Raw genomic sequence first — 69370 nt, 5'->3', positions numbered from 1 at the left:
TGCTGCATTCTGCAGGTTGTGGCCGCAGGTTAGATTTAAAGGGAAATCTGCTGCTTTGCTTAATGTCACAGAGCCGGAGGTCGCAGCTGTTTTCCACAGCAGGCCGAGCTTTGAAGAGAAAATCATTCCTAATGTGTTTATCCTGCTCTGTGAGGCCACAGGAGGAAGAGGAGGAAGAGGAGGGGGGTGATGGAGCATCTAAACTGTATCAGTGTTGATGGATTGGACTGTTTGGTCCTGCTGGTGTGAACCGAGTCGTCTCCGTCTTCTGTCACCTTTGATTCTCTTCAGCCTTCGTCTGTAACTCGACACGCCGAGCAGCGGCCGCGAGCACAGACCCAAAAATAAATCCACACACGCTCGTTCATTTGGTTTCGACGGACGCGTTTTTCCTCCCAGAAGCCAAAGATCAAAGAAAACATGGTCTGGTTTTGACTGGCTGCTTCAGGAATCAGCCGTTCACATTTATTTTTCTTCTAGATCAGTTTGTTGTTTAGCTGAAATGACCTGAATGAAAATTTAGAATTTGTAGCTGAAATTTGATCTGGTTTTTTTTTTCTAGTTTTGGAACATTTTCCTGATTTATTTGATGAAACAGTGAGCACAGTGAGCAGGAGCTCTGTGGTTTCTCTGCACAGTTTAACAGAACAATAAGTCTACAGCTGCCTGTTAACTGTCCATTCTTTATCGTATGGATTGGTGCTGCTGAAAGCCTTTTTATCTATAAGAAAACAAAAATAAAAAAAACATTTTGAAGTCAGGGTTTCTTCGTCCTTCCATCCTTCAGTCCCTCCGGAGCTCCTTCACCTTCCATTGTTCTCACTCCACCTGTATTTGAACGCCTCACACATACTCATGGGTGAGTGCAGCTCCTGTTTCTCCTCCTCCTCCTCTTCCTCTTTCTTCTTCCAGTCCCCCCAGTGCAGCACAGCCCTGCAGCTCCTTTCCATTTCCAGTGTTTCATGTATAATGCAGCAGGCTCCTTCATCATCCGTCAGAGGAGAGGGCAGGCCGGACTCAGAGGAGTCCACAGGGATCTGACGGAGGTCCGACCACAAAATACGTCTCTGAACTCCGACATCTGACACAGTTTCACAGGCTCATCACGGCCCTGCGTGTCTGATGTTTGTATCTGAAGCTGATAAAGATGGCAGCGCTGACCTACACACACCTTAGGTGCTAAAACAAGCTGTGTCGTGGCAGCTGTCAGAGGGAATGTCTGTTGTCACCTCAGTGTAACGCCGCTGCTGGTTTCCATGTATTAGCGGTGCAGAAATATCCTCAGTGTGGTGCCCCTAACATGACCTGGATGAAAGTCCAGCCCAGGAAACATGTGTGGATGCTGCATACACCAGTCCACAGGGGGCTATTTCGCAACAAAGGGTCAGGAACAGTCAGACGCCTCTGTGTGTTTTTGGGATTACTGATGGAGCAGGGCTTCTTATCCTGGTGAAAAAGAACATTTAGTGTTATGAAAGGAGGCTTTAGAGCACAAACTGAGACCTCTTAAACCTCACCGAGCAGCTACTGAAAGAGACAGTTTAAGGTTTAGAAAGGACACTCAGCAGTGTGCATGTAAACATGACAGGACGTGTCCACATTCTGTCTCTGGACTGTACAGTCTGCCGTCCCTGCTAACAGAGCAAAAACACCGGCGGCCATGATGATTCACATCACTCAAATCCTAATGTACAAACCTGGACTGACCTCAGATGCCGTCTCTGTCTGTCCCGTGCTCTGCCAGCAGCCTATTCCAGCAGCCAGCGCTGTTATGTCAGAATATAATCTCACCATACTGCTGGACCGCAGCCAACGTATCACACACACACACACACACACACACAGGATGAGTGGAGTGTAATTATAATGACTGTCCAGTGTCTGAGGAAGCTCAGACTCCACACAGTAACCTGTATGAACAGGGACTCATCTCCCTCGGCGCGGTGGCTCTGAAACAGACCGGACCATTTCCTGTTGACAATGAGATCAGAGCTCGTTTACAGGCTAATGAAACAAGACAGAGGCCATTTCTCATTGGCTGCAGCTTAAACACCATCCTTAAGACTGACTGTGCATTCAGTTGCATTCGTCAGTTCGTTTCTCAGGCCGGGGGTCATTGCAGCCTTTAAAGCTTCTACTTCCTGTCTTTCTGCCTTTCAGAATAAAATGAAAAGAAGATCTGAGGTTAATCTGCTGCCATGTGTATTTTTATCATTTTGTGGTTTTGGTTCATCACAATGGGAAACATTTTATTTTTGTCACTGAAAACTCCTCTACATGTTTTACACACATCACATGTACTTGTTTCATAGTGTTTATTATATTGTGATCAATTATCTGCCCTAGAATTAAATTGTGAGCTTTTACTTTGACTGTCCCGTGAATATCTTCCACTCTGCTGATGACACTCTGCTTTTCATTTCAGTCAAAATGCAGCTAAAGCCTAAGCTAGCCTAGCCTAGCCTAGCCTTAGCCTAACATTTCATAATGACACTGATGGTCTCTACAGATGTAAACATCGATCACCTGTTGCCGTTTTGTGTTTCCAACAGGACAGTTTTCCAGCCCGGTTTGGAGGCATCCACTTTGTGAACCAGCCGTGGTACATCCATGCTCTGTACACCGTCATCCGACCCTTCCTCAAAGACAAGACCAGGAAGAGGGTGAGCCTAAACTAATGCTACATTAAAGGACCAGTCTGTAAGAACATGTGACATCTAGTGGTGGGATTGCATATTGCAACCAATTGAATAACCCCCCCCTCCAGCCCGTTGTGACATCACGCCTAGGTTTTCTGAATTGCAACACATCAGCCTCTGTTAACATGGTGTTAAGATGTGTCCACTCTCTGCACGTCCTCCAGATCTTCATGCACGGTAACAACCTGAACAGCCTCCACCAGCTCATCCACCCGGAGATCTTGCCGTCAGAGCTCGGCGGGATGATGCCGCCGTACGATATGGGGACGTGGGCTCGAACGCTGCTGGACCATGCCTACGATGAGGAAACCGACTACTGTCCGGAGTCCTACACCCTGTCGGTGCAAGACCTGGAGAGAGACCTGGAGAAAAACCTGTCCCCGAAAACCATGAAGAGGTCAGTTCATGGCAAAGATGTACACAAAAATGACTTCCTGCAGTTTTAGTCTGTGTTCAGATGTGAGTGTAAAAAGGGGAAACATTTCCCGGTGTTCAGTGGAGCATCACCGTGTTCTGAAACTGATTATCTTTGTATAATTAGAGCAAACAAACGAGATAATATTAGAGCTAATGTGGAGATTGTATCTCTTCTTGTCATGACTGGCTCCACTGATGAGGATGAACATGCTCTAATGACTTCATCCTAATTAAATCTTGTATTTATTTCCTTATTTCAGAGGAATCTGGCTGTCAATGACCTGAACAGATGATTAATTTATAGATGAAGAGTAAAACAATTAAAGCGAGTCATCACACAGAGAAAACATCTGAGTATGTTTGACATTTGGTGCTGTATCATTCCCCCCCTATAGGCTGCTGTGCATCATAATTCACTGCGACATTATAAATCATCTCAGCACAGCGCCGACATCGGCAGACTCACCGACAGACATTTACACTGTGGAAGAAGCTGCGGGGCGCCGCGGGCCTGCCGGTCATCACTGAATCATTCCTCAACATTCTAGATGATCTGACCGCGTGTATGAAACCAAACTCAGCTGAGTGTTATTTCAAAGAGCCTGCAAGTACATAAACACATGTTGCATGACTGCAGCGTTCCAAGTGAACACACGCCCCTTTCTCTCGGAGCTCACCCCGAAGCCACGCCTCCCAATCACATGGAAGACGAGCTGCGACTTCGGCCATCATGCACGTACCTCTCTGGTGCACGCAGAGCAGGAAGAGAGTGACAACCAGCCAATACTCCGCGCAGGGTCCACCCGGAGGATTGGCTGATGTTTTTAGTGTTTTATAGCTTCCACAGATGATTCATATTCTTCGTTTTAATGCGAAATGGCTGAACTAATTGGTTTCTATCGGATTGTAAAGAGAAGTTACACTAATTTAACAAAAAGTGCATCAGAATGAAATCTCCTACCTGACCTTTAAGTACACATACCTTCCTGGATGCAACATTTTTATCCTGTCAGGTGAAGAAAATCCTCCCAGATTCAATGAATCCCCATAATATCCCCTTCTGCACAAAAGGACAGACAGTAATATACTAACCACAGGGTGGGGGGACGGACAGTCGATCAGACAGTCCTCTAGATTTAAACCCAAGAAGGCAGATGTCTCCCATCTGTGACAAGTTTTTCTGCCATTTTTTGTGCAGCAGGATGACGAGTCGATCTAGACCTGCCCAGAAGATTTGACTTTGTTTGCAGCCCCAAGCCACTTTGCATAAATTGCTTCCAGGCTGTAACATAGTGTCATGTATGGATTTTAATGTGGGGTAAAATCTCAAATTGAGTTCATGCAAGTGGTGACAAAGTGTCTGAAATGAGGCCACATGACCAAAATAAACTACAAACCAGTAGCGCGTTTAGTTTCGTTCACTGTCAGGAAGTTGGTCATCAGCTGACTGGTGATGCGCCTTTAACAGTTACACTGTGCTGTTCTGTGTGTTCCTGCAGGTCTCAGTCGGTGGTGGAACCGGGAGTCCTGAAGCGACCGGACAAAGTCAAGAGCGACGAAGACAACATGCAGCCGCTGCTGTCGCTGGACTAAACCGCACATCAACGGCTCAACAGCAAACCCACATCAATGTACCTGACTCACCCTGTGCACACACACCGGAAGCAACACACACATCCCGACAAAAAGAAACACCACCTCACTGCAGACGAAGCTGCTGCTGCTGCTGCTGCTGCTGGACTCATGGCTCACTTGAACTTAAGGTAAAAAGCAGGTGAGCCCAGACGACGGGGACGTTTCCTCAGACCGTCTGAAGAGCTTCTGACAGTCCTTTATACATTTATTTATTTGTCAAGTGCCAATTCCAGAAACTGTAATTTAAACGTCTTTAAACAATCCAGCGCGGAGCAGGGACGAGGACAGTGGGTGTTTCCTGCAGCTGTACAGGTGAGGAGGGATGTGAAAACATTTCTTCTTCTTCTTCTTCTTGTTTGTACGCTAATTTAACGAAGAATCGCAGCTCAGGATCAGCAGAAGAAGAGCTGGTTCCAAACTCCCAGGACCCACACAGGCTTAGCTGGGAGTTTACTCCGGGTCTGTCCTTTGAAAACAGAATCTGAACTAGATCTCATTCCAGTTATCTCTTGGAAAAGCAAACCCCCCTTTACGGTAAGAGTAAGGCTCGGTGAATCATCTGCTTCTTTCCTTTCGGCCATTTTCTGACCCACATGTCACAGAGTGCAGCGCTTTCTGCTGCCATTAGGAAACAGCTGCAGGCTTTTCTTTTCTTTTCTTCTTTTTTGACCAAAAGATATATTTTCAGAATCTAATGGTAGCCAGACAAACAAATCTAATTTTATAAAAGCAGAGAAAGGGCCTCTCCTGTGACATTTGTTGTATTTTGGGCAATAAGCATCAGTGATGTGAAGGATTAGGAAATGATTGTGCTCTTATGTTTTGCATGTTTAGAATTCACATGTACATGAAGCAGTATTAATGACTGTGAATAGGACTTCAAGCTGCATCGTCAGTGTTTTATTTTGAAAATCAAGGAGCTGCAGTTTAGTTTAACAGAACATTTGAACCTTTGTGTTCAGTGTTCAGGACTTACTGAGTCCCTCACTGAAACAAGAAGCGTCCTCACACATGAAGACACAGAAAGGGGTGATTTTAATTTTCATTGTTTTGTGTTTCCTCGCGGTTTTATTGGGGTGCTAAACTCCGTAAATCTCTGCTACAATAATAGGATTTTAATTAGGCAGTCTGACAACATTGACAGTGAAGAGGTCTCATGAAAATACAGAAAAAAATACACACTCAGCTCACACTGTGCTGCAGGTCTGCTTGGTTAGGCCAAGGAGTTGTAGTTCCTCTAATTGCCACTTGAGGCTGGCTCTAAAAATGAGTCTTCAGATGTCCAACATTATAGCAGAAATACACAATTACAGCCCGGTACAAACACTGTTTTGGAGAAGCAGCGACTCTTCCCTGAGCTCCAGGGGACGTACTCAGGGCGTACACTCCGCGGGCTGTCCCAGACGAAAGACCACCGTCGGAGGAGACTCGTAGAGAGGAGACTCGTAGAGAGGAGACTCGTAGAGAGGAGACTCGTAGAGAGGTATCTATGGTTGTTCAACGACAGCCATTGTGACCAAAGATAACCTGAGATAAAATTCTAGCAGAAATTGAATCCTGGGTTGACCAAGATCAGCTCCACCTTTACACCTTTATAGTCCCACGGCCACAGGGGGCGCTAGACATGTAGTCATTACAATAATGTGGAAAAATCACCCCCTTTTAACAGGCAACAGACAACTCAACAATTCTTTCGACTCTCCGACTGCACCTGAACACACCACCACTGCTACTAATATTACAATTAGCAGGAGCCACACAGTAACATCAACAGGACAATGTTAATCATCATTATTATTATTATTATTTTCTGTACAGATTTATTTCATAATATCAATATTTAAAGGATTTTATAGTCAGCTGACATCCACTGCCACCGTGTAGATATTCAGTTTTTGTCCTCCATGTATTCACATAATGCTGAAAGTGTTTGACATCCTGTAGTTTAGTTTTCTTTCGCACTGACTGCTCTTTGCAAGGTAACAACAGTTACAAACAGACAGCCGAGCAGATCAGAGGAAGGCCGGCGGGCAGGAAGCGTGAGGTGGCCGGCTGCAACCAGAGCGGACAGCTGGAATGTTAAACTATCACACCAGCATACACGACATGTCAACCCCGCTCACAACAGCTCGGAGGCTCCGGCCCAGTCAGACTTTCAGTGGCTCGCTCCCTTCGGCTCAGTGAGAGCTGAAATCAGAGATAATAGATGCCGATGTGACGGAGCTTTCACTGAATATGTGACCCAGCTGTGGCCACTCCTGTTTAAAGACCAGTGAAATGTCTCCACAGTAACTCTCCCTGTTTGTTTAGTTACCTGCAGCACACACACACACTGACTGACTGCTGATAACCATGCTGGCTGCACACTGGAGGATTTCTTTGGGATTGATTTTTCCCTCCGACCGATTATTTGTCCAAATAATCTTAAAGCATGTGGTGTTAATACAACAGAGTGTATGCACAGGATGTCTCATTTGTTGAGTGGCGACATGTTTAAAATCACACCCCGACAAACCGCTGTTGATGCTGGTTTTGCCGATGTGTCTGGTGGCGAAGTGACGTCTGTGCAGACGCTCTGTTGTTTTGCTGCACCTGATTGAGTCGGAGTCTCCGCAGCCCTGACTCAGGCGTTCACACTGGAGAAACAATCCAGCTAGAGTGGGATTGAATCCAGATCGCCTTTAAGCTGGATATGTTCAGACCTATTTTCAAATCTCGCTATCACACACGCTCTTACATACGGCTTTTGTACGTGACCCTGGACACTGTCCCAGTGAGAACCGAAAGTATCACGTCACTAGCCGCATTTGTGTTCAGACCTGATTTAAGCCAATCCGGCTAGATCCACCTCCGAGAGGTAGATTGAAATCAATCCGGATATATCCGGTTTCACGTTGTTCAGACTCAGAAAAAAACTATCCGGATATTTTCAGATACGGCCCGAATCCTGCTCTAGCCGGATTGATTTCCCCAGTGTGAACAGGGCCTAATTATATAGTGCTTGGCCTGCAGCTGCCGCAACAATGAGCAGCCCAGTCAGACTTATTCCTACTCCACACTTATTCTTATGAAGCCATGGTGAGAAAATGAGAGCTGACTGCACCATGATGTTTTGCAGCAGTCTTACAAAAGCATTAGAAATGTTATTTTGCATGATGTTTATTGTAGGGTGTCACAGAAGGAGTCACGGAGAGGGATACCAGCTGCCTGCTCACCTCTTTAATTCTTATGTTAAGACATAGAAACCTTTATTATAAATCAATGAGACCTTCTGACATTACACATAAGCTGGTTTCTGATCAGTCTTCATGCAGTTTTATGCAGATATTATTATTATTATTATTATAAGTCCTCACTGTAGCTTGTTGTTGCATGTTTGGATTTGTTCACACAGCTGTTTGTAGAACTGAATATTTGTCCAGCCTGCCTTTTCTTAAAGCTGCAGTGCCACCTTTAAAATAAAAAGCAAATCTGCTGTCTGCGGACACATCCTGGCACTCTGGAGGCGTGAGCAGCACCAAGGGGCAGGGCGGATTAAAAAGCTGGGAAGTGTCTGAGAAACGTTTCTGACACTCCAGAAAAAAAACGTTATGTTCAGAGGAAGAAAAAAATGCTGTTAGCTCGCTTGCTAGCTCCAGAACGGGGTGTTTAAGATAATAATCCAGAGTACATGTTAGCTTTATGCTAACCTGCTACTTGTTTTGACACATTTCTCTTGATCTCTAAAGCTAGGCTAGCTTAGCTGCAGTCAGTACCAGTGTTCCACCCTTTGACCAATCAGAGTTCCCCTGGATGCACCAACAGTGTTTGTGTAAATGCTTTCAACTGCCAGAAGGGGGCGACAAACAATCTGCACTGTAGCTTTAAGAAATCTGTTTATATTTGAGTGTTTTAGACGCTGGTTTTTTCTTCGTTGTTCGCGATATTTTTCACACATGCAGTAGAAGAGTCCACACAATCTGAACAATCAGACATTCAGGAGGAAACGTGACGATCAGTGCCGCAAACAGACACACACACGCGCACACACACAGCCACTGTAGATGCTTCCAGTTGTTAGGATACAAAGTTTACATGAGCTAAACGTCAGTGTACTGCTTGTTGATCCGAACCTCACTCCTGCAGCTTGTTTTTAGAGTATCAGAGTTTGTTCTGCTGTGAGGAAACCAGTGCAGATGTTTTCATTTTTATTGCAGATGTTCTTTATTTGGAGATGATCTATGCTTTTTACCACACATGCCAGTATTTTATTTAAGTATCCACCTTGTTTATCTCAGTGCTGTCGGATATGTTTCAGCATTTTGAATGTTTTTTCTGAGCTGTTCTGATGTATTTGCTGCTGATTCTGGGATCAAACACATGTAACAGCATAAAACCCACACAGGAAACACATGTCATGGAGGTCCTCAGAGGTCCTCAGAGGTCCATCTGAACCCTGACCACCAAGTTTCATTTCTGGTATATACACACTTTCTGCCGGCAGCATGACGACCTGACGCATATTCTGAAACGTTTGTTTGTTAAATCCATGCAACACTTCACTGGATGGTTTCAGCTTGTTGGAGGTTGGGTGGTTTGACAGCTCATCAGATGCAGACTGTGTCCAAACTGATGAGCAGCAGGTGGCGCCATAGAAGAAAATGGGTCAGGAAACAGTGTGATGCTTTGGTCTTCCATCATATTTGGTCACGTACAGTTGAACTTGTCTGTACTTTGTGGGTGTTTTAGGGACAAAAGTGAGAGCAGACTTCAGGAAATGATTTCCAGTGACTCTCTGTGGGACCTTCATGATGGTTCACAGCCTGCTCAGCTGTCACTGATTAAAGTTCCAAACTTCCAGCTTTAGTTAGGACAGGTTTTTTAAGCATATAGTATATAAATAGGGGCACTTAGGTGTTATTTGCCTTCATCTGGTTCAAACATAAAGTGTCAATCTGCAGACAGTGTTAATAATCAGGCACTTTTCGTCACTTTAACCTTGTTTTGGGATGAAACTCTGCGTCAGCAGCGTCCTTGTAATGATTTATGTTCTTGTATCGGACCAGCAGTGTTTATTTCTCCATCTCAGCCAAAGCCCCTTCTTCCATTCAGAATCTAATGTATGTTTTCTTAGCATCATGTATTGGGACACTGAATGATGTTTTTGAAAATCTTCTATAAAATGAATGCATATCTTTCTGTTTCTTTGATTCTCATATCACTGTTCTTTGATTGTATAGTTACAGTAGGAGCTGTAGGGAGACCACACTGAATCGTGAAGTCTTTATGGAAAGCCAGTATATTATATAGGAGCAAAAATAACTGTTCAGTTAGCAGGTGTTAAATGTGTAAATGTCCTCAAAGACAACTTGCTGAAATGCATTATGTAAAATGATCAAAATAAATATGGACACACAGATTTTCACTGTTTGAGTTTTTCTTTGTTTTTCACCTGAAACATCTGCAGCTGCAGACGGAGCACATGTTTCTAATGAGGGTCTGAGCGTGCTCACTGCAGGACCCGTCTACTTAAGGAGGAACCTTCCTGCTGCCAGTCGGCCGGGTAGAGGAGGAGAAGAAGAGGGAGACAGGACAGAGAGGATGAAGGAGAGAGAGAAAGAGGAGCAAACATGCAGCAAACATGATACAGTACAGAGCAAACATGACAGCAAGATGAAACAGTGATTATAATATAATGGATATCTATATATATCGTCAGTCCATAAGTAGTAATAGTAATTTGATAGTGATCAAAGCAAAGATCAGCAGCAGGGGCTGATGAAGTCAATGAGCACAGGAGAGATCAGGGGCCGGACTGCAGGTCAGCATGCAGGTCTTGAGACCTGCAAAGAGAGAGAGAGAGAGAGAGCGAGGCACAAAACTACGAGGAAGACAGTGAATACAGATTATGAGATGATATTACCAGTATGAGCCAGACTAAGGAGGGTAGAGGAGAGGTCAGAGGGTGAGGGGGAAACTCAGAGGATCATGTTTGTGCCCCCCGACAGCGTAGGCCTAGAGCAGCATAGCTGTGCTAAAAGTTAGGAATGATCGCCCCTCTCCCTGTCCATCGTGTCACTCCACATATAATCTGCACACATTTGTTCCATCCAGATGTGAAGGAGCCTTTCAGTTACTGGCAGCTGTCAGCAGCTTGTTTACGGTCACATGTGAGTCAACAGGATGAGCTCAAACATTCCTTAGAGATCAATAAGTGTAAAAATGAAAGCAGTCATCCTGGACAACAGGCAACTCAAACTTGACCTGGACAAGGCCCAAACCGATGACAAGAAACTTGCAAACAAGGCGGCTTTTTACAGCTAGAAACCCCAGGACCAACAGATATGTTACACATGTATATAAATATCAAAATATTACAGACGAGTCACTTTTTTCTTTAAGTTGTCGACCCTATTTAGCATTTGCATGTTTGCTACTTGAATCTTAAGATTATTATTTTTTTCTGTCATTTTCCATAAGACTATTTAAAGTCAGTTCAGTGTTTGTGTGTATATTTTGTGAACAGTGAATCTGCCGGCTCACAGTTTAATATGTACACACACACCGTAAGTTTTTATATTTGTCATCACAGACTCTGACCCTGGAAGATGTGGAGGATCTATTCATCTATTGGACATTGGTAGTAGGCATACTTCTGAATTGCATGGAAGCTGCCCTGCTGTTACGAAGAATTGGGAAAAGCCGCTGCTGGCAAATTGGCACTAAGCGTAGACCCAAAGCAAGACCCTGGGCTCGTGGGACCTTGAATCTCGGAATTACATTGTTGAAAAGTACTGTTGATTTTTAAGTGGTAGTTGTAATTTAAGTAAAAGTTTATTATCAAAAAATGCAGGAAATCTAAACTGTGCCAAGGTATTAAGATACCCTCTGATAACTTCCAGGGGTAATCTGACGTAGAAACCACAAATGAGGCCAAATTTAAAAGGAATTTAAAATATCCACAGGATCCACTCGATTTACAAATTGTCTCTTCTTGTCAGTGGAGAGCCGCGTCCTCTCCTCTCTGTCTGCCTCTGAGGAGTTATAACTGATAAACTCACTCCTTCAGGAGGGCACAAAAACAACAGCTCCATAGGCTCTCTGTCTGTTCTCAGACTGCAGCAGCTTTCATGTATTCTTGGCTCCTCCTTGTGCTTCTCATTTTGAGAATTTGACCTTGTGTTAGGATCTTACGCGTGGGCGAGTCTTCCATGCTGGCCTGTTCAGATCAGCTGAATCTGTTTCCACATGGAGCCGTGTCACATGCTCCGGCACGTCGTACAAAAACACGAGACACTTCTCTCTCATGTAGACTTTTTGTTTGTTTGTTTTTGTTTTTTGTACAGTTCAGTGCTCAGTGCTCATGCCCTCCATACAAAAACACAACAGCACAGTGTCACAGAGTGGCTCACTGTGCCTGCTCACAGCGGCGTTTGGGTTCAAGCACTCATGGCTGCACCTGCCTTAGGTGGGACTGCCTCACTCAGTGTTAAGTGAATGTGAGGCCTCTGTGGTCTGGATTGTGGTGTCTTAGTGTGATTGTTGCATCTGACCTCTGTGTTTCTGTGTCTCTGCGTCTCCTCTCCAGTTTTCAGCTTTGCCTGAAATAAAAAGCAGAAGAAACCACAAGTTTGGAATCACGTAGAGAAGATTGAAGCAAGGCGTCTGGACTTGTAGAGTTTTCTTGAAGACGTTTCGCTGCTCATCCAAGCAGCTTTCCCCACCAAATGGTTAGAACTGACGAAGCTGCTTGGATGAGCAGCAAAATGTCTTCAAGAAAACTCTACAAGTCCAGACGCCTTGCTTCATTCTTCTCTACGTATGATGACCTGAGAATCTTCATCAACATGTTTGGAATCAATTTGTGCATCTTCACCTCGCTCATCCACCAGTGGTGGAGTGTAACTAAGTATTTGTACTTTGTTACTGTTCTAGTAATTTTTTATGTATTTATTCCTTACTTAAGTAAAAATAATAGTAGGCCTATACAAAATTGATGTTATTAAAATAATGTTTTTGATTTTTTTCACTCTCATACATTAACATTCTTATCCATATTAACTGTATTTTTTATTTTATTATTTTATTTTATTTTATTTTATTTTATTTTATTTTATTTTATTTTATTTTATTTTATTTTATTTTATTTTATTTTATTTTATTTATGAAACGCCGGCCTCCAACCACACGGTGTCGCTGCCTCTTCCTGTGTTCGCCTCCTGTAGAACCTCCTCGCTTGCCGTCCATTGTTTGACTGAACTTTATTGATAGCGGTTTGTGTAACTCGCACAGCATGGGCGCACGGGTCGTGCGTATGTTCCGAAACTTTAACCTAGAAAGCCGGGTCCACCGAGAGCTCTCCAGGGAGAAGCCGTCAGCGGCGCCTCGCCACGACGCTAAGCTGCCGCCGGCGGCGGAAGGCGCCGAGGGTGAGTTTCGCTGACTCGTGTAACATTCATGGGAGGTCATGGCAGGTTGACTCCTGAAGCTCTACGCCTCAGAACTTTCTGGAGGTTTCCCCGGTTAACCGCTTTATCTGCTGTGTTTCAGTGACGGACTCGTTGAGCCAGAAGAACGACCCGCTGCTGACCCTGCTCAGGTCCGTGTACGTGGACTCCAAAGATCCAGCAGCAGCACCAGAGGTCAGTCCGGGACCCTGTCCCTCTCTGTCTGCGTGTGAAGATGATGATGATGATGATGATGATGATGCTCACTAAGCAACATTTATTTATTTAATTTATTCACAGTATTTAAGTTCATATGATCAAGAAGGTTTGAAAGTTTAAGGCGCCATGTTGTGACGTCATACACAAACTTATATCACTCATTAACTTCCTGTTTCTATTACATCCTCTAACATGTAGATAGTGATGAAGCAATGAAGCAGAATTGAACCACTTTATCAATTGTGTACCCAGTATGGGTTCATTCATTCAAAGCTTCGTTTCAGTGACCTCTAGTGGTGAAATAAATAAATTAAATTAAGAAACCTTTATTAGTCCCACAATGGGCAGCCCAGCAAAGAGCGCCATGCAACAGTGAGTACACTGGAGGCTATGTGGGTAAAGTGCCTTGCCCAAGGACACACAACAGTGACTAGGGATTGAACCACCAACCTTCCGGTTATTGGACAACCCTGCTCTATCACTGAGCCCCTGCTGCCCACCCAAGTAGGACACAGTGTCTTAATTATCATGTGATTCATTTGAAGGGACTGACTTTTTAACTTTGCTCCTCTTCTTGCTTCACTTCCTGTTTTATGACCTCTGTGGTGTCCATATGTTGTCTCACGGTGTCACTCTGCTGCTGTGTTTGTTTGTTTTTTCCTTCCAGACTCCGATGGAGGTGACGGCGGGAAAGGAAACGGAGCGGCGGCCCCTCAAATACAGTTTTTCAGGGTTTGGCCTGGCAGAGCTCACGGATGTCCCCAAAGGCAAACTGACCATCGCCGAGGCTCTGAAGGCCCTGGGCAGCCACCAGCACCAGCCTCAGACGTGGACGCCGGAGAAGATCGCACAGGAGTATTCTCTGGATTTAAAAGACGCAAAAGCTCTGGTAGAATTCTTCGTTCCCTTCAGGGTTGAGATTATACCTCCAAAGACCGGGACTGCCAAGCAGATAAAAGCCTCTTAAGGACCAGAGTCTGTGCTGAACGGAGGTCTAAGGTGGAATTTATTTATACTCTAGTGTATTTGCATTGGGAGAGTGACAGCAGTTTATTTCTGTAATCCTTTTAGGACGTCTGCACATGAATACAATACATATTCCGTTTAAGTTTAATGAGTTAAAAGGTGTAAAGAAATGGTTAACGGTTAGTCTCATGCATGTGTGTTAAGATACCAGTCCTACATCTTGACAGTCAAGAGAACTTCCTGCTCTTAACTTCCTGTTGGGGGTGCTGTCGAGATAATGAACGTGGGTTCTATCTGTCCATTACATCATCATCTCTTGTGACGCCCTCTGAGATGAAACGCAGCCAAAAACAGGAAGTGGACGGGCTCTGATTAGGTCATGTTGCCAGGTTGGATATAAGTGCATCAGTGATGGTCAAACACACACACAGCAGCTTCTCCAACCACTGATGCAGCATGTTGGTGGACTCATTCATAAATAGTCAGTTCAAGTACAAGTACTCAAGTATTTACACTTCATGCCACGATGAAGGACAGTGTCATTGTAAATGTGTTTAATCTGAGTAAACCTCCTTACATTGCACTCACATGAGATAAATACTGGGCTTCACTCTGGAGGAGCTCTTGGTATCTTCCTCTATGGTGGTCAAACTGTCGACTAATGTGTGTGTGTGTGTGTGTTTTTATTCCTATATGTGCTGCCTGCGTTGGCAAAATCAGAGGGGAGGACTATTCCATCCATCGTCGTCTAGCGTTTAGAGGCTGATACGTTTGTGCAGCTCCACTCAGGGTTCAGTGAAAAAAGGCCAAATCCAGCTCCGCTGCAGGTTTCATGTGCATAGTTTACAGTGAATGGGCCACATCTCCTGCAGATAAAAAAACGCAACGACGAATTTCAATAATAATGTCCCCACATCAACATGCAGACAGGAAATCCATGCATTAACATTATATTTAAATAACTTAGGTGGTTATGTGGATAAAGCCTTATGTTACGTTGTGCACACTTCACCTGGTGACACCTGTCACAGCAGCAGGCAGCATCATGGGTGATTGCATGCGTCACAGGAAGTCTATTTATTGATGTGAATCTTTTCGTGGCACCAGTTCGCTGCATATACGCACAAATAAAAAAAAAGTCATTTTATCTTGAGTTTTATTTGTTGTTGTTTTGCAGTGTTTGTTTATTCAAATTCAGCCACACAGTAAAAAAAACACAACAGCCTGTTCTTACTTACGCCTCCATTTGTCACCTTCAGCGCCACCCACTGCACTATCTGCACGTGCCCTAAAAAAAAAAAAAAAAGAAGCTACTTCCTGCTGCAGAAGCCACGCCCCTTCAAATAACCTGACCATCCTATTGGACGACACAGGGCTGCACGCCATGCTTCACTGGCTTCTGGGGGTGTCAGTTATCACTGAATGTAAAGCTGCGTCAGGTTAGTCCCAGACAGCGCGGCCGCTGCCGGAAGTGACGTTCCTGTGCCTTCAGAATAATGGTGCTGTTTTATGTAAGTATGTAAATAATAAGAAATGATTATGCACCAACGTCCTGGTGAAATTAATATATAATAATTATATATATATATATACTAAAATAGGTATATAACTACGTTTAAAATAACACATATGTATGTATATATGTGTATATATATATATGTGTGTGTGTGTGTGTGCGTTGAACACACATATAGAGTAAGATTAAGATTAAGAAACCTTTATTAGTCCCACAATGGGGAAATTGCATAATCGCGAAGGAAATTCTTGACATATATATATAATATATATATATATTATATATATATATAATATATATATATTTAATATATATAATATATTAAATATATATATATATATATATGTTTATATATATATATATATATATATATATATATATATATATATATATAATATATAAAGGTAGTGAGAAGTAGGCCAAGATTAACATTGGATTAACACACGCACAAATATATATATATATATATATATATATATATATATATATATATATATATATATATATATATATATATAAAATATATATTATTTTAAAAGTATTTATATAGCTATTTTAGAATATATATATAAAATATAATTATATATATTATTATTATATATATATTATATATTGTATTGTATATGTGTGTGTGTTAATCCAATGTTAATCTTGGTTTAACATATATATATATGTGTGTGTGTGTTTTTAGAAGTATATACCTATTTTAGGTATATAAATAAACCTATTTTACACTGTAATTGGCAGCTAGCTAATATGATAAACTCAAGCTAACATTTGCCATTCCTTGAGCTACAAGCGTTTGGGACCATTATTGTGAAAGTCCAGACAGGAAGTGGCGCTCGTTTGCGCCGCCTCGCTGCGGGCGGCGGACAGTGAGAGTAGTTTGTGTCGGTGTTGTGATAATCTGGGCTCCACACGCAGCGGACGCTGTTAAACCGTGAGGCTGAGAGATTTCACAGATGTGGAGGAAGAGGAGGAGGAGGATGGGCCGCGCGCTGCTCACACCTGGATGAAGGAAACCGACGAAGAAGAAGAAGAAGAGCAAACAGGAAACACGGTCCGAGCGCGCGGGACCACCGCAAACAAAGCCGCCGAACGCGGATCCCCCTTCTTCTCCCTGTGTGTAGGTGGTGGAGGAATCGGCGGGTGGCGCACTGTTGATCCAACACACAGCCACAGAAAAATCCGCGTCCTCCGGGCAAACAGCGGCTTCACGTCTGTGTCCACACCGACGAGCAGGAGTCTTTTACGGGGAGGGGGCGCAGCGCCGAGATGCTCCGTCCGGAGGACTGAGCTTCGAGCTCCAGCGTGGAGGAATGAAGCAGGTAAACCGTCAGACGCAGCCCGTGCTAACAGCTTCACGGCTGCCGGCGTTCACAGACCTGAGAGCTGTGACCTGTCCGTGGATGTTGGAGCTTTAGCAGCAGAGATTGTTCCACTCTGTGCCGGGCTCGGCCTCCACTGCTCCGTAGCTGGATGTGGATGAGGTGCAGGCCTGGTGTGGATGAAGAGCGATTCTGTTCCTGCATTGATTGATTGATTGATTGATTTTTAATATTTCCTATAGATTTTGATTCATTGATCCTCTTCGTCTTTTGTCTGATAGCTTAAAAAAGTGGATTGGTTGTAAACATCATTTAAAATATTTCTTTAATTGTTAATAGAAGCTAATTTGTGTCATTGTTAGCTTAAAAGGTTCAAAAACATTGATTTAAGTCATATTTACATCATAATCAATGAGTAACATTTGCACATACGCTGTTATCAGTAAATATTCTGCCACACTGAACAGAACATCGGCTTTATCTGTGGAAACTTGTTAGTTCACATGTAGCAGAGCTAGCTTCACAGCTATATACACCTGTGGAGGTGACGCAGTGAGTCACGTGATGTCCCCACTGTAGATTGTTCGTAGTCGATATTTAATAAATCTTTAACTCTTCGTTAACCCTGCAGGGCGGCTAACCAGCTATGGATTGACGGTATACTGTGTGTATATTGGAAATATTGGTTAATATATTATATAATATGAATAATATTTACCCAGTTTTGATCTAAAAAGTTGCGATTAAAAATAAAAAATGTATCGAAAAGATTGAAAAAAAAACGGTGTGGACTGATATTACAGTATGTATTGACGAGCTACCGCTATCACACAGCAACAAAAAACTAACGACCACATGTTTCCACAGTGATAACTGTGTTATTTGAGGACAACAGACTCACTTCTCACTGACTGAAGGTGTCGTCGTTGCCATGAACCTGGACTAATGTAATCTCCTCTGAGTGATTTCAGACGGATCATTTCGAGGATGTTTTTCCCCTCTTGATGTGCTCATGGTGTTTTCTCCTCACAGTCTTTCGCTGCATTATTGTGCTGCCACTTCAGTACTTGAACATGTCCTTGTCTTTCAGAACACCGAGTACCAGATCATCCATTTTAGCTTCAAATGTGCTTGATTGTTAGGAGGTTAGTGTGGCATGCTGGGTCACTCTGCCCCTGAAAGACAGAAGGAAAGAAGGACAGAAAACACACAGGAGAGGAGGCTCTACCCTCCTTCCTCCTGCTCGCTCGGCTCGGCATTGCGCTGTAGCCAAAGGGGGCGACGTTTTTACACCACGAATGTGAGTGAGAAGTAGGCCAGAAGATTCAAATTGGATTCTCATTTCATTCACCGCGTCTTCATTGTGATGAAGCAGCGGTTACTGTGTGTCAGACAATACTCGCCTCATCACCATATGAATAAAGCGACGCCTCACTGCTGCCGCCCTGTTTATCTTCTTACTGCAGCTTTTTGTCTCCGGAGTGTCTTGGTGACATGACAACACTATCTGTTGATACATATCCAGGTATCACAGCAGCAGCAGCACCTGTGCTCTATCCTGCACACACCACAGGCACGATGCTCACACTAATTGCTTCTAATTGTGTTGTTTACACCCACACAGGACTAAAAAAAAAAGCTCCATTTGTGTTAAAAGTTGTACAAATGGACTGTTTTTTTGCCTCACATTTAATGTTTGGCATTTACTGCTTAGCTTCTGTATTGTATAACAGACGGGCAGAATTAAAAGCCTCCCATGTTTATCCTGGCGATAAGGCTTTTTTATTGCACTGTTTGACTTGTCCCCAGTTGAACACTGGCTGCTGCTTGGTTAGGAGACATTTTAAACAAACACATATGAGAGTTTTTAGTTCATGTGGGAGAAATAATTTACACAGTTTTTTTTTTTTACAGGAACGCTCAAGACAGAGGATGTGGTTAGCCTAGCTTAGCATATCGATGACTGTTTTTCAGTAACTCTGGACAGTAAGCAGCATATTCATTGAGAGACAGGTTCTTAGGATACGTTCAGACCTATTTTTGTGCTATCACACACGCGTGTCTGCGCTCAATCCGGGTTAACCCGGCTTGTTTGTTGTCCTCCAAACCGCTAGGTGGCGCCTCGTAACATACGTTAATATGTTGTCCTGTGTCGTTCAGTTTCTTTCTTTGTAGCCCTGTCGAAAATAAACTCAGGGCAAAGCTGTCGTAGTTTGACGGTTGTTTACATTCGGCTTTTGTATGCGACCCGGACACTGTCCCCTTGAACCGAAAGTATCACATCACTAGCCGGATTCGCTAGCTGCATTTGCGTTCAGACCTGAGCCAGATGTAAGCCAATCCGGCTAGATCCACCTCAGAGAGAAGGATTGAAATCTCTCCAGATATATCCAGATACGGCCCGAATCCCGCTCTAGCCGGATCGATTTCTCCAGTGTGAACGGGGTCTTAGTCTCTGCTTCTGTCTCCATGGTAACAAACTCTGCAGCTAAGGTGACAGGACAAGTTCTACATCGACACTAAGCACAAAAATGCTCCATACACTGACAAGATGGCATTTTTATGTCCCACTGTGGACATGTCAGAATATCATGTTATGTGTCTAAAGCTTGTTAGCACCCTTTATTCCATCCATCCATCTATCTTCCACCGCTTATCCGGGGCCGGGTCGCGGGGGCAGCAGTCTAAGCAGGGACACCCAGACTTCCCTCTCACCAGACACTTCCTCCAGCTCCCTTTATTATTGTTGTTATTATTTTCTTTTTGCTAAAATGAGATATTTACGCAGCTAGCAGCCACTGAGCATCACAAAAATAAAAGTTAGCTTCAAAGTTTGCTAACCGTAGCAGCCATTTTGTGTGAGAGTGTCTCTGAGACAGACAAATGTTCAACAAAGCTGATTGTCTTGAGATTTGTTGGTCTGAAAAGTAGAATGCTGGCATCAAAAAGATCAATCAATGCACAAATACAGGAAGTGACGGCCGAGTGAGGCGCCATCTTTGAGTGTTTATCTGTTAAAGGGGGGACGGTACAATTTGCTTAAAGCTGCCGTTACTTCCTGGTTGCTTCAAACTACCAGTGCCAAATATGTTTCTTTGTATAGATCTGCGTGCATGCAGTCCATGTTGAGTCACAGCTATGACTGGCTGTAGATCCTTATGTACTTGCTGATAACATGTTAGAAACATTCATCTTTTTTGTCGCTTTAAGAATTCTCATTATGCTTCTCTTCACGCCGTAGGGCCTCACCTCCATGAAGACGATGCCTTGTTGCGCTGAGGCGACACAATCTGCATCCACGGCATCATGTTAAGCTCTCCAGCGACGATGCCTGTTCACCCTGGGGAAGAATGGTTCACTCCAACGCTGCTCCCCTCCCAGAGGCAGGGGACATTAACGGCAGTCTCTGCTGCCTCATTACGGGGCTGCTGAACCTCTCCGAGAGGCCGCGGATGGAGGACGTCTCCATGGCGAACGTTTCCCTGGGCTCCAGGTCTTCGCCCCAACCAGTCACACCGACGGCGGAGGCCCCGGAGATCGTGCGGGGCGTCGGCCTGCCCCTGCAGATCTTCTTCTGCTGCGTCATGGTGGTCATCCTGCTCGTGGCCCTGTCGGGAAACGTGGTGGTTTGCCTGATGGTGTACCAGAGGTCCGCCATGCGCTCGGCCATCAACATTCTCCTGGCGAGCCTGGCGTTTGCAGACATGATGCTGGCCATCCTGAACATGCCCTTCGCTCTGGTGACCGTCGTCACCACCACCTGGATTTTCGGGGACGCTTTCTGCCGAGTTTCAGCCATGCTGTTTTGGTTCTTTGTTATGGAAGGCGTGGCCATACTGCTTATAATAAGCATCGATCGTTTTCTTATTATCGTGCAGAAGCAGGATAAGCTGAGCCCGCAGAGAGCGAAGCTGCTCATCGTGGTCACCTGGGGACTCTCCTTCATTTTCTCCTTCCCTCTGGCTCTCGGCTCCCCTCCCTTACAGATCCCACCCAGGGCCCCTCAGTGCGTTTTTGGCTACAGCATCCAGCCCGGTTACCACGCCTACGTGTTGATACTAATGCTGGTCTTCTTCTTCATCCCTTTCATGGTCATGCTGTACACATTCATGGGGATCCTGAACACCATCCGCCACAACGCCATCCGCATCCACAGCCACCCGGACAGCATCTGTCTGAGCCAGGCCAGCAAACTGGGCCTGCTGAGCCTTCAGAGGCCCTTCCAAATGAACATCGACATGAGCTTCAAGACCCGTGCCTTCACCACCATCCTCATCCTCTTCTCGGTGTTTACAGTGTGCTGGGCGCCCTTCACTGCCTACAGTCTGGTGACTACCTTCAGCGACGGGTTCTACCACAAAGACAGCTTTTTTCAGATCAGCACATGGGTCCTGTGGTTGTGCTACCTCAAGTCGGCCCTCAACCCTCTCATCTACTACTGGAGAATCAAAAAGTTCCGTGACGCCTGCCTCGACCTGATGCCCAAGTACTTCAAGTTTCTTCCTCAGCTGCCGGGCAACACCAAGAGGCGCATACAGCCGAGCGCCGTGTATGTGTGCGGAGAGCATCGCTCCGTGGTTTAACACATATTTTACACGATGATGTTCCTGTCATCTGGAGGCGTGCAGGTTTAGACTGAAGGTAGCATTGCAGTAAACAGGTGCGGCTGTGGTGTACAGCTGGCAGAGCAGACGTTAATAATTCTGATTCGTGCCGCACATTCGATTGGCTCTCTGCAGCTTTATCACTCTTTATGGCACCAGGCTGCCACAGTGTTCGAATGGAGTGGTGATGTCAGGCTGACCATTTTGTGCTAAGCTTCAACAGCAGTCAGGGTTTGTGTGAATGTTGAAACTGGCAGACGTTTTTACATCCTCGCTTGAACTTGAATCTAAACCTCACAGGAAGTCCAGTTTTCCATTGAGACGATTCTCAGTCATCATATATGAAGACGCAGGCTATACAGGGTTGCTTTCTTTCTTTTAATACTTGTAGATAAGCGGTTGTATATTGTAGCTGCAGCAGCAGGGCTGGACGTTGTCTTGGTACAAACGCCAATCCTTTTACTTTTCAGCACCAAAGTTCTCTGTGTTGTTAAACCCAAGAAGCCTAGATTAGGTCTCAACTGCTCAACAATAATACATGCTATCAAAGATCTTTTAAATTCAATATCCAGCCCTGCTTTGAAGCACAGAGAGCCAGGACTACAGCCGTGACTGAACCTGCTCTGATCCTCTTTTATCGGGCTGCCACGGTGTCAGTTCAGTGTGATAAAAGACGCCTTTAAATAAACTGTGTGAAGGAAAACGGCGAAAGTAGATGAAAACACTTTATAACTGGTGAAATGCACTGAATGGGTACACGGAGTGTGAGGGTGTTTTATTTTTAGCTTCTTCTCATCCTGAGACGATGAGCCAGGCTTGACTTGACCTCACCTCTTTTTCTTGCCACTGGAGGGAAAGGACAGCGCGGTCGGCTGCATGTAAATTAAAAGCTTTTGTGGAAGCTGAGCGTGGTCAGGAGAGCGGCCACGACACATTTGAAATGTGTGCATTTGTATTTAAATGTTTTGGTTGTGCCTATTAGTCCATTTGCCGGGTCAGAATGCTGCTATATCTGGTCAAAATGTGCAATTTCAGTGTACTGTACTGTTGAATGTAATAAAAACAATAGACATTTCTTACCTTGGTAAACAGCCTTGGGTGGAGCTTTTTGTTTGTGTGTGGTTGTATGTTCAGAGGTTTTTTTGCCACTTCTTAAGCACTTCTTCTAAATGGTACAAATGATTCTCTGAGTAGGTCTTGGTGGCGACCTGTCCAGGGACAGGCTCCAGCCCCCTGTGACCCTGCACTGCAGGACAAAGCGGGTTCAGATGATGGATGGATGGATCTTGGTGGGTTAAGGTCATGTGACTGCATCTGTCTCAGTTAAATTAAATTTGGGAACAACAAACAAAATGTCAACTCCTGGTACTTTAGGCTGCAGGGGTTGTTTCCTGTGTGAGAAGAAGGAGCCGAGTGTCGGTTAATTCAGCGGTGAAGCTGCATGACTGTCATGATGATCGTATGGAGCAGTGGTGCATACATGCCCTTGTGAAAGCTCTCTGTAGGGATGTGACAGGAAGTAGAGTCCCAGGGTGACACATTGGGACGAGGTTAATTACTTCAGTGATGGCACCATGTAAACACGGAGCTCCCAAAGGTGACACACCATCTTCCATATGTCATCATCCTCCAGACGTGGCTGATTAATGATGTTAGATATACTAAGAGTGATATACCAGAAAATGTTTAAAAATATACATATATATCATGTCTGGGCATGAGGAAGCTCACAATATGAGGAGGCACCAAACAGCAACCTCCCTTAGAAATGAAGGCACTTCACCCTGCAGCCTCTAGAGGCTGCCTCCGAAAGTGAGTCAGTCCTCACTGACGGAGTCAACTACAGGAAGCAATATTTTTTATACCTCAAAAACAGAATTATTGGCCTGGCCACTTAGCATCTAGTGGCTTCTTGAGGAACCTTCTACATGCGTTGTCAGAGAGCCAGCCTCTAGTGGACTGTTGAGAAACTGCACTTTCTGGCACATAGCATGGGCTTCCCGTTTTGGCCCCAAAGATAACTCAGAGCAGTGCGACCCAACAAGCACAAAAGTGTAGACCGGTCAACAAAAATGACACATTTACTTAAAAAAGTGGAGGAAACTCCAGCGTTAGAGCCGGCCTCTAGTGGCTGCTTTGGGAAGTACATGTCTGGCACTTCTCTTTGACTTCCTTTCTCTGATTTAACCTAAAGAAGACTCGAGAAAAAACAAACAAAAAACAATATGTTTTAAGAGTCGAAAGGACTCATTATCGGAAACTGCCTCTACTGGCCAGTTGAGGTACTGCACTCTAAGTTATAAGTACTACCAAAGAGGGGATTTTATGTAGACAGGTGAACAGAAATGGTAAATAATTTTTAGGGACTCGTTATCCTCCTGGTGGCCAACTAAGGAACTTTTTGTCACATGGGGGTTGACTTCCTGTCTGCGCCCCATAGGTCCTAAAGAGGGCTCAAAACCACCAGAGGTTGAGTGTAGGTTGATCAACAACAAACAGGCGAGTAGAACTCCAGAGGTGTGATGTAACAGCAGCTGCCCCCCCTCCTCAGGCTGCTTGTGTAATGGCTGTGATTGTTGTTCAATGTATCATTTAATATGGAATTCCTTTCAAAGCCGCCCAGCTTTAATGTCAGCCCATAAGACACATCAAAGGCGAGTCAATCTGTGGACGACGAGACATGAAAGACGGCCAAATGAGGTTTCTGACTGCTAGTAGACAACGTCCATGAAAAGGTCGGCAAAGAAGCTCCCAGACCCTGACCCCCCCCCCCCAGCAGAGCCCCAGGTACAGCAAGAATTTGATCCGCATCACCCTTGTGATTATAAAAGGTGGCGCTCTCAGTCAGCTTCCTCCCTGGGATTTATTATGCAGCCAGCAGTGAGTAATGAGCGCATCCACAGCTTTGAAGCTCACTTTAATCATGGCACTGAAGACTATTACTAAGCAACAGGAACTTGCAGACGTCTCCAGAGGACGCGCGGTGGCGGTGGATGAAGTGATGTTCACCCTGTGAGCAGGAGAGATGAAGTCACAGAGGCGGCTGTGGTTATCCAGCCGTGGCGCTGTTGACACAAGGCGTAGCAGATTTCAAAAATAAAAGCTTGGTATTCCCACGGCGGAGGCTTTTGTTCTGAACTACACTGTGTGTCAACAATAACTGACACATGCTGGAATTCCCAAAGGAACTCTCACATTGGTACAAGGAGCCATTGTGTAACAGTGGAACATTGTTAGTGTTGTGTTAGACAAAGCAGGAGTTAGAGCTAAAATAAAACCCTGAGGTTAACGTGGATGTCATCTTCCCACAGTAACAACACCAGGTCCGCATCAGTCGGCCTCCCTCCTCATCTTTCTCCGTCTCCTCAGACATCACCCGTACCTTCTGCAGTTCAGCCATGGACTTTGCTTCCAGCTCTGTTTTTACCTCATCCTTTGATAAATGAGGAGGCGGATGTGACGTAGCTTTGTAGTCCTTTTTAGGCTCCTACCCGAACCCCAACGTTTCCTGGTGCCAGTGCAGACGAGGAGGTGTCGCTCCCTCTATTGTGAGCTGATGGACCATCAGAGTGGTTTTGGAGGCTGAAACCTTCCTTAGTGTTGCTTTGATGTGATATTTTTTTGCCTCTTTATCTGAATTTATCATATTTATTCCTTTTTAATTAAAGATACTGTAAATGTGTGACGTTCAAACACCAGGCCCAGCTGAGGCTGATCGTTGCCTTCACACCTCTCCTGTCACGGAGCGTGCGGTATTCTGAGAATCCTGGCAGCAGCAGAGGCTTCTGGACTTTCTGAGAATCATCTGTACAGTGTGGATACCTCTGAGTTCATCACAGGAACCATCGGGGCATTGTCCTCTCGCCGTCAGTGATGCTCCTGTCTGTTATTATTATGCAAGTGGAGAAGTGAAAGGTCAAGAAAACAAACGTCTGCTCCTCCTGAATCCACCAGAGCTCGCAGCAGGTTTCACAACAATGTAAAAAGTTACACGCAGAGGGAAGTGGGACTCGTGGGAGTCGGAGTCTGTTGCTGAACGAGCTCCTGTAGCTGGTCAGCACAGTGTGGAGCAGGTGAGAGGGACAGTCCAGTATGGTCTTTATTTTGGACCACGTCCTCCTCTGACACACCTCAGTCAGAGAGTCCAGGTCCTCTCCCACAACATGGCCGCCCTTCCTGATGATTCTGTTGAGTCTGTTGATGTCCCTCACCCTCAGACTGCTGCCCCAGCAGACAACAGCATACATGATGGCTCCACAGACTCAGAGGACATCCTCAGCATCGTCCTCCAGATGTTGAAGGACCTCAGCTGCCTCAGAGAGTAGAGGCCGCTCTGGCCCTTCCTTTAAACAGTGTCCACATTCCTACTCTAGTCCAGTTTGTGTACATTCCCAGGTATTTGTACTCCTCCACCACCTCCACACTGACCCCTTTGATGCTGGTAGGGGTCGCTGCAGCCTTTGTCTTCCTCAGATCCACCACCAGCTCCTTTGTCTTTGTCACATTGAGCAGTAGGTGGTTGCTCTCGCTCCAGCTCCAAACGATACACGTATCAGCCAGAGGAGAAGCAGCAGAACATCCAGGAAACAGTGAGAGGATTTTCAGCCTAATATTTTCTGAATGTTTGAGATGTGACTGCTGCTCACATGTGACTCATTTTCAGTTTTTTTGTTTTGTTTTGTTTTTACATAAATTTGTATGTAAAACGCTTTATTTTTGAAATCACATATGTGCAATATGATGAAATCCTGGAAGCTTAGACTGTACGCCACACATGATGCATTGAAAGAGTCTGTTTTAGGTGTTCTTTCCATCATGTGAGGTGATATTTGGTCATTTAGCACAAACATCCAAAGATAAACCCTCCACAGGCCAGCCGAGAGTCACACTGGAGACAGTCAGTCCAGCTGGAGTGGGATTGAATCCAGATTCTCTAAACTGGATACGTTCACACACACCTGTCCGCGCTCAATCCAGAGTCCATTCAGGCCCGTGGTACGACCGCGTGTCTCCACCCAGGGTCTCCTCCCGCCCGGAACACCTCCCAAAGGAAGGGATGATAACTATATGCGATTATTCTTATGTGACCTAGAACAGAGACTTAATAACAAACAAACAAACAAAACAGTATATGAACAAAAGTATGTGGACGCCCAGCCATCATATGTGTGTATTTGAATCTTCTTGATTCTTGTCTCCTTTGACTGATGTTTGGAACATTTTCAGAACACTAGTTTGTCCATAAAATGTCAGAATACACTGATTGATTAATCATAGATAATCAATCAATAAAGTAAACAACCATCAGCTGCAGGTTTAGAATGATGCAGGAATAAAATCCTTTTTGTTCTACAAACAGAGCAGCTGAAGGTGCTGTCCGTTTACTTTTGGTCACCTTGTGAACCTCTCGGAGCTGAAAGTGTGTGTTTCTGTTTCTCCACACACTGTTTATGATATTTAGCGAATGCACAAAGCAGCATATGCATGTAATGCATGGCTCTGGGTGGACGGTGGTGCATGATTCATCCTGTGAGAGTAGGTGGCTCTGTTTTTAAATCTCTCCTTTTAGAATGGAATTCCTCTTTTTTCACATTTCTTTCACTTCTTGCCAAAACCTGGAGGCCTTGGCAGAAAATGGAGAGAGAGAGAGAGAAAGAAAGAGAAAAGAATCAGAGATGCTTGTTTCCATGGCGATGTGGAGCATGTGCCTATGTGTATGATGACCTCACGCACTGCAATGTCCTGCTAGCCAGCCTGGCGGTGTGTGCGTCTGCCTCCACACCAGCACATGGTGCAGTCACATGTCGGGCTCGGCGCTGGGAGCAGGAAACGTGAGTTTTACCTCCGTGATCACACTCACCAGCAACCACGCAGGTTTCCTCCCGACTGTACACACCAGAGCTTCTACTGTTGCCCACATCGTTTGCATGGGTTTGTCAGCGTGGGCTGGATGTTGTGATTGGAACATAAAGTCCTGCACCTCTATGGAAACAGCATCATGGCTACAAGAAGAAAAATAAGCTGCAGCCCGGTCTCTGTGCACAGCTATAAACACATAACTCATAAAACAAATGTGGATTTCTTTGTGTGAATTGTTGATCAACTGAAAAAATCCTGCAGACCAGAAACTTGAGGATTTTTTTGTCAGGTCACTGTTGGTCACATGTGAGTTAACTCCGGCTCCCTAGTTGCGATGAGATGTGCAGAATTTTTTGTTTTTCACAACATTCTGTTAATAGGAACCATTTATTTTGGGCAAATTATTAATTGGGAGGTGTAAGTGTACAAAATCTGAGCAACAGCAGAAAAACAATGTGAATCACAAAGGAAAAATTAAAAAGAGAAATTACAAGCAACAAGAACTTTTAACCCTCGGGCGTCATTGTGGACTTTTTTGACATTTTTGCCTCTTTACCTGGCCACCATTTTATCTGTGTTCGTGCATATGGCACAATTTTTTGTAACAAAGACACATTTTGTAATTCAAATTTAAAATATATAAAACAAAAAAGTGAGGAAATTACAAGTATTTTATGCATAGGCGTATAATGGGTTAATGGCTGATTTTAGTGGTGAACAGTAGAAAATGTCAAATTTAACTATTTTTCTCAAAAATTAAACTCTTACATCAAGAAATGCATGATTATATTTTGTTATAGCTATGATATTAAAAAATGTAGTATTATAATGGGAGTTAATGGGAAAATACCATTTAAAACTGCTGCTACACAAAAACTAATAATGCATCAAGCTCAATATTTTGGCTAATCTTTGACATATCCATGATAGATTTAAAAACAATGCTTCAGCCACCTAACTTTAGTTTTATGGAAAATAACTCATTTTTGCACTTTTTGTGCAATTTTTTAAAAATTAATTATTCGCATCATGCAATCAAACTGGCATTTAAAGGGTCAAATTCCTCAAAATGATTTAATGTTTGGTAGTTTGGAGCAGGGCTGAAGTTGTTTAACAGGTTTATGCAGAAAAAAGCAGAAAAAATATGAATCTGTGGTAATTTAATGCAACGCCTGGGGGTTGACACCCTAAAGATTTTATTTGAACTGTTAGAAATGCAAAATCCAACTCTTGGCTTTTCTGTTAAAAAAAAATAAAAAAAATAAAAATAAAATATAAAAATATTAAATAAAAAATAAAAGCATAATACATATTTAAGAAAATGCTTTCAAAGAACGCCACACTTCATGCACAGTAAAACTATCACCTATTAAAACTACAGTTCTGAGCCTGTCGATCATCACCAGGATGAATAGGTGCAGCAGCGCCCCCTGCTGCTGAAACAAAAAGCTTACAGCACCTGGTATTCCCAGGCGGTCTCCCATCCAAGTACTGACCAGGCCCGACTCTGCTTAGCTTCCGAGATCAGACGAGATCGGGCGTGTTTTTTTTTTTTTTTTTTTTTTTTTTATTATAAAATTAGTCATAGAAGATATTTACAATAAAGCAGAACAAAATACATGCATGCAACCGTTTCCATCAATGTCTCACGCTTCAAAAAGTAAAATACACCCTTCCATTCTCCACGTGAAACACGTTGTGTCCCTGCATCACCCTCATCCCCCTACGTGCTCCCCATTCCACCCGTGCTCTGATGAACTGCTTCAGGGTCAGCGTAAAAAAGTCCCACGTGTTCAAAGTCCGACCCTCTTTCAGCTTGGTGTTCCTTGCAACGTATATGGCGTGCTTTGCAAACTGTCCAACCAGGTTCACTATGGTCGAATTGCTGTACGTCGCAGTGTCACCAAACAAGAGAAACAACCGCCACTCCCTCTCTTCTCCCCACAGCATGCCTGCTCCATCCCGCAGGAAGTCCCTCAGCCGGCGTAGAAAGGGCGTAAGCCTCGGGCAGTCCAGGAACATATGTTCCAACGTCTCTGCTTCTGCTCCGCACACAGAGCAGCCCCTGGCAAACACCTCCTTATTTATTTGGTGCAGCACCACCCCCGGATGCGTCTTTCTGTGCCTCAAACGGAAATCCGTGTTGTGCACCGCACCCGGGGCGATGCTCTTCTTAAGGGTGGCCCAGATGCGGTCCCCCCGCAGACCCGGGAAGACCCTCTCCCACGCCCGGTCAGCCGCCGGAGCCCTCCATCTGCCGTTCACGAACATCTGGTAAAGCGCCTTTGTTCTCAGGTCCAGCAGATTGGTTCCCCCCTGTGGTAGAGAGAACTCACACATACCATCAGCAGGCTGCGCCGACTCCCCCTGCCCCTTGGCCAACACTAGCCACCGCCGAGGGATGGAGTCAGCCAGCTTTGCACAGACCCCCATTATGGCCGGTTTCCCGTATTTTACCCCCCTCCCCTGCAGGGCGGCCAGGACCCGCCCAACATCAAGACCACCGGCCCGGTCAACCACGTCTCCCACCCTGAGCAGCCCAGCTCGCTCCATCGCTGCACATTCTAACTCCCTCCCTCCCCAGCGGATCTCTGGATTTCTGAAGATGGGCTGCGCTCGTGCCTGTAGGGTGTTAATCACCTTTGCTTCCAGTAGGGGCCTCAGACCAGCCCAGGCTACCACTATTTCTTCTGCCAGAGGCTCGACCACCCCCAGGCCCCCGGGGGAGCGCCTCTGACAGAGACCCCACAGGCCCAGAGGCGGTTCGAGTCGCAGGTCCTGGATCAAGAAAGACCTCCACTTCGGGCCAGAAGCCCCTGGTGTCAGAAGCTTTTTAATCAATTTAACCCGCAAAGCATGTTTCCTGCACCCTACACTGACCAACCTCAGACCGCCTCTGCTCTCCTCCTGGATCATGACGTCAGTAGCCACCTGATTCATCCCCGAGCCCCACAGAAAACCGCCGATGGTCCCACTGATGTCCCTCTCCCTCCGCTGGGAAAGGGGACAGACAGCCAGCACATGGTTCAACAAGGACATAAGCAAGGAGTTCACAATTACAACCTTGCCTTTTATCCCCACCCTCCGCTGTTTCCACATATTAATTATTGTCCGCATTTTCCCCTGCACCCCATCCCAGTTCTTATCTATTGCGCTTTGCTCCCCCTTCCCCATCCAGATCCCCAGTATTTTTATTGTGTCCCCCGCGTCCATGAAGCCCCACCGGTTCACAGTGCGTTCCTCCGTCCCGCATCCCATAAGGAGTGTCTTTGCCGCATTCATCCTCGCCCCCGACGCCGCACAGTACTCCTTCACCCGCCTCACCACCCTATCTACACTATCCTGATCCACCACCGTAATATTCGTGTCATCCGCATATTGGATTATTTTGTAATGCTGTGAGTCACCCACCCGTATGCCCTGGATGCCCTCGTCAGCATTGACCGCCGCCGCCAGAGGCTCGGTGACCAGGGTGAATAGCATGGCGGACAGCGGGCATCCCTGTCGGATCGACCTTTCCAGAGGAAACCCACCGCTGCACACACCATTCAGTTTCACACAGCTAGTGGCCCCCCTGTACAAAGCCTTAATCCAGTTAATGTACCGAGCTCCGAAACCTAGCTTATCTAGGACTCGCCACAGAAAAGCATGTTCCACCCGGTCAAACGCCTTCTCGAAATCAACACTGAGCAAGAAGCCGCCCGTCGTGCACATATGTCTGGTCAGGCACTTGACCGCCAGGGCAGAGTCGGAGATGTCCCTGCCCGGCACGCCATATGCCTGATCCGGACCCACCACCACTTCTATCACGTGTTTTAGCCTATTTGCCAGCACTTTCGCCAAGACCTTGTAGTCCGTGTTTAACAGGCTGATCGGCCTATAATTCTCCAATTTATGTGCTCCCCCCCTCCGCTTGTATACCAACGTTATGACCCCCTTGGAAAAATTCGTAGTCGTCCCTCCTTTTTGTTCTATATCCCTATAGACAGCCAACAGAATAGGGGCTAGTTGGAGTTTAAAGGTCTTATAGAATTCGCCCGTGAGGCCATCCCATCCAGGGCTTTTGCCTCGGTTCAGCCCCTCGATCGCTACCATAAGCTGTGGCAGGGTGAGGTCCGAATCACAGGCCTCCCTATCCGCTGCATCCAGCGCTCTCTGCAGGAGAGCCACACTACCGTTCAGCTGCTCCGCGTCGATGCCCTGGCTGGTGAACAACTCCCTGTAAAACTCCTGGGCTGCCAGCAGCACCTCCTCCACCTCGCTCACCATTTTGCCCTCCCTATCTTCAACCTCCCTTATATACGCCCGTTGCTGCCGCTGCTTTTCTAGGCCTAAGAAGAACGCCGTTGACTTCTCCCCGTCCACTAAGTATTCCGCCTTGGCTCGAATCGCTGCCGCCCTACACTTGGTCACCGTCAGATTATGCAATTTTGCCAGCGCCACCGACAATAACGTGACATCCCGAGCCGGGTTTTCTCCTATTTTCCGTTGCTCCTGCTTGGCTACCTCCAACAGTTCCCTCTCCTCCTGTTTCGCCTCCCATCTCTTCCTTCTACAGTACCTGATGCACAGCCACTTGATCCTTTCCTTCACTCCCTCCCACCATCCCTGCAGATCGGCAGTGCCCACCATCTCCTCTCGCACTTCCCCCAAAAAAGCCCCCATTTTCCTCAAAAACACCTCATCCCCCAAAACGCTATTATTTAAAATCCACATACCCCCGTTCCTGCACCTGCCCGCCCCCCATAATTGAACCACCAAAGAGGAATGATCACTCCACCTGTTCTGTACATATGTTACGGCACTTATGCTGGGGACCAGTCCTGCCGACACCAAAGCAAGATCAATTCGCGACTGCTTTAACTCCCCCCTAACGACTTGTCGCCGAGAGTAACCCCTCACCTCCGGGTTAAGCGCCCTCCAGATGTCTGTGAGATTACAACCCGACATCAGGCGGTTCAGCTCCTGCCTGCTGACGTCACCCTTAAGCGGGTTGGTATTCGACGTGTCTTTATCTGTTAAAATAATGTTAAAATCCCCCACCAATACACAATGCCCTGTGACCCACTTGCCGAGCTCCGTTCGAATAAAATCTTTCCTCTCCATTTCGATATTGCTCCCATAGACATTAAGCACCCTCAGCACCCCCCTATTTCCCTTCAGGTCCAATGCGATCAGCCGACCCCCCGCCCCAGCATACACACACGCCACATCGTAAGGGAGGCCCTCTTTGTAGAGGATTGCCGTGCCCGCCTGGCCCGTCTGGCCCGAAACATAAAATACACCCCCCCCCCAATGCTTCTTAACCCCGTCCAGTGTGTCCGCGGCCCAAGCAACTTCCTGAAGACAGAGAACATCTGCACGGACATTATTCAGGATATCTTTCAGCTTGTCTATGACTCTTATCCCCCTTATATTCAAGGATGTGATCGTAAGCACCATGAGGAACAAGTAAATTAAAGTCATCTAATACTCACCGCTATGACTTTTTAATCCTCCGTGGTATCCGCCCCAATTTACCGTCCTGTGCCCGTTTCCTACCTTGCAGCCTCATACCTATCTCTCTGTCTACATCTGAGTCCGAGGACATCTGCCTGCGCTCCCAGGGGGTGGGGCCAGCTCCGCTCTCCCGTTCTCTCGCCTTGTCGGCCAACAGGGATGCGCTAGAGCGGCTGGCGGGCCTCTGGAAACCGTCATCCGATACCATACTATCGGTTTGGGAGTGGATCTCTGGACCGACATCATCAAGACTGGACCCCAAAGCTACGTCCATCTCCTCGCCGAGCAACCTCCGGGCAAAAGCCATTGCTCCCTCCTCCGCTGGTTCCTGCACCCTGTCCCCCACGCTACCCTGCTCGGGCGCGCTCGTCAAGCCGTCTACGGCGGGGACCAGGGCAGGGCCCTCCACTCGAGCCCCCCCTGCCCGCTCGGGAGCAGAGCCCTTTTTTCGAGCTCCCTCCTCCGCAGGGAGGGTGTCAACACATCCGCTCACCGTCCGCTCTACTCGGGTCTCAGGCCCCAAGGCCCCCACCCCCCTGCGCCCCTCCGCCACTGGAGCATCGTCCCGTAATCCCCCCTCCCGAACCACTTCCTCCTCCATATCGGAGCCTCCCTCAACCTCACCATCAGCCTCACTATCGTCCCTACAAATACAACTTTCCATCCTATTGAGACACACCTCACATTTCTGCACCCTCTTATTGCACTCACGCGCATAGTGGCCCTGAACGCCACATCTGTTACAACAGAATTCCGGGCAGTCCCTCACGATGTGCCCTGGCTGTATGCACACCCTACACACCCGAACCTGCCTATCGTGGATCACCCGGAAAAATTCTGGCCCAGCCGCCGTGCTGAATTTTGCGGAGTATGGCAAAGATTGCACCGAATCATTAAACTTCACCTTTACAAACCGCGTCCCATCAGCAACCCTGGTCCCCGGCCACATGCGCCTCTTTATCGGGGACACCGCCGATACCTTCCAGGCCTCCAGTTTCTCCAGGATTTCCTGGTCCATGATATAGGCTGGCAGGCCCAAAAAGGAGACCACCAGCTCATCATTAGCAATTTCCCTCCCCTGCACCAGCGTGTTCCCAATCTTGAATCCATCCAAGAGGCTGCGTTTGCCCGCCTCACTCCCCATTGTCACTTCGTAGCGACTCGATCCAGCATTCCTACACGCATTGATATTGCCACACATCATCCGCACATAGCGTATGAGCTCTATCGGCGACACAACTTCATCTCCCTTCAGCTCCACTAACACCGTAAGCCCCTTCTCATACTTTACTTCCACCGGTTTCGCTCCCGCCGAGTCCGATCGGCGGCTGTGCTGGCCATCGTCCCCCCCCCTGGCCGCCCTGCTCCCCCCGTGTGACACATCCTCACCTGCCCCGTCGCTCCGCACCTCCCCGTCTGCACGAGCAGGTCCGATCCCCACCCGGTGCTCAGGCTCCCCGACTGCCGCTCGTTGCCCGTCCATTCGCCCGTCTTCGTGATGCTCCATGTCCCTGCTGCCAGCACACCCGGACGTGAACAAAAAACTACTCCCCGCCAGTCAAAAGACTGCGGGGAGCGACAAAAGTCCTACACGACAGCACAGTATCAACAAAAAGCCACAAGACAACCCAAAAACCTCCAAAAAATAATAAGAAAAAGCCGCTCGCTATTGTTCTGTTTCAGAATTCGCGCCCTCAGCTGCTCTCCCTGGCACTTCCGCAAGCGGGCGTGTTCAGAGTAGTGTGGCCGTAAGCGAAGGAGTGCACAACTATCAGGACTTTTAAACGTGCTATTAAATCATCAATAGAGTGAATATCTGAGTTAATTTATGCCCAATTATTTCTTAAAATATACACACATAAAGGTATGTATATTTTTGTGTCACAGCTTCTTTTTACGTGTCTTTTTCTCATTCTGTGATGTATTTATGTTTATTTTATGATATAATTTAATATATTAATATCGATGTCTATCATAATCATTTCATGGAAACAGTAGAGGGCAGCAGTACGCCGTAGAAGCGTCTAGACTGCTTGGAGGGGGTTTCCACTTTTTCAGAAGGTCTTTGTAAATGATCTTGTAGAGATTTACAAATTTCTATTGGTTGAGATGTAGGAAAAAAAAATATTTTAAAAGTATAAAAACATAAAGGTGTTATCCCTGTTTAACATCTGGGACCTGGTTTGACAGTCCAAGTCACTGTAGATTTTCTAATTTAATTCATTAATTTGGGACTTTTATTTTGAAAATACTGTGGATATTTGAGTATAATTGTTATCTAATTATGTTGTCAACATATTAGAAACGATTGTGCTTTTTTTAAGATGCCTAACCATATACCTGTCTATCACATTCACCTAGATGATGATGTCTGACATGTATAAAGTTCCTGACTGTGGTCTGGTCCTTCGCTTACGGCCACACTACTCTGAACACGCCCGATCTCGTCTGATCTCGGAAGCTAAGCAGAGTCGGGCCTGGTCAGTACTTGGATGGGAGACCGCCTGGGAATACCAGGTGCTGTAAGCTTTTTGTTGCAGTTTTACTTACAGACAGCAGAGGTCGCTGTTTCACCTGTTTATGTGGACAGATATGAATGCAGTAATTTATTTGTATGTATTCTTCATGTATCTGGTTCTGTTTGTGTCACTTTATTGTTAAAGAGGTCAAACTTTGTGACTTCATTCAGAGTTCTTGTCATGTATTTTATGGACATTAAATACTCAGAGAGAGCACTGATGACTGACAGGAGAGTAAAACTCTGATATTAGTGCACTGTGGAAAATTACAAATACATTACTATTAGTGTTTTAATGTAAATCTGTCTGCATAAACAGGAGCAGCAGTGAACTCTTGTGTCAACAGAGAAAAGCTTACAGCACCTGGTATTCCCAGGCGGTCTCCCATCCAAGTACTGACCAGGCCCGACCCTGCTTAGCTTCCGAGATCAGACGAGATCGGGCGTTCTCAGGGTGGTGTGGCCGTAAGCGAGGGAGTCATGAACTATCAGGGTATTTAAACATGTTAGATATCACAGCCACATCACATGCTCTGTTGCCATGGTGTATCAGGGCTCCACTGATGATGCCTTTTTTTAAATGATCGTGATGCTTAGTTAAGAAACTGAGTTTTTATGTCAGCATAAATCTACCTAGAGCCTAAACTCTCCTCATCCCTTCACTCCGACAACTCAGTGTGTACTCAGCTCTGTCACAGCACACAGTCCTCACAAGTATGTGAAAACACAGCTTTACAGGTCAGGATGGCTATTTTTCCTCAAAAATGAAACCCTTACATCAAGAAATGCATGATTATATTTTGTTATAGCCACCTAACTTTAGTTTGATGGAAAATAACTCATTTTTCGTGCAATTTTTTTAAATGATCTTGTAGAGATTTACAAATTTCTATTGGTTGAGATGTAGGAAAAAAATCAGTATTTTAAAAGTATAAAAACATAAGGTGTTATCCCTGTTTAACATCTGGGACCTGGTTTGACAGTCCAAGTCACTGTAGATTTTCTAGTTTAATTCATTAATTTGGGACTTTTATTTTGAAAATACTGTGGATATTTGAGTATAATTGTTATCTAATTATGTTGTCAACATATTAGAAACGTTTGTGCTTTTTTTAAGATGCCTAACCATATACCTGTCTATCACATTCACCTAGATGATGATGTCTGACATGTATAAAGTTCCTGACTGTGGTCTGGTCCTTCGCTTACGGCCACACTACTCTGAACACGCCCGATCTCGTCTGATCTCGGAAGCTAAGCAGAGTCGGGCCTGGTCAGTACTTGGATGGGAGACCGCCTGGGAATACCAGGTGCTGTAAGCTTTTTGTTGCAGTTTTACTTACAGACAGCAGAGGTCGCTGTTTCACCTGTTTATGTGGACAGATATGAATGCAGTAATTTATTTGTATGTATTCTTCATGTATCTGGTTCTGTTTGTGTCACTTTATTGTTAATGAGGTTAAACTTTGTGACTTCATTCAGAGTTCTTGTCATGTATTTTATGGACATTAAATACTCAGAGAGAGCACTGATGACTGACAGGAGAGTAAAACTCTGATATTAGTGCACTGTGTAAAATCATAAATACATTATGTTGATGAAGATTCTCAGTCATCCAGGTCATCATACGTAGAGAAGATTGAAGCAAGGCGTCTGGACTTGTAGAGTTTTCTAGAAGACGTTTCGCTGCTCATCCAAGCAGCTTCATCAGTTCTAACTGTTTGGTGGGGAAACATGGTTTATATGTGGTTACAGACCTATGTGGGTGGGTCTGGGTAAAACTTAAAAAAACTTACAAACAATAGCACTAAATGTTTCCATACTTACCTGTGATGTTCTGGCTGACTGGGCCAGGTGTGTCTAACGACTGGCTAACGACTATGAAACTGCCGGAGGGGGACTGATTGACAGCCCTTTGTTCTTACTGTGAGTATGTGCAAACTTCCTGGGAATGGATGGAATCACTGCATTGTATGTGGTAGAAAGATGATGTCTGAGGCCACCACCTCTGTTAAGGGAAGGTTTTTCCAGCTTAACATAGATGGCTTCCTTGACTCCTCTTTCATACCACCTTTCCTCCCTGTCTAAAATGTGAACGTTGTTGTCCTCAAAGGAGTGTCCTTTGTCTTTGAGGTGGAGGTGAACAGCTGAGTCTTGTCCTGAGGTGGTGGCTCTCCTGTGCTGAGCCATTCTTCTGTGGAGTGGTTGTTTAGTTTCTCCAATGTACAGATCAGAGCATTCCTCACTGCACTGGACTGCATATATCACATTGCTGTGTTTCTCCCTGGGAATCTTATCCTTCGGGTGAACCAGTCTCTGTCTCAGTGTTGTCATAGGTTTGAAATGGACCGGGATGTCATGGTTGTTGAAGATCCTGCGGAGTTTCTCTGATACTCCTGACACATATGGAATGGAGATGTTCTTTCTCCGCCTGGTGTTGTCCTTCTTCTTGTTGTTGGGGGGTCTTGTTTTTGTGGCTTTGATGAGTGCCCACTTCGGGTAGCCACATGTTTGCAGGGCCTTCCTGATGTGATGTTGCTCCTTCTTCTTCCCCTCTGAGCTGGTGGGTACAGTTTGTGCTCTGTGCTGCAGGGTCCTGATGACTCCCAGTTTGTGTTCCAGTGGGTGGTGTGAATCAAACAACAGGTACTGGTCCGTGTGTGTGGGTTTCCTGTACACTTCCACATTGAGGCTCCTGTCCTCCTCAATATGTACTGTGCAGTCCAAGAAGGCCAGATTGTTGTCCTTGGTGTCCTCGCGAGTGAACTTGATGTTGTTATCCACTGCGTTGATGTGTTCTGTGAACCATTCCACTTCATTGGTCTTGATTTTGACCCAGGTGTCATCCACATATCTGAACCAGTGGGTGGGGGTGGTTCCAGGATAGGAACTCAGGGCTCTTCTCTCCACTTCTTCCATGTAGAGGTTGGCCACAATAGGAGACACAGGTGATCCCATCGCACAGCCGTGCTTCTGTCTGTAAAAGTTCCCATTGTACTGGAAATAAGTGGTGGTCAGGCAGAGGTCCAGCAGGTCACAGATGTGGTCTGGCGTTAGGTTGGTTCTCTCCTTGAGTGTGCTGTCTTGTGTGAGGCACATCCTTACCATCTCTGTGGCTTCTGATGTAGGGATGCAGGTGAACAAGGAGGTGACATCAAATGAGACCATGGTGTCATCTGGGTCCATTTGGATCTTCTCCACCTTGTTCACAAAGTCCTGCGAGTTGTGAATGTGATGTGGTGTGTCACCTACCAGTGGTGTCAGGAGTTCAGCCAAGTGCTTAGCCACGTTGTATGTGACTGAGTTTGTGCTGCTGACGATGGGTCTGAGGGGGACTCCTTCCTTGTGTATCTTGGGGAGTCCATACAGGCGTGGAGTGGCTTCCCCAGGATACAGTCGAAAATAGAGCTTGCGGTTGATGATTTGGTCCTTCTCCAGTTTTTGTAGGTAGCTGACTAGTTTCTTCTTGTAGTTTCCGGTGGGGTCCCTCTTCAGTGTCTCATATGTGGCTGTGCCACTGAGGAGTTCTGTCACTTTGGCGTGGTAGTCCTGTGTGTTGAGCACCACTGTGCATCTTCCTTTGTCTGCTGATAAGATGGTAATGTCCCGGTCCTTTTGTAGTGCAATCAGGGCCTTCCTTTCATCACTGGAGAGGTTGGATGGTGGTGCTTTAGCAGTGGAGAGTGTGGCTGTGACCTTCAAGCGGAGTTGCTCAGCTTCTGTGTCTGTCAGGTTGTTGTTCTTGATGGCTGACTCTGTGGCTGTGATGAGGTCCACCACTGGAATCTGCTCTGGCGAGATGGCAAAGTTGAGTCCTTTGGCCAACACGTCTTTTTCCGGCTGGCTCAGTTGTCTGTCTGAAAGGTTCTTTACCCATTTGTCCTGGGTGTCCTGCTGTGGCAGTGAGTGGTCCTCCCTCCTCCATGTGTGAAGGTTAGCTTCATTTTTAACAGAGAAAACAGTTTTCAATTTATGGAATTTGCGTTTTTGTCGTTCCTTACCCCTGGTGTGCTGTGCCGTCTGGACTTTTTCAGTCAGTTTAATGACTTCATCCATGACTTCGCTGGGTAGGAGGGTGGCAAGCTGTGATCTTGTCTGCTCAGAGGTCTTTTCATGTCCTCTAGGAAACTGGCAGACTACAGGAACCACCTACGCTTCAGCCTGAGATGCAGACAGGAAAAGTTAACCCCGAACAGCCTACGTCTCGGATCCACTGTCAAGGGCCACAGAGCAGACACCATCCTGCAGAAAGCCCAGAACCAACTCCTCAACGAAAGGATCAGACAGATCAACTTCACCATAGACACTCTCATGGTCACCACGGAGCAGACAAGATCACAGCTTGCCACCCTCCTACCCAGCGAAGTCATGGATGAAGTCATTAAACTGACTGAAAAAGTCCAGACGGCACAGCACACCAGGGGTAAGGAACGACAAAAACGCAAATTCCATAAATTGAAAACTGTTTTCTCTGTTAAAAATGCAGCTAACCTTCACACATGGAGGAGGGAGGACCACTCACTGCCACAGCAGGACACCCAGGACAAATGGGTAAAGAACCTTTCAGACAGACAACTGAGCCAGCCGGAAAAAGACGTGTTGGCCAAAGGACTCAACTTTGCCATCTCGCCAGAGCAGATTCCAGTGGTGGACCTCATCACAGCCACAGAGTCAGCCATCAAGAACAACAACCTGACAGACACAGAAGCTGAGCAACTCCGCTTGAAGGTCACAGCCACACTCTCCACTGCTAAAGCACCACCATCCAACCTCTCCAGTGATGAAAGGAAGGCCCTGATTGCACTACAAAAGGACCGGGACATTACCATCTTATCAGCAGACAAAGGAAGATGCACAGTGGTGCTCAACACACAGGACTACCACGCCAAAGTGACAGAACTCCTCAGTGGCACAGCCACATATGAGACACTGAAGAGGGACCCCACCGGAAACTACAAGAAGAAACTAGTCAGCTACCTACAAAAACTGGAGAAGGACCAAATCATCAACCGCAAGCTCTATTTTCGACTGTATCCTGGGGAAGCCACTCCACGCCTGTATGGACTCCCCAAGATACACAAGGAAGGAGTCCCCCTCAGACCCATCGTCAGCAGCACAAACTCAGTCACATACAACGTGGCTAAGCACTTGGCTGAACTCCTGACACCACTGGTAGGTGACACACCACATCACATTCACAACTCGCAGGACTTTGTGAACAAGGTGGAGAAGATCCAAATGGACCCAGATGACACCATGGTCTCATTTGATGTCACCTCCTTGTTCACCTGCATCCCTACATCAGAAGCCACAGAGATGGTAAGGATGTGCCTCACACAAGACAGCACACTCAAGGAGAGAACCAACCTAACGCCAGACCACATCTGTGACCTGCTGGACCTCTGCCTGACCACCACTTATTTCCAGTACAATGGGAACTTTTACAGACAGAAGCACGGCTGTGCGATGGGATCACCTGTGTCTCCTATTGTGGCCAACCTCTACATGGAAGAAGTGGAGAGAAGAGCCCTGAGTTCCTATCCTGGAACCACCCCCACCCACTGGTTCAGATATGTGGATGACACCTGGGTCAAAATCAAGACCAACGAAGTGGAACGGTTCACAGAACACATCAACGCAGTGGATAACAACATCAAGTTCACTCGCGAGGACACCAAGGACAACAATCTGGCCTTCTTGGACTGCACAGTACATATTGAGGAGGACAGGAGCCTCAATGTGGAAGTGTACAGGAAACCCACACACACGGACCAGTACCTGTTGTTTGATTCACACCACCCACTGGAACACAAACTGGGAGTCATCAGGACCCTGCAGCACAGAGCACAAACTGTACCCACCAGCTCAGAGGGGAAGAAGAAGGAGCAACATCACATCAGGAAGGCCCTGCAAACATGTGGCTACCCGAAGTGGGCACTCATCAAAGCCACAAAAACAAGACCCCCCAACAACAAGAAGAAGGACAACACCAGGCGGAGAAAGAACATCTCCATTCCATATGTGTCAGGAGTATCAGAGAAACTCCGCAGGATCTTCAACAACCATGACATCCCGGTCCATTTCAAACCTATGACAACACTGAGACAGAGACTGGTTCACCCGAAGGATAAGATTCCCAGGGAGAAACACAGCAATGTGATATATGCAGTCCAGTGCAGTGAGGAATGCTCTGATCTGTACATTGGAGAAACTAAACAACCACTCCACAGAAGAATGGCTCAGCACAGGAGAGCCACCACCTCAGGACAAGACTCAGCTGTTCACCTCCACCTCAAAGACAAAGGACACTCCTTTGAGGACAACAACGTTCACATTTTAGACAGGGAGGAAAGGTGGTATGAAAGAGGAGTCAAGGAAGCCATCTATGTTAAGCTGGAAAAACCTTCCCTTAACAGAGGTGGTGGCCTCAGACATCATCTTTCTACCACATACAATGCAGTGATTCCATCCATTCCCAGGAAGTTTGCACATACTCACAGTAAGAACAAAGGGCTGTCAATCAGTCCCCCTCCGGCAGTTTCATAGTCGTTAGCCAGTCGTTAGACACACCTGGCCCAGTCAGCCAGAACATCACAGGTAAGTATGGAAACATTTAGTGCTATTGTTTGTAAGTTTTTTTAAGTTTTACCCAGACCCACCCACATAGGTCTGTAACCACATATAAACCATGTTTCCCCACCAAACAGTTAGAACTGATGAAGCTGCTTGGATGAGCAGCGAAACGTCTTCTAGAAAACTCTACAAGTCCAGACGCCTTGCTTCAATCTTCTCTACATAAATACATTACTATTTTTGTTTTAATTTAATTTAAATCTGCCTGCATAAACAGGAGCAGCAGTGAACTCTTGTGTCAAAAGAGAAAAGCTTACAGCACCTGGTATTCCCAGGCGGTCTCCCATCCAAGTACTGACCAGGCCCGACCCTGCTTAGCTTCCGAGATCAGACGAGATCGGGCGTTCTCAGGGTGGTGTGGCCGTAAGCGAGGGAGTCATGAACTATCAGGGTATTTAAACATGTTAGATATCACAGCCACATCACATCCTCTGTTGCCATGGTGTATCAGGGCTCCACTGATGATGCCTTTTTTTTTAATGATTGTGATGCTTGTAGATGTACAAAAAAAACAATATTTTAAAAGTATAAAAACATAAGGTGACACAAATATAATTACAGAGTAGAAAATGCTAATCTGTGTGTTGAAGTACATCGGAGTTTGAAAGTAAAGGTGATAAATTAGGTGCTTCGGTCAAGTTAACCCTGTTTGACATCTGGGACTTGTTAAAGTCCAAGTCACTGCAGATTTTCTCAGTAATGTACTTTAGTTAATGTGGGGCTAGGCCTGTCGCGATAAACAATAAATCAATTAATTGCACGATAAATTAAACGGGCTCGATAAGTTTTTTGGCTGCGATAAATTACATTTGCACGGTTGTTTTCCCCTCTCTCTCTCTCTCTCTCTCTCTCTCTCCTTCCCTGCCAAAGAGTGAAAAGGCGTCACTCCGGTGCGTCGTAGCATATAAAGTGTGCAAATCCGGCCGTCGGACTTTATATGGCCCGCGGCTTCTGTCTTAAAATGTGTCAAACCAACAGGTAGTTCTTATTTTTTAACTCATTGTGTAACGTTTACGGGATGTTCTGAGCAGACCACAGTCAGCTCGCTGTCTGCGTCGCCACGGTGCGTCACAGCGCTGCAGGGCTTGGACGTTACAGCAACACAGAGAGCTGTGAAGCTGCACAACACGGGTTCAACACTTCCACACAATTCACCACGAGACTACACATGCATATGTACACAACGTGCCTTCAGAGAGAGTCCGCGTTGTACGAGTGAAGGTCTCTGCCTTCTTATTGGCAGCACTCGCGGCAGCTCCACCCATTAGTTCCCTTGCTCGGTCCTCTTGTGCCATCTCTGCTATCAGTTTCTATGTGTTTCTGTCTACATGGTGGCGTTTTTAAAATTCACTGCAGCTGTCTGCAGCGGCCTGATGCGCATACACACACGCAAACGTGTGTGCACACAAACACATGTGCGTACAGGTGAGCCCACTCCCAGCAGCAGGTAGAGTGCATGTTGTGCGTGTTGTTGGCTCTGTTGCTCATGACGTGCTAGTTGGTTTGAATTAACTCCACTGACTGTGCTCAGATAAGCCATGGTAATAGGCCTACCACTACTCATAATATTAATATCATTAATAATAATAATAATAATAATAATAATGATGATTGGGGCCTTTCCAGTGTTAAATGTTCTTTACAAATGAAAGTTTATTGATCTTTGAAAGGGTGTACTTGCATTATGTCGTTATCATTATATTAGTTGAACATGGTCTCAAACCAACAATATTATCACTTATCGCAATAATTTCTCTTGGCAATTAATCGCCCAGCAAAATCTGTTATCGTGACAGGCCTATATGGGGCTTTTATTTTGAAAATACTGTGGATGTTTGAGTATAATTGTTATCTAATTATGTTGTCATCATATTAGAAACTCTGTTTGTCATCACTAACACACAGAGAAAAACATGTTTGTGCTTTTTTTAAGATGCCTAACCATATACCTGTCTATCACATTCACCTAGATGATGATGTCTGACATGTATAAAGTTCCTGACTGTGGTCTGGTCCTTCGCTTACGGCCACACTACTCTGAACACGCCCGCTTGCGGAAGTGCCAGGGAGAGCAGCTGAGGGCGCGAATTCTGAAACAGAAGAATAGCGAACGGCTTTTTCTTATTATTTTTTGGAGGTTTTTGGTTTGTCTTGTGGCTTTTTGTTGATACTGTGCTGTCGTGTAGGACTCTTGTCGCTCCCCGCAGTCTTTGGACTGGCGGGGAGTAGTTTTTTGTTCACATCCGGGTGTGCTGGCAGCAGGGACATGGAGCATCACGAAGACGGGCGAATGGACGGGCAACGAGCGGCAGTCGGGGAGCCTGAGCACCGGGTGGGGATCGGACCTGCTCGTGCAGACGGGGAGGTGCGGAGCGACGGGGCAGGTGAGGATGTGTCACACGGGGAGAGCAGGGCGGCCAGGGGGGGGGACGATGGCCAGCACAGCCGCCGATCGGACTCGGCGGGAGCGAAACCGGTGGAAGTAAAGTATGAAAAGGGGCTTACGGTGTTAGTGGAGCTGAAGGGAGATGAAGTTGTGTCGCCGATGGAGCTCATACGCTATGTGCGGATGATGTGTGGCAATATCAATGCGTGTAGGAACGCTGGATCGAGTCGCTACGAAGTGACAATGGGGAGTGAGGCGGGCAAACGCAGCCTCTTGGATGGATTCAAGATTGGGAACACGCTGGTGCAGGGGAGGGAAATTGCTAATGATGAGCTGGTGGTCTCCTTTTTGGGCCTGCCAGCCTATATCATGGACCAGGAAATCCTGGAGAAACTGGAGGCCTGGAAGGTATCGGCGGTGTCCCCGATAAAGAGGCGCATGTGGCCGGGGACCAGGGTTGCTGATGGGACGCGGTTTGTAAAGGTAAAATTTAATGATTCGGTGCAATCTTTGCCATACTCCGCAAAATTCAGCACGGCGGCTGGGCCAGAATTTTTCCGGGTGATCCACGATAGGCAGGTTCGGGTGTGTAGGGTGTGCATACAGCCAGGGCACATCGTGAGGGACTGCCCGGAATTCTGTTGTAACAGATGTGGCGTTCAGGGCCACTATGCGCGTGAGTGCAATAAGAGGGTGCAGAAATGTGAGGTGTGTTTCAATAGGATGGAAAGTTGTATTTGTAGGGACGATAGTGAGGCTGATGGTGAGGTTGAGGGAGGCTCCGATATGGAGGAGGAAGTGGTTCGGGAGGGGGGATTACAGGATGATGCTCCAGTGACGGAGGGGCGCAGGGGGGTGGGGGCCTTGGGGCCTGAGACCCGAGTAGAGCGGACGGTGAGCGGATGTGTTGACACCCTCCCTGCAGAGGAGGGAGCTCGAAAAAAAGGGCTCTGCTCCCGAGCGGGCAGGGGGGGCTCGAGTGGAGGGCCCTGCCCTGGTCCCCGCCGTAGACGGCTTGACGAGCGCGCCCGAGCAGGGTAGCGTGGGGGACAGGGTGCAGGAACCAGTGGAGGAGGGAGCAATGGCTTTTGCCCGGAGGTTGCTCGGCGAGGAGATGGACGTAGCTTTGGGGTCCAGTCTTGATGATGTCGGTCCAGAGATCCACTCCCAAACCGATAGTATGGTATCGGATGACGGTTTCCTGAGGCCCGCCAGCCGCTCTAGCGCATCCCTGTTGGCCGACAAGGCGAGAGAACGGGAGAGCGGAGCTGGCCCCACCCCCTGGGAGCGCAGGCAGATGTCCTCGGACTCAGATGTAGACAGGGAGATAGGTATGAGGCTGCAAGGTAGGAAACGGGCACAGGACGGTAAACTGGGGCGGATACCACGGAGGATTAAAAAGTCATAACGGTGAATATTAGATGACTTTAATTTACTTGTTCCTCATGGTGCTTACGATCACATCCTTGAATATAAGGGGGATAAGAGTCATAGACAAGCTGAAAGATATCCTGAATAATGTCCGTGCAGATGTTCTCTGTCTTCAGGAAGTTGCTTGGGCCGCGGACACACTGGACGGGGTTAAGAAGCATTGGGGGGGGGGTGTATTTTATGTTTCGGGCCAGACGGGCCAGGCGGGCACGGCAATCCTCTACAAAGAGGGCCTCCCTTACGATGTGGCGTGTGTGTATGCTGGGGCGGGGGGTCGGCTGATCGCATTGGACCTGAAGGGAAATAGGGGGGTGCTGAGGGTGCTTAATGTCTATGGGAGCAATATCGAAATGGAGAGGAAAGATTTTATTCGAACGGAGCTCGGCAAGTGGGTCACAGGGCATTGTGTATTGGTGGGGGATTTCAACATTATTTTAACAGATAAAGACACGTCGAATACCAACCCGCTTAAGGGTGACGTCAGCAGGCAGGAGCTGAACCGCCTGATGTCGGTTTGTAATCTCACAGACATCTGGAGGGCGCTTAACCCGGAGGTGAGGGGTTACTCTCGGCGGCAAGTCATTAGGGGGGAGTTAAAGCAGTCGCGAATTGATCTTGCTTTGGTGTCGGCAGGACTGGTCCCCAGCATAAGTGCCGTAACATATGTACAGAACAGGTGGAGTGATCATTCCTCTTTGGTGGTTCAATTATGGGGGGCGGGCAGGTGCAGGAACGGGGGTATGTGGATTTTAAATAATAGCGTTTTGGGGGATGAGGTGTTTTTGAGGAAAATGGGGGCTTTTTTGGGGGAAGTGCGAGAGGAGATGGTGGGCACTGCCGATCTGCAGGGATGGTGGGAGGGAGTGAAGGAAAGGATCAAGCGGCTGTGCATCAGGTACTGTAGAAGGAAGAGATGGGAGGCGAAACAGGAGGAGAGGGAACTGTTGGAGGTAGCCAAGCAGGAGCAACGGAAAATAGGAGAAAACCCGGCTCGGGATGTCACGTTGTTGTCGGTGGCGCTGGCAAAATTGCATAATCTGACGGTGACCAAGTGTAGGGCGGCAGCGATTCGAGCCAAGGCGGAATACTTAGTGGACGGGGAGAAGTCAACGGCGTTCTTCTTAGGCCTAGAAAAGCAGCGGCAGCAACGGGCGTATATAAGGGAGGTTGAAGATAGGGAGGGCAAAATGGTGAGCGAGGTGGAGGAGGTGCTGCTGGCAGCCCAGGAGTTTTACAGGGAGTTGTTCACCAGCCAGGGCATCGACGCGGAGCAGCTGAACGGTAGTGTGGCTCTCCTGCAGAGAGCGCTGGATGCAGCGGATAGGGAGGCCTGTGATTCGGACCTCACCCTGCCACAGCTTATGGTAGCGATTGAGGGGCTGAACCGAGGCAAAAGCCCTGGATGGGATGGCCTCACGGGCGAATTCTATAAGATCTTTAAATTCCAACTAGCCCCTATTCTGTTGGCTGTCTATAGGGATATAGAACAAAAAGGAGGGACGACTACGAATTTTTCCAAGGGGGTCATAACGTTGGTATACAAGCGGAGGTGTTGTGTATCTGTTGAGGGTGTTGGTGTTCTGTGTTTTTTTTGGGGTGTTGGTTGTTCCTTTTTCCCGTAGGGGGCGCTCGGTTCCCATGGTGGGAGCGCAGTGGAGCTTGGCTGGAGGCGGATCTATGACACCTTACTTCCTGTCGGTCCTCCTTTAAAGCTGGAGCGTGACTTATCTTCGACGCTGGATTGTCTCCTTTCGTGGTACACTCTTGCCGCAGTTCTTAAGAAAGGAATTCTTTGATCAGTCGTTTTTTGGGAAAAGATTTTGAGAAAGACTCACGGTGCTCTCTGCTCTGTTTCAGGTACGAACCTTTGGATTCATTGTGCTCCTCCAGCCAGTTGCCTGCGCCTCGCCACCTCATCTGCATAACAACTCTGTAACCACTTGTAAATATTAAAACTCACCGTAAAACGCCACCCTCTCATGTCCTGCTTTTGGGTCCTACACTGAAAGCCTTACAGTACAATCCAGCCAGCTATGGACCCAGCGGACACTGATCCTATAACCAAGGCCCTGAGTGCCCAGGGCATAACCATCGGCAGGCACGAGACTCAGATTCAGGAAATGGCTGAAAGCATTCGCGGCCTAACCCACGCTGTCAATAGGATGCAGGCCCAACTCACTCAGCTGACTACTCGTCTGCTAGGCCCCGAGGAGGCCTCACCGGCACCTGGTCCATCGTTACCTCCAGCCCCGGCATCTACACAATCACGTGAGCCAACTGTTCCCCCACCTGTTCCCCCACCTGAACCCTACTCAGGGGATCTAGGGACTTGTAACCGCTTTCTTTTTCAATGTTCGATTCTGTTTGGTCAGCAGCCAGCTCAGTTTACCTCAGATAATGCTAAAATCTGTTATATGGTGAACCTATTGAGGGGCAAGGCTAGTGATTGGGTAGCGGCTCTGTGGAAAGGGAATTCCCCTGTGTTACACTCTTTTGATTTATTTGTCACCGAGATGCGCAAGATTTTTGATCACCCAGTTCAGGGTCGCGAGGCAGAGGGACGTTTGCTGAGTATCCGCCAGGGGGCTAGATCAGTGGCTGAGTTTGCGGTGGACTTCCGCATTTTAGCTGCAGAGGCTGGGTGGGAGGATCAAGCGTTACGGGGGATTTTTTATAAGGGACTCTCGGATAGAATTAAGGATGAACTCTCACACAGGGACGATAGCTCCTCCTTTGATGCGTTGGTTGCTACCGCTATTAAGTTGGATAACCGTCTTAGGGAACGGGGTCGAGAGAAAGGAACTCCTCAGGGAGCTGGTGGCAATCGTCCATTTACTCGAACTGGCCCTGTAGTTCCGGTTTCTACCTCTCATGTTTCTCCGGTAATTACGGATGAGGAGCCCATGCAGTTGGGCAGAGCTAAGCTGTCTCAGGCTGAGAAGCTCCGTCGCTACGAGGAGAAGCTCTGTTTGTATTGTGGAAACGCTGGCCATTTCAAATCCGTCTGCCCAAACTCTCCGGCTCACCACCAGTAGAGGGAGCTCTGGTGAGCCGAACAGCCTCCCTATCCTCTCCTGTGCAGTCAAGTTCACAATTGACTCTACCTGGTGTTCTCCTTTTTCCTTCTCAGAATTTTCCCTTGTCGGTTTTGATTGATTCCGGTGCTGATGAGAGCTTTTTGGATGAAGGACTGGTTTCTAGTTTAGGATTGTCGGTGGAAAAATTAGAAACAACGAAATCCGTTAATGCTTTGAATGGCCACATTTTGGCCACTATCTCCCATCGCACCGTTCCTGTGACATTGCTTTTGTCTGGTAATCATAGGGAGACTCTGTCTTTGTTTGTGATTTCATCTCCTATTCACCCTCTAGTGTTAGGATTACCTTGGCTAAAGCTACATAATCCACACATTGACTGGCCCACATGCTCCATTCTCAGTTGGAGCCCTCGCTGCTCTGCAGTCTGTCTCCACTCCGCGTTACCCTCTGCCCCTGCCTCGACATCTCCTGTAGCCCCCAGCCCTGACCTGTCCTCTGTCCCTCCTCAGTATCATGATCTGGCCCCAGTTTTCTGCAAGAAGAAGGCAACCTCCCTTCCCCCCCATCGCCCCTATGATTGTGCCATAGATCTCGTTCCCCGGGCATCCCTGCCCGGCAGCAGACTGTATAACATCTCCCGGCCAGAGAGGGGCGCCATGGAGAAATATATCAAAGAGTCCCTCAGTGCAGGATTGATCCGACCCTCCTCCTCCCCTCTTGGCGCTGGTTTCTTTTTTGTGGAAAAGAAGGACAAATCATTGAGGCCATGTATTGACTATCGAGGTCTAAACCAGATCACTGTCAAGAATAGATATCCTCTTCCCCTCATTGACCCAGCATTTGAACCATTTCACCACGCAACCATCTTCAGTAAATTGGATCTCCGGAATGCCTATCATCTGGTCCGCATCAGGATGGGAGATGAGTGGAAGACGGCTTTTAAGACCCACCTGGGACATTTTGAATACCTAGTCATGCCGTTTGGTCTAACTAACGCCCCAGCAGTTTTTCAGGCCATGATCAATGATATTCTTCGTGACATGCTGAATCACAACATTTTTGTGTATCTGGATGACATCCTTATCTTTTCCCAGAGTCTGTCTGATCACGTTCAGCATGTGCGGCAGGTCCTGCGGCGTCTCCTGGAAAACCAGCTCTTCGTGAAGGCAGAGAAGTGTGAGTTTCACGTCCCTAAGATTAGCTTCCTGGGCTTCATCATCGCTGCCGGGCAACTGCAACCCGACCCAGCCAAGATCGAGGCTGTGGTCAACTGGCCTGTTCCTCAGACCCGCAGGAAATTGCAGCAGTTTTTAGGCTTCGCCAACTTTTATAGGAGGTTCATAAGGAACTACAGCAAGGTGGCTTCCTCCCTCACCTGTCTCACTTCCCCGGCCAAGCCCTTTGTTTGGAGCCAGAAGGCTCAACACGCCTTTGACACCCTCAAGACCTTGTTCTCCACAGCTCCGGTTCTGATTCACCCCGACCCCTCAGTCCAGTTCATAGTGGAGGTGGACGCGTCCGACGTGGGGGTAGGAGCCGTGCTCTCTCAGCGCAGTATGGCTGATCAAAAGGTTCACCCCTGTGCTTTCTTCTCTCGCCGACTCTCCCCAGCAGAGAGGAACTACGACGTCGGCAACCGTGAGCTGTTGGCCGTGGTTATGGCGCTGCAGGAGTGGCGGCACTGGCTGGAGGGAGCGGAGGTTCCATTTTTGGTGTGGACCGACCACAAGAACTTGGAGTACATTCGCTTTGCTAAAAGACTCAACCCACGACAGGCGAGGTGGGCACTGTTTCTCGGTCGCTTTGATTTTACACTCACCTATCGCCCTGGCTCTCGGAACACTAAACCTGATGCCCTGTCCAGGCAATTTTCCCCGGACTCGTCCCCCACAGAAACCCCCCCCATCATAGCCCCTTCCTGCATTGTTGGAGCCGCAATATGGAGTATTGAATCCAAGGTGAAGGAGGCACTGAAGGAGGTGGAGATCCCCGCCGAGTGCCCTGAAGGTCGGCTCTTTGTACCCACTGATCTCCGACCTGCCGTGCTCCAGTGGTCTCACACTTCTAAGGTCAGCTGCCACCCTGGCATGCGCAGGACGCTTTACCTCCTTCGGCAACGGTTCTGGTGGCCCCGCATGACAGAAGACACACGGGATTATGTCAACGCCTGCTCTGTCTGTGCTCGTGGGAAGTCCAGTCATCGCCAACCAGCGGGCTTGTTGCAACCCCTCCCCATCCCTCACCGACCCTGGTCTCACATCGCGGTGGACTTTGTCTCGGGACTTCCTGTTTCCCAAGGTAACACCGTCATCCTCACAGTCGTTGACCGTTTTTCTAAGGCTGTACATTTTATTCCTCTCCCCAAGCTACCCTCTGCCTTGGAGACGGCAAGCCTTCTCTCGGACCACGTTTTTCGCCTTCATGGTTTACCCCTGGACATTGTGTCCGACCGGGGGCCACAGTTCACATCTCAGGTTTGGTCCGCCTTTTGTAAATCCCTGGGTGCATCGGTCAGTCTAACCTCCGGTTATCATCCCCAGTCAAACGGCCAGACAGAACGTACTAACCAGAGCCTGGAAACCGCCCTCCGCTGTGTGGCTGCCCGTAACCCTTCGTCATGGAGCTCTCAACTAGTGTGGGTGGAGTATGCACATAATTCCCTCTCCAATTCCTCCACAGGGATGTCACCTTTCATGGCTGCCTACGGCTTTCAACCCCCATTGTTTCCAAGCCAAGAGAAGGAGGTGGCTGTCCCGTCGGTGCGCGCCCATCTCCGCAGGTGTCGCGGAGTCTGGCGGACGGTTAGGGCTGCCCTCATTCGGTCATCGGCCCGGTCCCAGCGGGATGCCAACAAGTTACGTAGGCCGGCACCCAACTACCAACCGGGCCAGAAAGTCTGGCTGTCCTCACGTGACCTCCCTCTCCAGGTCTCCTCCCGCAAGCTGGCTCCTCGCTACATCGGGCCCTACACCATCGAAAGGATCATAAATCCCTCCTCGGTGAGACTCAAACTGCCTTCCTCCCTGCACATTCATCCCACCTTCCATGTCTCTCTGCTGAAACCGTTCACCCCCAGTGATTTGTGCCCACCTCCTGACTCCCCACCTCCCCCCCGACTGGTCGATGGACACCCGGCTTACACTGTCAAGGAGGTGCTGGACGTGCGCCGCAGAGGGCGTGGATTTCAATATCTGGTGGATTGGGAAGGATATGGTCCCGAGGAGCGGTCCTGGATTTCCCGCAGCCTCATTCTGGACAATGATTTATTGAAGGACTTTTATACCAGGTTTCCTGGGAAGCCTGGCCAGACGCCCGGTGGCGTCCGTTAAGGGGGGGGTACTGTTGTGTATCTGTTGAGGGTGTTGGTGTTCTGTGTTTTTTTTGGGGTGTTGGTTGTTCCTTTTTCCCATAGGGGGCGCTCGGTTCCCATGGTGGGAGCGCAGTGGAGCTTGGCTGGAGGCGGATCTATGACACCTTACTTCCTGTCGGTCCTCCTTTAAAGCTGGAGCGTGACTTATCTTCGACGCTGGATTGTCTCCTTTCGTGGTACACTCTTGCCGCAGTTCTTAAGAAAGGAATTCTTTGATCAGTCGTTTTTTGGGAAAAGATTTTGAGAAAGACTCACGGTGCTCTCTGCTCTGTTTCAGGTACGAACCTTTGGATTCATTGTGCTCCTCCAGCCAGTTGCCTGCGCCTCGCCACCTCATCTGCATAACAACTCTGTAACCACTTGTAAATATTAAAACTCACCGTAAAACGCCACCCTCTCATGTCCTGCTTTTGGGTCCTACACTGAAAGCCTTACAGGAGGGGGGGAGCACATAAATTGGAGAATTATAGGCCGATCAGCCTGTTGAACACGGACTACAAGGTCTTGGCGAAAGTGCTGGCAAATAGGCTAAAACACGTGATAGAAGTGGTGGTGGGTCCGGATCAGGCATATGGCGTGCCGGGCAGGGACATCTCCGACTCTGCCCTGGCGGTCAAGTGCCTGACCAGACATATGTGCACGACGGGCGGCTTCTTGCTCAGTGTTGATTTCGAGAAGGCGTTTGACCGGGTGGAACATGCTTTTCTGTGGCGAGTTCTAGATAAGCTAGGTTTCGGAGCTCGGTACATTAACTGGATTAAGGCTTTGTACAGGGGGGCCACTAGCTGTGTGAAACTGAATGGTGTGTGCAGCGGTGGGTTTCCTCTGGAAAGGTCGATCCGACAGGGATGCCCGCTGTCCGCCATGCTATTCACCCTGGTCACCGAGCCTCTGGCGGCGGCGGTCAATGCTGACGAGGGCATCCAGGGCGTACGGGTGGGTGACTCACAGCACTACAAAATAATCCAATATGCGGATGACACGAATATTACGGTGGTGGATCAGGATAGTGTAGATAGGGTGGTGAGGCGGGTGAAGGAGTACTGTGCGGCGTCGGGGGCGAGGATGAATGCGGCAAAGACACTCCTTATGGGATGCGGGACGGAGGAACGCACTGTGAACCGGTGGGGCTTCATGGACGCGGGGGACACAATAAAAATACTGGGGATCTGGATGGGGAAGGGGGAGCAAAGCGCAATAGATAAGAACTGGGATGGGGTGCAGGGGAAAATGCGGACAATAATTAATATGTGGAAACAGCGGAGGGTGGGGATAAAAGGCAAGGTTGTAATCGTGAACTCCTTGCTTATGTCCTTGTTGAACCATGTGCTGGCTGTCTGTCCCCTTTCCCAGCGGAGGGAGAGGGACATCAGTGGGACCATCGGCGGTTTTCTGTGGGGCTCGGGGATGAATCAGGTGGCTACTGACGTCATGATCCAGGAGGAGAGCAGAGGCGGTCTGAGGTTGGTCAGTGTAGGGTGCAGGAAACATGCTTTGCGGGTTAAATTGATTAAAAAGCTTCTGACACCAGGGGCTTCTGGCCCGAAGTGGAGGTCTTTCTTGATCCAGGACCTGCGACTCGAACCGCCTCTGGGCCTGTGGGGTCTCTGTCAGAGGCGCTCCCCCGGGGGCCTGGGGGTGGTCGAGCCTCTGGCAGAAGAAATAGTGGTAGCCTGGGCTGGTCTGAGGCCCCTACTGGAAGCAAAGGTGATTAACACCCTACAGGCACGAGCGCAGCCCATCTTCAGCAATCCAGAGATCCGCTGGGGAGGGAGGGAGTTAGAATGTGCAGCGATGGAGCGAGCTGGGCTGCTCAGGGTGGGAGACGTGGTTGACCGGGCCGGTGGTCTTGATGTTGGGCGGGTCTTGGCCGCCCTGCAGGGGAGGGGGTAAAATACGGGAAACCGGCCATAATGGGGGTCTGTGCAAAGCTGGCTGACTCCATCCCTCGGCGGTGGCTAGTGTTGGCCAAGGGGCAGGGGGAGTCGGCGCAGCCTGCTGATGGTATGTGTGAGTTCTCTCTACCACAGGGGGGAACCAATCTGCTGGACCTGAGAACAAAGGCGCTTTACCAGATGTTCGTGAACGGCAGACGGAGGGCTCCGGCGGCTGACCGGGCGTGGGAGAGGGTCTTCCCGGGTCTGCGGGGGGACCGCATCTGGGCCACCCTTAAGAAGAGCATCGCCCCGGGTGCGGTGCACAACACGGATTTCCGTTTGAGGCACAGAAAGACGCATCCGGGGGTGGTGCTGCACCAAATAAATAAGGAGGTGTTTGCCAGGGGCTGCTCTGTGTGCGGAGCAGAAGCAGAGACGTTGGAACATATGTTCCTGGACTGCCCGAGGCTTACGCCCTTTCTACGCCGGCTGAGGGACTTCCTGCGGGATGGAGCAGGCATGCTGTGGGGAGAAGAGAGGGAGTGGCGTTTGTTTTCCCTTGTTTGGTGACACTGCGACGTACAGCAATTCGACCATAGTGAACCTGGTTGGACAGTTTGCAAAGCACGCCATATACGTTGCAAGGAACACCAAGCTGAAAGAGGGTCGGACTTTGAACACGTGGGACTTTTTTACGCTGACCCTGAAGCAGTTCATCAGAGCACGGGTGGAATGGGGAGCACGTAGGGGGATGAGGGTGATGCAGGGACATTGATGGAAACGGTTGCATGCATGTATTTTGTTCTGCTTTATTGTAAATATCTTCTATGACTAATTTTATAATTAAAAAAAAAAAAAAAAAAAAACACGCCTGATCTCGGAAGCTAAGCAGAGTCGGGCCTGGTCAGTACTTGGATGGGAGACCGCCTGGGAATACCAGGTGCTGTAAGCTTTTTGTTTACAGACAGCAGAGGTCGCTGTTTCACCTGTTTATGTGGACAGATATGAACGCAGTAATTTATTTGTATGTATTCTTCATGTATCTGGTTCTGTTTGTGTCACTTTATTGTTAATGAGGTTAAACTTTGTGACTTCATTCAGAGTTCTTGTCATGTATTTTATGGACATTAAATACTCAGAGAGAGCACTGATGACTGACAGGAGAGTAAAACTCTGATATTAGTGCACTGTGTAAAATCATAAATACATTACTATTTTTGTTTTAATTTAATTTAAATCTGCCTGCATAAACAGGAGCAGCAGTGAACTCTTGTGTCAAAAGAGAAAAGCTTACAGCACCTGGTATTCCCAGGCGGTCTCCCATCCAAGTACTGACCAGGCCCAACCCTGCTTAGCTTCCGAGATCAGACGAGATCGGGCGTTCTCAGGGTGGTGTGGCCGTAAGCGAGGGAGTCATGAACTATCAGGGTATTTAAACATGTTAGATATCACAGCCACATCACATCCTCTGTTGCCATGGTGTATCAGGGCTCCACTCATGATGCCTTTTTTTTTTTTTTTTTAATGATCGTGATGCTTAGTTAAGAAACTGAGTTTTTATGTCAGCATAAATCTACCTAGAGCCTAAACTCTCCTCATCCCTTCACTCTGACAACTCAGTGTGTACTCAGCTCTGTCACAGCTCACAGTCCTCACAAGTATGTGAAAACACAGCTTCACAGGTCAGGATGGCCGAGCGGTCTAAGGCGCTGCGTTCAGGTCGCAGTCTCCTCTGGAGGCGTGGGTTCGAATCCCACTTCTGACAACATCTTTTTCTCGTTTTTGTGTGTTGTGAAAATCACAAAGAATAGGTCTACATCATACACACCACTCAAAAAAAGCATTTTCACCTTGTTTAATTATGACTAAATCTACATTATAACACACTGTGGTTTAGGTCCCTTGAATCGCATTTCTTCTTGCAGATCCTTATCCAACTGTTTAGTGTATGAAATATCTGCAATAATGCAACAGGTTGAGTCTAAAGCCCTACAGGATTTATTCCTAAAGAAAACCACCTAATCCATACATTAGAGAAGAAGATCCACTGAAACCATTACCTCTGCCACCTTATTTATGTTTTTGATAATATGTAATCAATAAAAAAATAATGAATCTGGTGAGACACTTTAAATTGAAAAAATCTTTCATGCTCTCCAGAGTTATTCCAAAACTGAAACTAATCTAAACTGAAAACCAGACACAGAACAGTCCTGGTACAACATCACCATCTAGTGGTAAAACAGAGAGGTCCATTAAGGGACACGTTCCTCAATAATGGCTGCTCAACCACAGCCTATCAGAATAAATGTGTAGGAGAAAAAATAAGGATTAGCGGGGATTAATTAATCATTAATCTCACCACAAAAAAATGTAAATGTTCACAAGATACCAAGGCTCTGGAAATTAACGACATGAAATGGCATCAGAAACAAAAACTGCAGTTTCAATCATCTAACGTTTAACTTAATTTGTTTGGAAATGAACACAGAAAATGGCCCCTGAGCATCCATGAGAACTACCTTAATGTAAACACAACCTAAAAATGAAACTGCCTCATTTCAATTCTAAACAAAGAGTGCTGCAGACTTAGTCAGACTGCATTGTACAATAAGTCAACCACAAACAAACTCACATAATAAAATTGGAACATGTCCCTTATGCTGGCTCAGGGGATCTCTGTGTGTCCTTGATGGAACCAGGGTGCCTTCACATCTGAACTCCTGTTAGAGAAGAAAACAAGATGACATCACCATACTGTGCCTCATCCAGATTATTGACAAACCATCAGGTGGTGTTTGGCTTTTCAGTCAGGCTAACGGTTTATCATGTTCTGTTTATCTAAAAATATTTACTTTGGTGACTATTTGACCACAGAATTGTTCAGAATCCCATGTTCAGTTCATGCTCATGAATGAAATGCAATGAAAAAGCACATGTGACGGAAACAGGAAGTGACTCCACAGGAAATAGTCTGGTCTCTAAACGGACTTTGGTAGTAGTTAGCATGTCAGTGGACAAATTTGCCACAGAGAAAGAATTTACACTAAAGAATTATTCTTTAGTGTGAAATTTAGGTTGACAGTCAATATATTGATATAGTAATTTGTTGTTTTGTTGTGTGGCACAACAATTTCCTTTGGGATTGATAAAGTTCTGTTTTATTGGGAAAGCTCTTGAAGTCAACCTAGACGTTTTAATATATTATATGACAAATTATATGTAACAAAATCAAATTGAAATCATTCTTACACTGACCAGACATGGACCAGTGTGACATCTTCCCTTCTGCTTCATCAGCTGCCTCCTCTTCCTCGCTGTTGAGACTCTGGGTGGGAGCTTTACACGGACTCTGCTCCTGGAACCTGATTGTGTCAGACACAGAGTGCTTAAACGTTTTGAATATTAAATTAAATTGTGTACTAAACACGAAGCCATACCTGAGTCCCAGCATGACGTCTATATAATCAGCGTGTCCAGCATCCACCAGCTTCCTGGCAACATGCACTCCATCTACAACAACATCCACCTTCCAGTGTGTGTTTGACACAAATTCTGTAAAACAGATCTGGAGGGTCTTCTGGTACAACAACTGCTGAAAATACACCACTGCTTCATCAGTCCACTGTGTGTCCACAGGCTTCACCCCTCTCAGGATGCAGGGGTAAGTCACCTTTGGGAGGTGTGAAATCTCCACTGGAAGCCTCTTCAGCTTGGAGCGTTCGTTGAACGGAATGCGTTCATGAAGTCCGTAATCCACCAGGTTTAGAACCACTGTGGCATCAGCGTTGACAACTTCAGCTCTGCACCACTTATTCCTGGAGTCTGATTTCAACAGGCAGCAGGTACCAGTGATGAGATGGGATTCAGGAAGAGGAGCTATCTGTTCAGGCAACTCCTCCAACATAACTGACACTTTGTTCATGATGAGAAGCAAGTCTCCAGGGACAACACAGAACTCAAAGGGAGTCGCAACTGCAGCTGCAAAGCCAGAATATGTCTGGTCTGTATGAACAGGAGCAAAGATGAGTTTCTGAGGAGAACTCGTGGCCATCGTATGTCGCTTTTCGGAGTCCTCATTCTGGTTCTCAGCTGGTGATGGAATCTGCTTATCATGTTGCTGCAGTGCGGCTTTGTATAGAGGGATGAGGAACACTTCATTCATGACCATGTCAACCATCCAAAGGTTTTCAGCTTCAGAATAATACACAAAAATTAGCTTCACTTCTTTGCCTATGAGTGATCTAAGAGTTTCACACCACTGAGCCTCCTCTGCTGCACCAATTTCAAGGCTGTTCATCTTGCACAACAATGCCAGTTTGGGGATTTTTGCCAGGCTGCTACACTGCTGTAGGAGTGAGCCACTTGGAATTTCTTTTGTTATCCCATGATCCACCAGGAAGACGTCATATTTCTCCTCATTTATCTGCTGAACAAGAGCCCGGTGCCACTTTTTGTCACCCTGCACCTGAACTAAGCCGTTAAGGCCTTGTTTAATATCCTCTGACGCCACCATTTTGCACTGGTTAAGATTCTCATTTATTTCACTTTCCATTGTAGCTAGTGAATCACTGGCATCAGAAAGCCTCACATAAAAACAGCCGTTACTCTGAACTGAGACGATGGTTCCTTTCCTTGTGCCTTTGGCCTGAATGGTTTGGGGTATGAAGTCATTCAGTTTGCCAGGTGATGGTTTTGGGATAAGGTCTTCATCAGAAGACATTGGTCGTTCTGACTTTTCAAATGTGGCTGATGCATTCAACATGACAGATGGTGGTTCTAGGACCAGGTTCTCATCTTCTCCCGTGGACAAGGTTCCTTTGGACCTCTGGCCTTCTTCTTCTCCGAGGTAGTTCTGCTCACAGGGGTGAGCTTTCTCTTCAGTTTCAGAAGGACTCATTGGAGAAGGTTTTTCTCTTTCAGGTGCAGGACTGCTTTCACCAGCTGATTCAAATGGTATGGTGAGGCCACATTCTGCACCAAGAATCTCCATCTTTACTTCCCACTGACTTTTATATTGATGAACAAAGTCAACCATGAGTGGCTTTTCCATTACAGCATCCACAAAAGAAGCGTCATTTTTGAATGTGCTTGTGTCCAGCAGTGAACATGGTACGCTAAATCTGGGCTGAGAGAGGTACTTCTTTGGTATGGAGTAGATCTTTTCCTTCCCCACAACTGCAGAGTTTCCATAGTCCACAAACTCAACTTTGAAGCAGGAATCACCTTCACGGTTCTTCACAACTGAACGATAAAGAGCGCCATCCTCCTCATACTCTGCCAAAACAACATCATCGATATTCAAAGACTTTGTTGTTTCCAAGTTGTCCCTCACAGCACTTGAGTTTAGATCTTCAGCCATTTTTAATATGTCGGGTTCGTCCTCTGAGAGCTGAAGGAAAAAGCTGTCGACAGAGTCGACGTGGGAGACAAAACACAAAACGCTCACGCCAGCACTCATGTTCTTATCATGTAAACACAACATCTGTTGGGTCTCTGTTTTCTCCTTGTGTTGTGGGTGCTCTGATTTTGCATTCCGGTGCTCCTGGTGTTTTTTGTGAGAGCTTTTCTGATGTTTTACACAGGTGCTCGTCTTCATCTTCTCCTGGTTTGGTTTTAGGTTCTTTTTCCTGCCTCTTCGAAGATCATTTTTTTGTTTGTTTTCCATTTCCTTTTTTGATTTTGTCGCTGTTTTTCCTGTCTCAAAAGTAAGAGTAGTCTTTGGTGTAATTGAGAGGGTGTGAATGAGCTTCTTCACCTCATCATTGACGTTAACCTTCTCAACAAACAGCTCAACATCAAATGAACCATCTTCATTTTTTCCAAGTATTACGGCTCTCACAAGCTTGTTGAGGACAGCACCATTGAGCCAGTCCTTGACATCTGCATAAAGCTCTTCCTTCGACACTGAACTCAGATTGCATCTCACCGCCTGCATGGGTGTGTACAACAAGTCTTCGGAGTCCCTGGGAATGAACATGACATTCGTTTTCTCCACTATCTGTGTATTTCCATAATCCACAAAAAACACACTCAGGTGCAAAGACGACTGAACGGGTTCTATTAAGCCCCTGTACCATTTGCCATCAAGATATTTTGCCAAGCAGAGCCTCCTCACAGCACCTCCCGCACTGCCTTTCATCATCCTTTCACTCTCCTCAGAGATTTTCCTCTCAAGCTCCTCAATGATTTCATTGTTTCTCTCAAGGTGGCAGTAGACCTCCCACTGACTGTTCACATGGGCGACATAAACCTGTTCTTCATTTCCAGGACTGAGACCATATGAAGAGTAGACAAAAGATTCAGGACAGAGTGCAGATTGCTGCTTTGTTGATATTGTTGCTCGTCTGGCCAGACCCTGTTGTATAAGCATATCTGTTATGCTCTGCTGGGTTCGGGTGTTGTAGAGGTCAACAACATTGCACAGTTTCTTATTTTTGTTGTCTACCTGGCAGACAACTTTACATTTTAAGTCATCTGACCTGTTTTTGACAAAATCTTTCAGCAAGTTACAAACACTGGGACTCCAATCTGTACAGTTCTTAAAATCAGCAGGGTCAATTAGGCTGTCAAAGCTGCACCTAAAGGTTTGTTCTTTCAAATGGACATACTCTGGCACAACTGCCTGGAGACTACTCTCACCGACCTGAATGTTAGGGCCATAATCAACCAACATGACTGTCACACAACGTTCCTGTTTTGCTGTGATGAAAGCCCTGTACCATCTTCCATCTTGAGGTGACTTGGCAACACAACATGAATCTCCAGATAGGAGGGGCACTGTGTGAACCGAGTAGTATTGCTGCAGTTCATCCATCAGTTTCTCCAAAGCTGGAGCTGTATTGAGAGGCTGGCACCAGAATTCTGATGGAGAGATGATGTGAGAGCAGCGAACAGCCAGCTCATACCCAGGCTGGATGCTTAAAGCTCTGAAGCTAGCAGGGACTTGACATGTCTTGGTTTTATTTTCAGATGTTGTCTCTTCCGGCTCAGAATCATTCCATTGCTCTTTGTTCACATTGATGTCTGCTACATTTCTGCATTGTGGGTGCCACGCAGCTTCTGCCACACGTTTGTCATTGTGCATCACCGGCTTTCTGAGAATGTATTCATCTTGTTTGGAAGCGACCAGAAGCTCAGCGATACTCTGACGGTTGTCACTTCCTGTCTCAAAAAGCTCAACAACAAGTTTGTGTTTTCTCATTTCGACAACATGGACAAGCAAGGTTTTGTCTGACACAGTCCGTCTGAAGAAGTCCGAAGCAGTGCTCGTCCAGACTTCATCTTGAGGAAAAACATTATGAAGAGTACAACATAGGGCAAATGGTGTTATGCTGGCCACTCTCTCTGGTATTTTCTCGATCAACATGCGTGGCACTTTTTCAATGTTCCCAAAATCAATAAAGAGAACTTTAGCTCCATGTTTCAGAATGTCCGTCACAACACCTCTGTAGAAATGCAAGTCTTGCTCATAAACTGCACAGCACAGTGACCCAAGCTCCAGGTTAGAGAGTTCATCCAGCTCTTCATCCAGCGTCACCTGACTAAAGTGATCTTTGATTTCTGTCATCATTGCTTCAAACTCACCATTGCGCTTCTGTGTTCTGATCCAGAAGTGGTTTGGATTCTGGACATGCTCAACATAACCCACAAAAACAGAGTCTACCTTCACCTCTTCTGCCTCTAGAGTTCTGTTCAAAGCGTCGCCTATTATCGTTTCATAATACAAAGAGCCACCCTGAGGTGACAGTTGTTCATCCTTAACAAAGGAATCAGGACTAGCTGAGGGAAACTTCTGAATGGGCTCTGGTTCCTTTACATCATTAGCTTTAGCTTCAAACATGGTGATAGAGTACAGATGCTGTTCTTCATCAAAACAATTGATCTCCACATCCAACACTCCACCAAGCAAGCCTGCCTTGAGAAAACTTGACTGCTGAGCTTTGAGCACTTCATCTTGATCGGTCAGGGAGGACAGTCTGCACGGGAATGCCATGATGGGTGCCGAGTAGAAATTAGGTGGCAGCCTGTAAATGTTGTCGACTTTGACAGATTCAAAGAATCCATAGTCAATGAGGAACACTCTGACTTGAGAGTTGACTGGGAGGCATTGCACTAAGCCTCTGTACCATTTTTCATCTTTGCCCTTCACTGAGCACAGTAAACCCAAATGTTCGGGAGTCAGGTTCTTGCTGCGCTCCTTAGTTTTGTGTTCACAAGTTGCAGCCAACTTCGTTGACATCTCCCAAAGATCTTTTTCCATACTGACCATCTGGCAGTAAAACAGCTCATGGTTCACTGCAGCAGTTACTCGGAACTTAGCACGTGTCCCACAGCTCAGTCTAAGCCCAGAGAATGACAGAATGTCTGCATATCCCTGTAGACCAGATTGTTTAAAGCAAAGTTCTTGAGCCCTAGGCTTTTCTATAAGCAAGTCTGGAACTGGCTGGTTTTGTTTGAGGGGCACCTCTAGGAGCATCTCAACCAAGAAGAGGAAGGTATCCGTGTCCACATGCCTCCCAAAGCCATGCCTAACAAGGTCACTGTTAATGTCAGGAGCTTCCAATAAGAGGACTTTGTAGGGAAGCAGGGCTTGAATGTAACCTGTGACACTTTTCCCTATCAAGCTTGAGAAGAACTCCTCCAAAACATAGTGAGAGCAACTCTGAAGCAGCAGCACATTTGCAAGAAATCCAGAAACTATTTTTGGAGGCAGTAAGAAGAGGCTGTCTGAGCAGGAAGATATGTGTGTGATGTCCACACTCAAGACATTACCATAATCGATGAGAAAAATGTCAAACTGGTCCCCCTCTCTGTTCTGAACTCTTCCTCTGTACCAGCGGGCTGAAGTGAAATCTTCCACGAGGCAAAACTCTCCAATATCCACCGCGCCTTCGGTCTTTGGTACATTTTGTATTTCTCCCTGCAGGATTTTGTAGTCAAGCTCACATATGGTGTGGTACTGTCCCTGGAAGTGTATCAAGGTTGCTTTAGGGTTCCAGTCCAGGTGAGTTAACTTGAGGTCCACAGGCCAAAGGGCGCAAGGTGCAGGTGGACCAGCACCTTGTGACCTGCAAATTCAAAGCGGCTTATCATTTTTACTATTATCTCACTTTATCAGTTCAAACACACCTGCTGCTGGAGTGTCCTGTTCCCTTGATGATTTAACAATACAAAAAATGTTAATATCAATTAGTATTTAAATGTTTTATAATTGGATTTCCATCTGATCTTTATCTATCAGCATATGATTTGGATGTAGCCTCTGCAGTATACAATCTGACAAACAAATTCAATTAATTGAACTAAAGAGCAGATTGTCCATTTTTAGGGTGGCCTTACTGATTTAATTAAATTTAATTGTCCTGTGTTCAGATGAAAAAAATACTTCTGTAAGTTGTTGCCTGGATGCAAACGCTCCTGTCACTTTAACACAAACGTCTTGACCTGACAGATTTGCCTGTTCTAACCATAACCCGAGTCCTCATTTCACACAGATCTGATGAATGTGTGGACCAGACCCTCCTAAGAACGTTTTACATACTTTGGATGTCCAGGGCTCGACTTGGACCACATGGCAACAGAATCAGGATCAATCACATCCAAAACAAAACCTGTAGGAAAAAACAAAAACAAGTTAATCTACGCTCCCACGTGATCACTACAAAACTGACAACAGCGCCCTCTACTGTAGCCACAGAGGCTATTTGCAGACAAGTTTATCCATATGTATATTGAGTGGCAATAATCCAGTGTTGTAGCCTGTGCGGTCCGGGTGGAGGAAGGTGGGGATGTGTAAACACAAAGAGTGAGCACCACTTTCATAAAGTTAATTAATCAGTAAGTAAGTAACCCCTCCATCACTCACCGCCCACATCACACACACTCTATCACACGAATAATTCAGTGTAAACCCGTTTAATACTCCCGGTAAACTCCCGTTTAGTTTTATGAAAGACCATGACCCGGCTTCCCGAATCTTTCTCCGCACTTCGCGGTTTGCCCCGGAGCTAGCTAAAAGCTAGACACCTGTAGCAGCTATGCTAACATGACTAGCTAGCCGCATGCTAACGTCGTAGCTGCGTCTGTGTCGTTATTAGGAGGAATTTAAGCGCAGTGACGGGACGCACCGGTCAGCCGGCGACTTCTTCCGCTACCACAGTTATTAGTTTATTTTATAACCCGCTCCTAGCGTTTGTACCGCTTCCTGTCGGATGATACTGGAGTCCGGCATCATGTGTCTGATCCTGATCCTGATCCCCCCTTTGCCTCGGTCCAGGTAAGGTCCTGAAAACGTAACTCTAGTCTACACTTAATCGTCACAAACACAAATAATAACGCAGTTCAAACCAGAATAAAGGTGTTTTTGGATTAAACGAATTCAAATGTGTCTCTTTTATATTAAATAAGTGGATTAAGTTGCATATTTTTAATTAATTTTCAAGGAAAACTGCATTTCCGCGTCATGTGACCAAGTAACAACACATTTAAAATATTTAGTAGTAATTTTTATTCATTTTTAAAAAGGATTTGTTCCTTTTTTATTTGGCACAGTGGTGTTTACATCTTAAACTTTAGTATCATGTGTTGTGGTGATATTTGTATTGATTACCCCTTCTGTAGTTTACTTGTTTACAATCTAAAGTTGATTATTAACTAAAAACAATATACTCTACACTCTACAATATACTCTCATTAATCATCAAATAAAGAAACCCAGCAGAAACAGACCCAACAAAATCAATTTTACAGATTATTGGCAATTTTCTTTATTTGAACAAATTGACTGAGTGTTAAATTAATTCTTAAAGGGGCTACACAAAGATATCCATCCGTTTTTGAATTGATCCTGATAAAGTGAGTGATCCCTGTGTGTGTGTGTTTAACCCTGTTTAAAGGGCCAGCTGACTGTGGGAGGCAGGATGGACGGATGGACAGATGGATGAGGGTTTGTTCTGTTAATCATTAATAAACTGGATTAGCCCCAGTCTTCTGTAAATATGATGAATGCATCCACGGCTTCATTAGCTCTGCCTTCCTGCAGCACAGCTTCATCAGCCCGCTCAGCAGTGCAGAGGACAGCTCGGAGTTTCTCCACTTTTCTCGGCTCATCGTACCAAAAACACGCTGGATGTGATGTTTCTGTCTTTTCCTGCACTGGCATGAAGGAGGGATCAGCAGACGATGTTTAAGGATTCATTGCAGGTTTTTTTTTAAGTCTGTTTTTGTGACTTTTAATAAATTTCAGAATGCCGATGAAGCGCAGCAGTGACAGCTCAGCCAGGGATGGCGTGTTTCTGCTCCACTCTTTCACCAAGACTCTGTGCAGCTCACCAGAGGAGACGCACACAGACTTTAACGGACGGACGCACTGTCATCAGGAGGATGACTCTGGGATTAAATCAGGTACTGGTCTCGGTTCGTGTGGGGATTATGTTCACACTCATGTACCCGCTCTAATGATACAACACTTACTGAAGTCTTTAAATGTAATCCAGTGGTTTCATTTCAAATCTGTGACTCAAATCAGCCACAGGATGGTGCTACAACAACACAATTCACTGCACTGACAGCAAAAGTACACAAATCAGTAACAGGATTGTTTGATTCCACTGGTGTTTTTAAGTTCCCACTAACCAAACGTGAACTTTTCATCTCAATGGGATATTGACACGTGACAGAAAGGATGGTGCGCTTTACATTAGAAATAAAACTCTCCCTGTGAAATGTTTCCTAAAGTGACAGATGAGCATCTTACCTACCTACAGATAGTTCAATGACATGCGGTATATACAGAATATATTACCACAAGACACCCTCAGACATACACTCCTGTCCTTTTAATGGCCTAGAAACTCCGGCTTTATCTGATGTTGTCCTGGTGAGGTTTGGCCGGATGGTGCAGCCTTTGAGCTCTTGTTTTTGTATGTTTTATTTAGAAGCAGATGACAGTAATGAGACGCCGTCGTCTGAGGATGATCACGACCTGGTGGACCTGAACGCGGACCTGACCCTCAAACATAGCCTCACCTCCTCCAGAAAGAGCATCAGTCAGATCATCAAGGACAAGAAGAAACAGACCCAGCTCACCCTGCAGTGGTAAGTGGCGTCAGATCCAGGCAAGTCAGATCCAGGCAAGTCAGATCCAGGCAAGTCAGCTCGGCTGCGAAGGTTCAGGCTCTCGGTCCACGTCTTGGTTTTAAACTGCAACAAAAGCGTATTTCTGGATCTCCAGGCTGGAGGAGAACTACATCGTGTGTGAGGGAGTGTGTCTGCCGCGCTGCATCCTCTACGCACACTACCTGGACTTCTGCAGGAAAGAGAAGCTGGAGCCGGCCTGTGCTGCAACATTTGGGAAGGTGTGCTCGTTTTCCATGCTGTAAAATCCTAACTGTTAAATCTATCTCTTTAAAAATACAGTGCTGTCACTTGTTGTGTTGTTTTGTGTTGAATTTATCTTTGGTTGTGCTTCTGTAAAACTGTTTAAAGATGTTTGATGTCTGTAGACTAACTAAAATGGCTTGTAGCTTCCTCAGAGTATTCGAGGGTGTACCACAGGGTTCAATCCTGGGACCACTACTATTTATTAATACTTCAACCGTTACACAAATTTCTACTTTTATATATGACCTCTGTGTGTCTACACCTAACCCCAACATTTATCTTTAATGAATGTTTATGCTTCCTGTTTCCATCAGACAATCCGACAGAAGTTTCCTCTTCTAACAACAAGGAGGCTGGGCACCAGAGGACACTCCAAGTAAACTCAGAAAAAACATAACACAGAAAAACACTTCGTCAAAGATGCATTCTTTTATGACATTATTATCTTTTCACAGATATCATTACTACGGTATTGGAATTAAAGAGAGCAGTGCCTACTATCACTCTGTGTATTCTGGGAAAGGTCTGACCAGGTAAGAGAGTTTCACTCCAAAACCTTTACTGCTGCAACTTTGTCATTCTAATCTGAGCTCAGATCTGGATTATGTTTTTTTTTCAGATTTTCTGGGAGCAAGCTCAAAAATGAGGTAATATTTACTCACGTTATCACCATGGTAACCGATGACAGTAGTAAAAAATCTGTCTTGGCTAGGTTTTAGACCAGATTTTATTTTGTGTTAAAACCAGTTGGTTAAATAGAAAGCACATTATCATCTATTCTGTTGAGCACTGAACAAAAATAATCCAGATTATGTGCAGTGACTCTTTGCACACCGCTACATTACTTTTGACCTCCAAATTCAGAAGTTTGTCTGAGTTTTCTAACCTAAGCTGTCATGTTTACCCACATCTGACCAGGTTGTTTCGATGCCTACGTGTAACTGTACAGCAACAGTAAACTGTTCCAGGGTCTGGTCTGAGGGTTAGCAGCCTCACCATGGAAGCCCAGGCTTCCTTCAATCCCTTGGCACCTCCTCCATCTTATCTTGGGTGGTACCCAGGTGTTACCAGGCCAGCAGAGAGATATAATTCCTACACTGAGTCCTCATTGCCCAGGGGGCCTCCTAACCAGATTCCTGAACCATCTAAACTGGCTGCTTTTGAGCGGTGACTCCCTCTGACTGAACTCCCAGATGACTGAGCTCTTAACCCTAATTCTGCGGGAGAGTCCAGCCACCTTGTGGGAGAATCTTATTTCAGTCACTTGTATTTGATTCTTTTGGTCTCTGCCCAGAGCTCGGGCCGTAGCGACTCATAGCTCATGGCGACTGAAAACAAAGACAGGCAACACAAGATGCAAAATCCAGGAGTTGTGTTGGTGCAACTATCTGCCCTTCTGCTTCCATTTGCAGGCTTATTTATGTCATTTCAGGCTAACTAAATTAGCCTGTTGTCGCTGTGTTCTGCAGGGTGGCTTCACCAGGAAGTACTCTCTGAGCTCTAAAACTGGAACATTGCTGCCAGATTTCCCCAACGCTCAGCACCTTCTGCTGCAGGGAAACATCTCCAGAGAAAAGGTTGGAGACCACTCACAGTTTTCTGCAAACAAACAAACAAACAAACAAACATATCGACATGTCCCGTTGTTTATCTTTACTCCTCCAGGTGGACACTCTGATCATGATGTATAAAACACACTGCCAGTGTATCCTGGATAATGCTATTAACGTCAACTTTGAGGAGGTGATAATTAGTACAGAGCATTAGAGCATTTTATTGTTATTGAATATTTTCATACATGTTTACACAAACTCTTCACATGTGTTTGTTTCAGATCCAGAATTTTCTGCTTCACTTCTGGCAGGGGATGCCCGACCACCTGCTGCCGCTGCTGGAGAATCCCATCATCGTCGACATCTTCTGCGTCTGTGACTCCATCCTCTACAAGGTGGTCTGCATTCATGGAGTGTTAGGAGGTCTAAATCTTTGACATGTTTCGTTGACGCACGTTGCAGCTGTAGCAACTATTTGCTCTTTATTTTTCACAGGTTCTAACAGATGTTCTGATTCCTGCCACGATGCAGGAGATGCCTGAAAGGTTTGTTATTTATATATTTAGGTTAGAATCCAGCTGTGTGAATATTCTGCAAAAGAAAAACAAACAAAAAAAACACGTTTTTTTTTTTCCAGTCTGTTGGCAGACATTCGTAACTTTGCCAAGCACTGGGAGCACTGGCTGGCCTCCTCTTTGGAAAACCTCCCAGAATGCCTTGCAGCCAAGAAGCTCCCCATAGCACGCCGCTTTGTTTCCTCTCTGAAGAGACAGACCTCCTTCCTGCACCTGGCACAGGTACAGCAGTGTAGGTAACGTACTTTGTCCTAAAATCAGCTCCATAGTCATTTTTTTTGTTGTCATTATTTCAGATAGCTCGACCGGCACTGTTCGACCAGGCGGTGGTCACCAGCATGGTGCTGGATATCGACAGCGTGGATCTCGGTAGCATCAGCTCACAGCCTCTGCTGAGCGTAACTGCTTCTGGAGACCAGGACTCGGAGATCTACTCT

General features: G+C 46.6%; 5 protein-coding genes, 1 long non-coding RNA gene and 6 other non-coding genes across 12 annotated transcripts in view; 8 read left to right on the top strand and 4 right to left on the bottom strand.

Annotated features, from left to right (window-relative positions):
* The window catches only part of clvs2 (clavesin 2), an 18631-nt gene extending 13890 nt beyond the window's left edge, over nucleotides 1–4741 (top strand). Inside the window, exons 3-5 of the mRNA XM_028397777.1 lie at nucleotides 2553–2663; nucleotides 2864–3096; nucleotides 4616–4741. Coding sequence (XP_028253578.1) covers nucleotides 2553–2663; nucleotides 2864–3096; nucleotides 4616–4709 — 438 coding nt within the window. The 3' untranslated portion in view covers nucleotides 4710–4741. The remainder of the gene's footprint in view (nucleotides 1–2552; nucleotides 2664–2863; nucleotides 3097–4615) is intronic.
* Nucleotides 4742–12969: 8228 nt separating this feature from the next.
* On the top strand, nucleotides 12970–15509 carry ndufaf4 (NADH:ubiquinone oxidoreductase complex assembly factor 4). Its single transcript, XM_028397411.1, has 3 exons — nucleotides 12970–13159; nucleotides 13281–13372; nucleotides 14064–15509. Exons 1-3 carry the CDS (start codon nucleotides 13024–13026, stop codon nucleotides 14361–14363), a joined length of 528 nt encoding a protein of 175 aa, XP_028253212.1. The 5' UTR covers nucleotides 12970–13023; the 3' UTR covers nucleotides 14364–15509.
* Nucleotides 15510–16738: 1229 nt separating this feature from the next.
* gpr63 (G protein-coupled receptor 63) lies at nucleotides 16739–22798 on the top strand. Its single transcript, XM_028397300.1, has 2 exons — nucleotides 16739–17206; nucleotides 20448–22798. Exon 2 carries the CDS (start codon nucleotides 20557–20559, stop codon nucleotides 21787–21789), a length of 1233 nt encoding a protein of 410 aa, XP_028253101.1. The 5' UTR covers nucleotides 16739–17206; nucleotides 20448–20556; the 3' UTR covers nucleotides 21790–22798.
* A 12780-nt stretch (nucleotides 22799–35578) lies between these two features.
* LOC114429278 (5S ribosomal RNA) lies at nucleotides 35579–35697 on the top strand. Its single transcript, XR_003669652.1, has one exon. It is a non-coding gene; the product is annotated as a 5S ribosomal RNA (ribosomal RNA).
* A 341-nt stretch (nucleotides 35698–36038) lies between these two features.
* LOC114429281 (5S ribosomal RNA) lies at nucleotides 36039–36157 on the bottom strand. Its single transcript, XR_003669655.1, has one exon. It is a non-coding gene; the product is annotated as a 5S ribosomal RNA (ribosomal RNA).
* A 732-nt stretch (nucleotides 36158–36889) lies between these two features.
* LOC114429276 (5S ribosomal RNA) lies at nucleotides 36890–37008 on the top strand. Its single transcript, XR_003669651.1, has one exon. It is a non-coding gene; the product is annotated as a 5S ribosomal RNA (ribosomal RNA).
* A 5561-nt stretch (nucleotides 37009–42569) lies between these two features.
* Nucleotides 42570–42688, bottom strand: LOC114429274 (5S ribosomal RNA). Its single transcript, XR_003669649.1, has one exon. It is a non-coding gene; the product is annotated as a 5S ribosomal RNA (ribosomal RNA).
* A 9998-nt stretch (nucleotides 42689–52686) lies between these two features.
* Nucleotides 52687–52936, top strand: LOC114429253 (uncharacterized). The gene is made up of 2 exons (XR_003669637.1): nucleotides 52687–52720; nucleotides 52822–52936. It is a non-coding gene; the product is annotated as an uncharacterized LOC114429253 (long non-coding RNA).
* Nucleotides 52937–55708: 2772 nt separating this feature from the next.
* On the bottom strand, nucleotides 55709–55827 carry LOC114429263 (5S ribosomal RNA). The gene has a single exon (XR_003669638.1). It is a non-coding gene; the product is annotated as a 5S ribosomal RNA (ribosomal RNA).
* Nucleotides 55828–56103: 276 nt separating this feature from the next.
* trnal-cag (transfer RNA leucine (anticodon CAG)) lies at nucleotides 56104–56186 on the top strand. The gene has a single exon. It is a non-coding gene; the product is annotated as a tRNA-Leu (tRNA).
* Nucleotides 56187–57130: 944 nt separating this feature from the next.
* tdrd15 (tudor domain containing 15) lies at nucleotides 57131–63997 on the bottom strand. Its single transcript, XM_028397957.1, has 4 exons — nucleotides 63966–63997; nucleotides 57862–63492; nucleotides 57680–57786; nucleotides 57131–57144 (listed from the first exon to the last, which is right to left on the bottom strand). The coding sequence occupies exons 1-4, from the start codon at nucleotides 63995–63997 to the stop codon at nucleotides 57131–57133; spliced, it is 5784 nt and encodes a 1927-aa protein (XP_028253758.1).
* A 1673-nt stretch (nucleotides 63998–65670) lies between these two features.
* Nucleotides 65671–69370, top strand: part of rfx6 (regulatory factor X, 6) — a 7827-nt gene continuing 4127 nt past the window's right edge. Inside the window, exons 1-12 of the mRNA XM_028397749.1 lie at nucleotides 65671–65827; nucleotides 66361–66520; nucleotides 66657–66780; nucleotides 67120–67181; nucleotides 67261–67338; nucleotides 67425–67452; nucleotides 68275–68382; nucleotides 68471–68548; nucleotides 68640–68753; nucleotides 68854–68903; nucleotides 68996–69155; nucleotides 69230–69370. The exon at nucleotides 69230–69370 is cut by the window's right edge and continues 4 nt beyond it. Of these exons, the coding sequence (XP_028253550.1) occupies nucleotides 65671–65827; nucleotides 66361–66520; nucleotides 66657–66780; nucleotides 67120–67181; nucleotides 67261–67338; nucleotides 67425–67452; nucleotides 68275–68382; nucleotides 68471–68548; nucleotides 68640–68753; nucleotides 68854–68903; nucleotides 68996–69155; nucleotides 69230–69370 (1260 nt within the window). The remainder of the gene's footprint in view (nucleotides 65828–66360; nucleotides 66521–66656; nucleotides 66781–67119; nucleotides 67182–67260; nucleotides 67339–67424; nucleotides 67453–68274; nucleotides 68383–68470; nucleotides 68549–68639; nucleotides 68754–68853; nucleotides 68904–68995; nucleotides 69156–69229) is intronic.

Source organism: Parambassis ranga, chromosome 24, assembly GCF_900634625.1.
Source record: "Parambassis ranga chromosome 24, fParRan2.1, whole genome shotgun sequence".
In the NCBI taxonomy this organism is placed as follows: Eukaryota; Metazoa; Chordata; class Actinopteri; family Ambassidae; genus Parambassis; species Parambassis ranga.
This window is presented reverse-complemented; position numbering and strand designations above follow the sequence as displayed.

What these genes read in the sequence shown, in the direction of transcription:
- tdrd15 (XM_028397957.1), bottom strand. Translation starts at nt 63,997, where the DNA reads ATGTGGTCCAAGTCGAGCCCTGGACATCCAAA. An exon ending in TCGAGCCCTGGACATCCAAA is followed by an intron (nt 63,493 to 63,965) that starts GTATGTAAAACG and finishes TTGAATTTGCAG; the next exon opens with GTCACAAGGTGCTGGTCCAC. An exon ending in GACGTCATGCTGGGACTCAG is followed by an intron (nt 57,787 to 57,861) that starts GTATGGCTTCGT and finishes TGACACAATCAG; the next exon opens with GTTCCAGGAGCAGAGTCCGT.
- gpr63 (XM_028397300.1), top strand. Translation starts at nt 20,557, where the DNA reads ATGGTTCACTCCAACGCTGCTCCCCTCCCAGAGGCAGGGGACATTAAC.
- ndufaf4 (XM_028397411.1), top strand. Translation starts at nt 13,024, where the DNA reads ATGGGCGCACGGGTCGTGCGTATGTTCCGAAACTTTAACCTAGAAAGC. An exon ending in GGCGGCGGAAGGCGCCGAGG is followed by an intron (nt 13,160 to 13,280) that starts GTGAGTTTCGCT and finishes GCTGTGTTTCAG; the next exon opens with TGACGGACTCGTTGAGCCAG. An exon ending in ATCCAGCAGCAGCACCAGAG is followed by an intron (nt 13,373 to 14,063) that starts GTCAGTCCGGGA and finishes TTTTCCTTCCAG; the next exon opens with ACTCCGATGGAGGTGACGGC.